Genomic DNA, 51958 nt, shown 5'->3' on the forward strand with positions numbered 1-51958 from the left:
CTTCAGATAGGGGTCTGCGGCGCCCTGGGGGGCGGCTGCCCCTCACCCTCCCTCAGCCATGATCTTGGGAAGGCTCAGTGCCTTTCTGTGACTTCTCACTTTGAGCCTGGGGCTGGTTCAGGCCGTGGTTTTAAGCAGGCGTGTTGCCATGGGGGTTTGAATCATTGTGGGGTCTGTTGGAGAGGAGAAAGATTTCCCTCTTGTGCCTTAGAGAAAATTCCATCAGCCAAGTGCCTGATACCGGGTTGATTGCTTTCAACCAGTGTTACAAGGGTGAAGGAAACCAGAGGCCCTACACCTGCCACTGGTACAGTGCTGAGGGGAAGCCACCTGCATGTGCAGAAGGCGGCCGCCACAGCATGTGTGCCCATGGGTTTTCCCACCTCCCTTTTTTTCTTCTAATGGTGCCACAGGCCTCATGAAAGATGCCAGGTTTCTGCTGCACGAGCACATGTGCCTTTCTTGAGGCACAGCACTGGCAGCAGCTGTGCACTGTTCCCCCCCAGTGTGCCTGCTTTGCTGTTGTCACCCACTGGTGACTGTCCTTCACCTTCCAGCTGGAAGGAGCCTGTCAACTCCTGCTGCAGCAGTACTGCTAGCATAAGTCATACCTAGCAAGGTGTCATTGCCACTGTTTATCTGTGGAAAAAAACTGTTCCTTATAGAAAGCAAAATCCTCCTTCGCAATTTTTAAATAGCTAGGCTTATATTTTAATCCCCGTCCTTTAAGATTATGGTTAATACATTTGACTAAAATGCAAGTGTAGCCAAATTATTTTTTAAAAAACATTTACTTCTGGTGCTGCTGTGTATTCTGTCACTGTCTTAATGTCTTCTTAATTGTTAAGTCATGATTTTAGCAGTGTTCTTTTCTGCTTGCATTGAAATGCAGCCAAAGTCTCAGTGGAAAACTTAGGAAGATAAATCTGTTTATGTTATTTGTTATACTTTCCTTCTTTATTTCCCTTTGCCTAGGGAATTTTGCATTAAATCAGTCTTTGTTTTGAATGGTACATCTGCTTTAGTTGCTTACTTCTTACCTGAAACACTAAGGCTCTGTTGACTGCAGGGTAAGCAGCAAATAAACTTTCTGTCCATACTTTTTTCCTTGTATTTTTGCTTGTTGGGCAGGCTACGGTAAGATGGAAAATAACTGTGTGAAAGTGGTGGTAACAAGGTCATGGTTTCCTGTGTATGCCTACATGGACCAGCAGACAGGAAAGAATTAAAATAGTATACTGCTGTCTTGTAAGCAGAAGTAATTGTGATAAACAGGTTGGGGTTTTTTGATGCCTTCCTATGATGTCAGTGGATCCTTGAGCTTGCATTCCACTTTCCCCTGTGATAACTTGAACTTTGAATTCAGATAGAATAGCAAAATGTAAATGAGTAATTATTTGAAGTTCTGTCATTCTAGATACCTCTTAGCCTAAAGAATAAACTTAATGTACAAAACGAGGAGGAAGAAATTGCTCAGTGACATTCATATGAGGGGCTGGCTGGCAGGGCAGAGCAGCTTCTGACCTTCCCAGGTACCCTGCTTAGGTAAGAGGCCTCTTCATTGGTCCTCAGTTGCCACAGGTACTAATGACAGCAGAGTGCATGTCAGGCCTGGGTACTGTAGAGAGCTACTGAAATAGAGCATTAAGAAAAATAATATATCTGCTCCTTGTGCATATGGAGAGTGGGCACTTGAGGAGGCCTAGAAGCAGCGTCAGACGCAACCAGTCTCCCTTTTATGACTTGTTTCTGGGAATTCACGTGCCTATCTACTGTTGATTTCATCTGTATTAATTCCCTGTGCAGTAACTATGAAAACACGGTGTGATTGTGGAGAACGTGAAGCGTACCATAGGTCATATGGTAGTGAATAAGGAGGAAAACATGAAAGGCAAACAAACAAAAAGGGAACTTTTAATATCTACATTGGGGAAAAAAGCTGTTTACACATGCTGTTCTTCAATCTCCCCTTTTATCTATAAGGGAAAATACAGCATTTCCTTACCAGACATCAGAAATTCAAGGTAGGAAGTCCTGTGATGACAAACAGCTCTGTGTGGCTTTGAGGTAGACTGAAGCACTGCTGTGAAGTACTGCTTTCAGAGATTTCAATGCAGTTTGAAAAAAGTGTCAACTGTTTAGCCATTTCTCGATCTCCGTGGAGGATTGTTTTAGCCAGAGAACAGAAAAATGAGGAATAACACAAGAACCTGATGCCAAGAGTGTGAAAATTTAGAGGCGGTCTCAGCAGCCCTTTTGTGCTGGTGTGTGCACAGTGAAGGCCTTACCTTGTGGCTGCTGGACAGCAGGGAATAGGCCAGGATCATGCTCTGCAGCATCTATTTTGCTTCCAAATGTGGTAATGGCTTTTGGTGAGGTTTTTTTGCCCATTCCCCCTTCCCAGTGTCTATGTACCAGTTATGCTGGGGAGCATGAGACTTGCCTTTTGCCCCATGCACAAACTGCTGCAGGCAGCACTTGAAGAAGTTAATGAGGGATCCGTGTATGGGCTATGCTGGTGGTGAGACTTGGTGTTATCGGCATCAGGGCCTAAATTACTATGCATGAGGCATACTTGACTAGACTTACATTTGCCCTTTTAGAACAGATTAAAGGTTTAGTGAAGTCTTGTGCTTCGGTTTCTGGCATCACAGGAGTTTCTGATGAAGGGGCTTGCTTTAGCACAGCATCAGTTCAGATTAGCCTCTGACTTCTTGGAATTAGCTGTCTGAGATGTTGCTCATTTATCTGCAGCTGAAGAAAGGGGTTTTTCCCTGTCTTGCATCCCTCTTCTTGACTTTTCCATCCTTGTGGATTTTCAAAGATATTTCTTTTGCAAGGAGAAGATAGTTTGGTTTTTTTGACTTCTCAAGGTTCATTCTTCTTTTGGGTGCTTGGCTATGATGCCTGCATTAAGGGGAGCTATTGTAAATAACAATCTGTCCTGCAAAGAAATGGCAGCCCTTCTGTAGTCAGTCTCTATGTGCCCATAGGGACAGAAGAGCTCTGGAGTACTTCCTTAAGGCTTTGGAGGATGCTACATGGACAAATAAGGGCGAGAAGAACGTTAGCTTTTCCGGAGTTGTCCCCTGTGCTTCTTCCTTACCTGGAAATGGACCCAAGTGTTCCCCTCCTGCACCCTGCAGACCGTGCTGTGGAGTCCAGTGTGGGTGCCTTTGTGCTCCATAGGCTGGAGAGAAAAGAGGGGCACTGGAGTTAACCGTTCATTGCCAAGTTAGTCTAAAGATTGTGGGTGATGGTAACTGTAAAAGTTGAGGAGCTTCTTAGCCCGGTCTTGTGTGATACCTTCTTCATGCAGCGTTTTGTTTCTGGATCAGTGTGTTAGCCTTTCGTCTTTGGAGGTGTTTGTTCAAATGCTGACTGGTGTAAAAGCAAAGGGCTTTTGGATTAAAGGGAAGAGTAAAGAGGAAACCTTGTGCTCATTGCCCCTCCCCCACTTGTGATTCACCCCTTCTAAATGTGTAATATAACAGAAGGTGCCTCTTCAAAAGAGACATCATTCAGGAGGTGGTAAAGGTTTTTCCTGTGTAAAATGATAGGCATTATGTCTGGTTGGACTGCTGTTAACTAAAACCTTATTGCTATTCTTGCAAAGCCTTAGTGAGTCTTAAAATTCCTTTCTTTCTTGTAGAATAATATGTTTTTAAAATCTACTGTCTTGCATTTAGGGTACCAAATACTCTTGTAATATTGGAGAAGCAAGAAGATAACTCAATGTTGTCGTCACATGTGAGGTTGTCTTCCTTTTAATTTTGCTGGATTGCATGAATTTATGTATTAGCATCATTTTAATCTATAGCATATCATCCTACAGGTACAAGGGACACTGAATTTAATGTACTAAATCAAAGCTTAGAAGGTATGCAGATTGTCAGATATGTGCTCACACACAGTAATGTACTTCTGTTTAACATATACACGTGAGGTTGATTACAGATAAAGTAAAGCTACCATATAATTGTTTTAAAATTCCCACCAAGTTTGGAAGCCCCTCCTGCCTTTGTGTCCTGGGTCACCTTTCCTGAATTGAGCTGCTCCTCTTCTTTATATGTCCAGGTGGTGCAGTAAATCCCCAGCTATGTCAAATCATCAGAAATTTAATCTCTGGCATGATGAACATCAGCTTAATTGATTGTCAGATTTGGCCAGGCTGTTACAGTGGTATCACCGGGTGAGTGATGATCACTTTTTCAGGATGGGGATCCATGATCTTGTACTGAGGCAGTGGACTCCTCAGATACTCAGTTTTTCTCTGTATATGTTAAAATATTGACTTTCTCTGTAGAAAATGCTGCCAAGGCATCTGGGCCTTTGACTGCTTGTCAATAATATGAGTGTTATTGTTTTCTATAACGTGAATGTTAGTCTCTACGTGTTTGCCGACTCACTTTGTCACCTTTTTGCATACACTTCCTGAGTGGCTGACCTTATTTCATCAAAACGTCAAAAAAACAGAGTATAAATTCTGATTCTTGGGTAAAACTGATAAAAACTAAGATTTGTCTTTCATGCCCTTCCAATGCCAAACTGGAAGTAAATGGTAATATCCAGCAAAGAGGATGCTGTGATCATGCTGTGTTTGAACAGCCAAAAAGCTCTCTGCTAAGATTAAATTTCTTTTAGGAGTTCTGTTACAGCTCTTGAGGAGTGATCCTATGTTCACAGCTTTGGTCAGGTTTCTCCTCACAAAACTCTGTGTTTTGGTGCAGACGCAGAACTAGAGAGTTTTCACACTTCATCTTGCTTTAACGTACTTAGTAGTCTTAGGTTTAATGCTGATAACCCTTTTTGAAATGGGATCTCACACCTAAGCTTCTTTATACCTTTGTAGTGTAGTCACTTTTAAGGGAGTTGCTTTGGTTGGCTCCAAGAGGAAGGCTTACCCTTGCTGCAGCTGTGGGCCTCAGCCAGCTTCTCTGGTCCAAGTTTGCCGTCTTCTTGAGTTCATTGCTGACCTGGCTGACCTTTCAGCCCTGGACCCTGCTGGCACTTGGGCAGAGGTTGCAGCCGCAGCTGGAGAAGCATATGCACGAATTGCACAGATCTCTGTAAGGCTGTTAATTCCTTATTCTAGTTGAAAACACTTAGGACGGGAGCAGAGGCCACCAGTCCTGCGCCGGGGTTGTTGCAGAGAAATCAGAACAGTCGCCGTTCAGGCAGCTCGTACAGATGTTGTGCTCTCAGCCTAGTGTGTTCTGGCAGCCTGACTCAGCTGGAGCGAGGAGAGCTCTGGACAGTTGCTCTTCCCTTCCTTTCTGTGTTGGTTCCTTGCTTTGGCGTAAGCCTGCTCTCTTCTGCAAAGAGTTTGTGCTGCGGTGGCTGCTGGCCTTGCGGGGTTGACTGATATCTTTGTTGAACCAGTCAAAGTTCTGTCCATAAGTTCAACTTGGGACATCCTCTTTCTTCCACACCCCACTGCCACTGCTCTTGCCGTCTCCCAATTTTTTACTGTTTAAATAAGTTGGCCCAGTTGTAAGCTGTGATGCTTGATTCTTACAGCAGGAGGGCAGCCCTCAGTGGCCAGCAGATGCAATGCCACACGTCTGTTTTACTTTAAGGCTGGAGTTGTGACTATAAGCCCTTACGGGAAATGTAAAATAAAAATTGATTTTTAGTTTGCTGTTGATATGGCACAAGTCAGAAGAAATCTCGTTGTGTTCTTTATGGCAGTACAGCAATTTCCCTCTGCCTCCACCTGCTCATGTTGGAGTGTTGTTGAAAAGGCTTTGTTACTATGTGATATTAGTCAATAAAATACAAAAAATCGACAAAATCTTATGTTCATCATTGAAGTTTCTTCTTCTTTGGAAGCTGGTGGGCAGCCATATTTTGATAATCTAATATATACTGAGACAGAAGACTTTAAGAGGTTACCTTTTGCAATTTTTTGTATTTTTCTAGCTGTATTTATTAATTGGTGTGACCCGCAGAGGCCTTCCATATGCACTTGTGGTACTTTAGGTGAGCCATGTGAGATGAGTAAAGGTAAGAGCTGTGATACAGAAGGACAACTGCTGTTCTCGCAGGTACACCCCAGTGAGTGCACTTGGCCTTTTTTTTTTTCCTTAAGTGTGAAGATAGCTAAGTGTTGACATAACATTTTAAGGAAATAAAAATTTTTCTGTTAGCTGGAATCTTTAAGCCAAACTTGGGACATCTTTAAGCCAAACTCAGATGACTTTGAAATATATGTCCTAGTTGAATCAGTGGGAATCCTATGACTGTGGCTGGGATGGTGTGGGATTCTGGGGGTGCTGTGCTACTGGAGAGGTGAGACAAATCACGTATAAATGGTTCTTCTGGTCTCAGAATCTAAACCTTTCCTTGGACACCAGAATGATATGTGTCAGAGTAGACTTCTGTTTCTCTAAGTGCTTCATTGCAGGAGAAAATGAACTTAAATGTTGACATCTAAACTGTCAAGCCTCATTTTTATGCTTAAGACTGTTGAGCTGAATCAAGGGTGCATCCTTGACGGATGTTTTTAGGGTCTTTGCAGGTTGGGACAAAAAGCACAGTATCTTTTGCTTGCATTTGAAAAGTTGTACTGGACCCATTTTAAAGGCGATAAACACTGCAGGATAAGGTTGCAAGCACCAGGAAAACATACTGGCTGGCAATGTGACCTGGTTTTCTGGACAAAATAGCATCAATGTGAAGTAAACAGATAACGTGGATTTGACTAGAATTTGTTAATAAGGTTAGGAAAGCAGATCTCATAACTGTGCATCCATCATTTGATAGTGGAATTGTCGCAATATCCCATGGTATTTCAGCTTTACGTGTTGAAATTGCACTTGCCTTGTGTTTGCTCTGACCACACATAGTCATGGAGGGGAAAAAAAGTCCCTACGTGAGGGCTTGTGCCCTCAGCAGTGCAGTGTGGACTTAGCCTGTCATGCTGTCTTGACTGAATGGGAATTAGCTGGGACAATGTTGTTTAGCTTGGAACATTAACCTTTTCAGAGACAGTTATTTTAACTAGTGCACTTTCGTTATATTATTTCAATCAAAAATGTCTGTTGCTCCTCTAAGTCATATTTCAGGTGCTTAACACAAATTACTTATTCCTTTGGTTTTAAGGAGCAAACATGGCAGTTAAAAGCATGCTTATGCCTTTGAGGAATTTTTTTTTTTAGACATTCCAGTTACTTGTTACCCTGGTGAGGTATTATTCACATATATATATATGAACAATTATTTATTTGTCTTTTAATTATTAATAAGAATAAACTTGTGGCTCTTTAGCTGTAGAGTTATTTTCTCAGAACCCAACTTTATATCTCACCTGAAGTTCCCTACTTCTCCTTTTAGGACATTGCAGCATCTTTTGGTGATGTCAAAAGGAGCAGCTTGTATAGCTGCAGTGACAAATAAGTAGCGTAAGCTCATGGAATTGAATAGATCACACTCGTGTGTGGTTACAGAGGTCTGACTAAGGCCTTGCCTCCTCCCTTTTCCATTGCAGGATTTGGCTTGATGAGCCACAGTTTGTGGCAGGAGTATGCTGCTCTCCTAGTCACTTGTTTTTCATGGTTGGCATTCAGTCCTTTTAATTGGTGTAATGTATTCATTTTGGTATGCTGACTATAATTGGGTTTTCTTGTATTTGATATTTTTGAGACAATAATGTAGTGTTTTGCCAGGTATTGCCAAGGGAAAGCTGAAGGAATTTTTTGGTTTTAGCAAGGAGGGGGGGTGTGTGGTATTTAGAGGATAGGTGAGATATTGGACACTGCAGGACAGGACTCCCTTTTTTGTTTGCAAGAGCTAACAGGGCATTTTTCATCTAAGGAAAAACAGAACTTTATTCCTCACTCAGTAGCTCTGTCTCCAGTTTGGTTGCCACCTGTACCCTGCTTGCCACCTTGCTAATGCTGTCTGTCACGAACGACAAGCACAAGGATTAGTCTGGAATTTATTTCTGAAATGACCATCAGTGACATATCTAATACTGAGATTTTCTTCTTTGTTTTTAAACTTCACTTGGGTGAGTTGAGTGATTTTGCTTTAGGCCATGCTCAGACCTAGGTGGGTGGTAGGCGCTGCATTAACATGTGTTAGGCTTACAAACTGGCAGAGAGGGGAGTTCACAATTATAATGCACAAAGACTTAAGTCCATGGAAGTTACACTTAAGTCTACTCTAAATCCCTTCTATACAACCAGAATGGTAAGTACCTTCAGTGCAAATGACAAGCAGCATTAACATTAAAAAAAACACACCTTAGATCTGGAGCACAGTTATGTAGCAGTTTAAAAATAAATCACAGTTATACAGTGTCTCATAGCTTATGTAATCTCAGCACACTTGGCAACCTGGTCTTTCTTTTCTGCTTTTCTTTACTATAGAAAAGGTGTTTGTGTGCACATGCAGAAAAAAATTACGCATGTGTGCTTAAATGGCTGTGTTTCATCCTTAAAATGTGTTAAATATGTCTTAAAGAACCTGTTTGTTTTTTTTCGTTCTGTCAAATTGTGTGTAAAAAGGGTATGTACCTACATTTTAAAAATGAAGAAATTGTTTTAAACTTGCACAACCTAATGTCCACTCTCTTCTCTGTCTTACCTAATAGCGATAACCTGCTACGAAGAGCTGCATGCCAAGAAGCCCAGGTAATACTGTTTAAAGTGATAAAATTAGATTAAAATCTCCCTCTTATCTTGCTTGTGCAGGGCTCCTGAGATTTTCCCAGCGGGCCTTCTCTACGTGACAAGCCTTATAATGATGCCATCTGTGTTCTTTTGCTAAAGTGCCAAAGAGGGGATGAGGCCCGTAGCCTGCAGCCGGGGTACTGTACTTTCATGCCCTGACTCTGCTGTTGCTGTGGACGGTGCAGTGTTATAGTTGGGGTAATCTTAGTGCTGCAGCTACCCAGACCTTCATTTCTGTGGGTATAATTACTCTGTGCCTGCAAAGTTCTGGTAGGAAGACAATTTGTTGATAAGACAGGAGATAGAAATCTCAGCTCCACCACAAGGGGTGTAGTCTGCGCAGCAGCAGTGCAAAGTGCTTCATGTTAGTGCTCAGCTGGAGAGACCTTGCCCCTGTCTATTCCATCCTGAGTGACTTTACCAAGGATGCTAAGTGTGATGACTGACCTACTGCTTTTGAGATCCAGGTACTGGGAACTTAATGGAGACAACCTGCTTGCTGATCACTGATAAGAAAGCTGGTATTCAGAGAGAGTTATTCTTTGAGTATACTGACTACTGCATTTCCTAGTGGCCAGCATGCGCACCCAGCAACAAACAAGTTCCCATACTGTAGCAGTCCCATAAAGAAATCTTGTCCTTTGTAAGGAGTCTTTCAGGGGTGCAAGTGCTGCTGCCCATAGAGGACATCCCTGCTCAGGTACTGCTTACTGGCTCTGATTACCTTGGTGGCGTGCTGTAGGATTTTAAGACTCCTTCTACTTCCTACAAATAAAGTTTATTCTAAACCTGTTTTTCCATGCCAGATCTTAGAGATTCTGCAGGATGGAACACTGCTACTATCATTGCTACGTACAGGGGCCTGAGACAAATGGTGAAAATTATTTTTCTCATTAAAGAACTTTCCTTGAGATTACCCTGCTTCTGTGGTGCACCTGAATAATCTCAATTTTAGCCTGCTTGCTGTTGAGGGAAAGATATTCACAGCAGCTTGGTTTGGGCAATGGAACTTCATGCCAGAATAGATGTAAGGGAGCTCAAGTCTCATGAAAGAATAAGAAAAATATTTCCCTGAAAATACTGCTTTCATAAATCATACTTATAGCTGCAGAGTCAAATGCATTTCCAGCTCATAGTATCAGTTGTTCTTGATTGTTATGTTTTCAATATTAATTTTTACTGCATAATATCAAAGTGATAGAAGTTTTTTATATCACAAAAAATAAGTTAATACCTCAGTATTTGAAGCAAGCTGACCAAAATAAAAATTTCTTTAAAAAGCACTGATGAAATGATATATAAGGAGAAGTCAAAAAGACTTAAGCATGTATGCTGTCAAAAAAAGGTATAACTGCTAAGGAAAGACTGGTACAAGAAGATAGTTCTGTTGTGGAAATTCTGACTTTCCTGTTTCTTAATTCCTGTCATTAAGTGATGGGATCTGTTTCACTATGGCTTATTCTTGTAAATGAAAGTGCAAAAGCACTGTCAACAGAGCTTCCTACAATTTCAGTGGTGAGAGCCTCGGAAAATATCCTGCAGAAGACTCGTGCATTAGAAAGGAATGAACCAGAAAGCCTAGTAATCAATTCTTGCCGTAATTTCCATTCTCACTGATGTGTCAGTGACAAATACCGCTTGAAAATACACAGCAATACAGCAGTAAGGCACTAAATGTCTGATATGTTCTTCAGAATAACGACAATGTGTAAGTGTTTGAAAAATGCTACTTGCATTTACAGTGCTGTATAATTACTGGGGAAAAAAAAAGAGGCAGACTCACCCAAGAAAACGTTTAGTCTGGGTGAAGTGGGGGGTTTCCCTGTTATTTTTCCATCAGATTTTTAAGCCTATTGCAATACCAAATTGATGAGGCACCCACCTTCCTGCCACAATACCCGCTACAGCAGTATTTAATGCAAAGACTCCACCGTGGCATGTCTGAATTTAAATACCAGTTTATGATGACAGCTTTGGGGTGGCAAATGATCATAGAAAAATTCTATAATAAAGAACCCATTTATCAAATTTAAAACCTACCCCTCCTTCTCTGGAATGAGCCAGTGTTAGCTGCCTGTGAACTTCTTTTGCCAATGTGGTCTCGCTGATTGACCTTGTTGTTCCTGAACCCTGGGCGTGTGTTAAAGAGGTCCTGTTTAGCTGGCAAACAATTCACTCTGTGATGCAGGGATAGTTTTTCTTGAAGGAATGTCGTTTATTCGTATTCATAAAGCATTACCAAGCTTTTATATAAAGGGTTTTTCGTAGTTGCAAAATAGTGATTGTCATCTTCAAAGCCCAGAAATGCAGTACCTGGAAGTGTGCATTTGACAAGGAAGTGACAAAGGCATCAACTTCCCTGAATTATACCTTCATTTATATATTTAATAACCATTTTTAATGTCTGGCCTTAAGGTGTCTTTCCTTAAGTTGTGCTCTGAAAAAAAGTAGTTGTAGCGTGTTGAATTATTATTTTTTTATATCTTGTCTTAAAAATCAGCCTTTGCTTTGGAAATGCCCCTGTATGTAACATAAATGTCTAAGTATATTACGTAAAGAAGTGATTATGTCATTACTCATAAATTCTTTATGAGCCTTCTTAGGTTATTTAGAGCAAGCAAATACGTCACATTGTGCTCCCCCAAGCAAATAATTATTTGTTTCTAACAGCTGTAACATCCTAGAGGTCCTGTGTATGTCCCAGTTCCCCCCTCCAACCACTGGAATAAAATAAGTTGGTCCATTTTCCAACTGATTTTTGAGTAAAGCTTAAGAGGTATTGGTTTGTTTCCCTTTCTTTGAAGATTCCTGTAGTCTCAGCAACTTCTCTCGTCCTTTTCCTTTCTTGAAGAAGTTTGAATGTTCTAAGCAACGTAGCCAGCTGCGCACTTCTTTTAATTGAGGTTTCCTGAGCAAAGTTGGCAAGTGGAATTAATTATAACTTTAAACAGCTAATGATCACTAAAATCTGCTGTGCTTTATCTGCGTTCTTCAATAGAAAAATTCCTGCTAGGGTTAATTAACTTTTGAGGTAAAGGTGGGGAAAAAAAAACACAGACAGTTGACCGTGTCTTGTGTTCAGCGCCATAGTCTTTTGTTCCCACTTTATTTCTGGGGCTTCTGGATGGTAGTGCTGAGTATGTTTTACTCAAAACCAGGTTGTTTCAGTGAGGATGCCTTTAGGTGACCTAAAAGAGGTTTACAGAGTGGGAAGATGTGTGGAAGCTTTGCCTTTTCTTGCCTCTCCTGTCTAAAAAGCTATGGAAGTAGGTACAAATGGCTAAAAGGTACAAGAAGCAATATGGAGTAACTCCCGAAGAATTGGATTAAAAGTTGACAAGGAATTCAGTGATTTTTTTTTTTTTTTTTATAGGGAGGGAAGCATTAGGCAGAAAAAAATTCTGAGAAACAGTGAGCTTGCTTATAGGTCAGGGCAAATTCTCTGGTGGTTATTTTTCGTATCTTCAAAAATGTCAGCATAGAAAATGTAAAAATGAGCAGAAGAGATACAAGAAATGAAGGCAGAAGTGGAAAAGGCTGCATAAATAAGGTGGCAGGCAGGTGTATGAGAATTACGTAAGGAAGGAAAATCAAGTAACCTTGGAGTCACGGATAGCTCCCTGGATCTCTGCCCATGGCAGAAAACCAGATGTTGACAAAACCAAAATGGTGATGGAATTGTAAACATGATCTAAGGAGCATTTGTGACAGTGGTGTGAGCTGTTGCTAAGAGTGCAGGCCTTTGATTAGGAGACCTGTACGGTGGTTGAAGATGGAAAGCCCATTGGCATTTGTAAAGATGCATTATTTTGAACTGTTTTACCAATGTGCTTAAAAGAGACATTGAACTCTGCTTTTTTCTTTTACCTAGGTTTTTGGCAACCAGCTGATCCCTTCCAGTATGCCATTGAAGAAAGCAACAGTATTCCTCAACCCAGCAGCTTGCAAAGGGTAAAATTCTCCTTTCCCCACACTCATATGTGAGGCACTCTTTCTGTATTTCCACTCTGCCATTCACTATAAAAGCCAGCCAGATTTTTGAGCTCATTTTTGCCTCCCTCTGATGCCAAGCTGGTGCTATGTAACTGTGCCAAACTTTATTTCACCAAAAATATTGGGATGGAAAATAGAACTACATGCTTGAGTTGAAAGAATGATTTCTAAATATATGAATTTTTTAAATTTTTCTTTTACCCTGTGTTTTGGCCTTTGTCATTCCTTCCTATGTGGAATTCCTTTGTATTCCTTCCATGCTTTCGTATGTGACATGTTTCCATCCTCAAAAGGTATAGAAATAAGAGATGACCTTGATTGCTTTGAGACTTGAAGTTAGCCAGTAGTGATACTTCTTTGGGAACTTGTCCTTGAAAGGGATGTGCCCGCAAACTGAGAAGCTAAATGTGGGCTCAGAGCAAGACTCCGGGAGGAGGTTGGCTGCTATTTTTGCATACTCATTAACAGAAAAAACAGTTATCTTGGATATGACGTTTGTCTGTTTCTGCTGATTAGCTAAACTTCTTATCAGTTGCTTCTTGGGGAAGGGTGGAGGGTTGTTGGTAACAATACAAAAGCAATTGTATCTGACATGGAAGTGCTTGGACTTACATGCTTTTGTTAAAAAAACACCCATGACTGGAAAATGCAAAGTGTTAATAAATTAAGCCTCTGACTTCTAGTCTCATGTTTCTACTTGTTGTAAGCAATTTATAGTTAATGGCATAATTATTTTATTATGCAGTTACAGGCAGAAAATAACAAAAGGTCAGCTAAAATTTTGCTTCTAAACTTATTTAATAATATGTAACAGTAATTACTTTTTTAAAAAAAAAATATCTGAAAACCTAAATGGGCCTTCTTTGTGGTCTTAAAGCCTGGTGCTCTGTAAGTCATTAATTTTCTAATAAATTTAGTTCTGGATATCTTGTTTTGTTTGGGTTGGTATCTAAAATTACTTTTGGAGAAAGATAGATAACCTCTTCTGCATTTATTAAAACTGCAACAAAAACCTGACATCTGAGATACGGATCAAGAAATGTCATACATTTGCACCAAGTGAAATTTCATCTTTCTTGACTGGTAGGTTGAGTGACTGATTGTGTAAATTGTATGCTCATTTTTAAGTAGATTTCTTCTTGTTATTAATTTGTTCCTTTAATTTTTATTTTTTTTAGCCACCAGACTAATGAAATGTTTTTTACTGTGTTTTTTCTAGCAAAGCCAGGAACCTTTTTGAAAAGAATGCTGCTCCAATTTTGCACTTATCTGGCTTGGATGTAACTGTGGTTAAGGTAAGAACTGATAGATTCTGCTAATACAGATATATTGTCTGCTTTGCTTTTTCCTCTTGAAGAATTGAAATTAAATTGTAGATTAATTTGGAATTCTCTGTTGTCCTGTAGACGTCTCATAGGAAGAAATAAATACTGATATATTAAGCTGGTACTTAATCTTTTTAATGCATAGTTAATTTACAAAATATGTACTGAGTTTTTAATTTTCAGCTAAAGCAGCACATGTGCTTGTCTGTCTAAAGCAGCCCTTCTATAATTCATGTTTGAGAGAAAACTCTCTAAATATTTGAGTGTTGGCTAGTGGTGCGTGCCCATCACTGCTGAAATTGTCAATTCTGCCTGAACTTGCAGAATTCAGAAGTGAGGACCTTTGACGTGCAGAGAAACTGTTCAGATTTAATTAAAAATAACCTTTTATTTTTACACTGGAAATATCTCAGTGTATCCCCAAATAATTCAACATTCCCATCACAAAAGCAGAACACTGAGCTCTAAATGGTGTGAATTAGCACAGAGGTTTTCTTTGGAAAGAGAAGAAAAAGTAAACAGGAAGGGATTCTGATCTTTTTGCAGGTTTTTGAGGCTGTGATATGTGGATTGTTTAATAATCACTGTGTCCTAGCAGTGAAGTACTCTAACATGTATCTTCTGTCTTGGAATCTTTTTCACAAGGTTTAGTGTTGAAATGCTGTTTTTATTAATGCCTCTCCCTGATCATTGAAAACAGTCCCACCCTAAGATAAAAAATTATTTTGCAAGACTTAAAACTGATGCTTTGTAGCTTCAGACCTGAGAAGTTAGCAAGACAGGGCTGGGCCAGTAACTGAGGCTGAGATGTCCCTGTAAAAGACATTAATTTTGCAGAAAATTGTTTTCATGGTTTAGAAAGTGTACTCTTTACTGCTAAACCCATTGTCAACAGCTTGTCGTTGGGCAGTAGCCTTTTATGTAGCTGATTCTTTGTTTCAGGAGATGCACTTGAGCATGTTGGCTGCTAAAGATGTTAAGACTTTTTCTGCAAGAGCATGGTTTGCTTACAGTTTTGTTTCAGTGTAAAACTACCTGAAAATATGATTATGACTTTGATATTCTAGATCTATTGAATAAGATTTACTCTGATAATTCATTTAGCCTTTTTGTGTGTGTGTGTATGTGTGTTTGCACATATTGTATTAGGCAGCAGACTTGTAAGTTGAAGAAATTTTGGTGAATGTAAGTAATATACGGTACTGTGTGCCTATATGAGAATAAGTATTAAGCAAATGGATAGATGATTCTTTTTTTTTTCTGTAGAAGAGAAATCCTAAAAATGGTCACTTGAGTTCTCATGTGTGGATTTCTGTTTCTTCAGACTGATTATGAGGGACAAGCAAAAAAGCTGCTGGAATTGATGGAAAACACAGATCTGATCATTATTGCAGGAGGAGATGGCACAGTACAAGAGGTACTGCAGGAGCTTTGTCCTGGTTTGTTGAGAATCATAGTCAGGTTGAGGGTGAGAAGATGATTGACTCTTGTAATGTAGCAACATTATACCAGCTAGCACTAGAGATTTGTCCATTTTAGTATCTGTGTTTTCAGTCAATGGTATAATCTTCTGGGGATAACAAAATGCTGCTGGTTGTTATCAGTCTACAAGTGATTATGGGAGTGGGGTCAAAAAGAGCATGTGACATAACTGTCTTCCAGAATTTTATTCTAGAATGAGAAAATTATTTTGGGAGACATGTTTCTGACTTTTTATTTCTGTATAATGTAGCTGTGATGGTTTAATTTTCAAAGTTCATTCATATCTGTGCTCTGCAAGAGGAATGCATGTTTTGCTAAGCGGGAATAAAATAATTTAAAAATTACATGCAAGTGATAACAAAGCATGGTATATATTTAATAAATGTCTGTTGTCAAGATGATTAATGACAGGAGCAAACTACCAGCAGAAATGGGGAATACTCTGTTTTTCAAGGAAGGTTATATTTTCTTAGAGCATTTCCTGGAATGCTAACTGCTGACTTCATTGGCTAAATGAAATTCAGTGACCTTAAGAGAAAGTGGTCAGAATACATCTGCAGGTTTCTCCTGGCCTGAGAATTGATTATTGTTAATTGTGCGCTGACCAGTGCAGTTTTTGCATTATGGCAGAGCATTATTCAGCGTTAAAACATTTGCACTGGCATTGTTTGTGGTGCTATCATATACTCATGCCCACTCATAACCCTGCTATTTCTACCATGTTTGCACACTTGAGCATGCCTCCTTTCCCATGTAAGCAGCTGTAGCACCTTCCATAAAAACTGCTGCTCAGAAAATCGTTTTCCAAAGAGTAAATGTGGGTATGAATGTCGTAGCTTTCTACTGTAATGGAGGAACAAAATTCTCAGAGCTGAGCATTTCCCATGTTTTTCAGGTCATAACTGGACTTCTCCGCAGAGCAGATGAGGTGAGGAAGTGTAATTTTAAAAATATTGTTTATTTCTTAGAAGAAGTGTTTTTGGATCCGCTGTGATCTCTTGGCCTCAGCTGTTTCATACAGATGCTTACTAATCTGGAGCCAGTTTGCTGCGTAGTAAGTCAGCCCTGCTAGTGTACTGCAATCTGCCCGTTGTTCCTCGTTCCCGTTCTCAGGGAGTGCAATGGCTCCCAAGCCATGGCTTTGGGAAGTTTCCAGCATCAGAGCAGGGATCGTGGAGAAGCCAAGTGCACAACTTTCAAAGACCCATGGACCAGCTGTGTGTGCTGCTTTGTTTGGCAGAAGCATCAGGCGGAAGTACATGTTTTTCTTGTATTTGTACAGGTTTGAAACCGAATTCAGTTATGGCCATGCTCCTGTTGCTTTATGATTGTTTTGCCATTTTTTCAAGCAGTGAATGCAGATGGCTTCAGAAGGCAATTTTTAACCTCTCAAGGTGGATCGCTCTGAATGGAAATGAGAGAGATTTTTCTTTTTAAAGAGGGAGGACAGTGTTATTGAAGAAAGGAGGGAGTCATTGTTCCCCAAACCTTCTGTCAGAAGCTGGCAAAAACTCAACTAAATGATCCAGATAAGATTATGATTATATCCTTGGCAGCTAGAATTGTATCTGTTTAGGCAGTTGCTTTGTCTGAATGTGACAAGAGAAATTCAGCGACAAAACCAGTATTTTTAAAGGGTGCTGGCTGTATCAATTCTGAGACATCAGTTTTTAAAATTTAGTATTATTATAGTTGGCCCCTGAGACCTTTGTAATCTAAAGATACTGGAAGAAAAGTTCTGGAGGCTTTACTGGCTAGTTTTGCTTTGCCATTTTTTGACATATTATTTTGATGTAGCTTGGCTTGATTTGTAGTAGTGTAGAAAATTCTGCATCCAGCACTATTTGAGTGGAATACTGCATTATAGTATTGCCACTGTGTCAGCTTATGTCTTTGGCCTGGAAATACTTCTTGTCCTTCATATCACTCCGTCCTAGGAGTAGAGATCTGCAGTTCAGCCCCCTCACTCTATGCTCTGCTTCCCTTTTCACTTGAGGATGTCATACCACTGTTGCCTGGATAAGAAAAGCCTGTGCAAGGTATTCCAGAAATGCAGTTCCTAGCAGCCAGGGGACCAGAGCATGACTGCACGACCTGCAAACAGCCTGTCGTCTGCATGCTGTAAAACAATTCTGAAGAAAATGAGAGAAGGGTGTTTGAGATGTGTTAAGACTTGCAGGTGACACAGATAGCAAGGGAGAGTGAACGAGCATGAAGTGAAAGGGATGTTATTTAGTCAGTGCGGATTTGCACTATCATGGCGCTGCTAGTGCCCAGGAGGGAGATAGTACATTGTGATATATAGTAGTTTACATTGATTTGCTGACACACTTCAAGAAGCACAGTTTATTATGAGGTATAGTTTAATAACTTGCTCCTTCAACAAGCCCTTTTGCTGAACTGTGGGACAGAAAAATAACATGGTCAGTGACTTCCAAAAATTAGACCACCTGCTGCTTCATGATTTGGATGCTAGAGGAATCAATTAATTTCCTTTCCTTAACTGAGGAAATCTCTTTGCCATGCAAGGCTCCTCTGTCAGCGGGGGATTTCTGCAATGGTAAATGAGATTCAAAGCTTGTGATGCTACTGTCAGTATTGAGAAAGATGGCAGATTGCTGACAGAATCCATGCATTAGTTAGGACGTGGCTGCCAACCTCCATGTAACAATGCTCTTAATGATTACAAAGAGCTCCTTTGTACCCAGTTGGCAGTGGTGGATTCACAGATTTAGATGCCAGGTTCTGAGTCATTATGTATTACTGCCTCATTTAAGGAACTGCCTGGCTGCTTAGTGCCAAAGGGGGTGATATCAGACACAGCTGTGATCTCCACACAGGGAGCTTCGTTCAGCTGATGCAAATGTTAATTTACTCTCCTCATGTGTCCAGGCTGTCTTCAGTAAGATTCCTATAGGGTTCATACCTCTTGGGAAGACCTGCACTCTGAGCCACACACTCTACCCTGAGAGCACGAACCAAGTCCAGTAAGTATTAACGTGCTTCTGAAAGGGGCCTTTTGGGTTTTTTTTTTTTTGTTTTCAAGGAGTAGTGCTTCTCAGTAGCTTGATACTTTTCTTTTTCTTCTATGTTATATAGAAGTTGGCAGTCTCTGGGCTGAGCCTGATGATTCCTGAGTTAATGACTTCCAAAAACTGACTAAAATTAAAATAAGGAAATAAATGTATTATTAGAACATGTAATAATTTCCTGTGGCTAATTTCTCTGTGATTGTGTGATGCTCAGTTTTTCTTATAAAGAAAAAGATTTTTTTAAAAAGGGATTAAAAAGATCAAGCCTCTTAGGAATAGTCAGAAAGGATATGACAAGGATATAGCAAGGATATGACAAAATAAACAACAACAAAAAAAGTCCTCTTTCTATCCTTTCTCCAGTTGAAAAATTCTAGAAACCAGTCCACATATAACCTGGTTAGCACCTGCAAAGTCAGGCATACAAGAATATCTTTAGGGCAAAGGTTGGATCCCATTACTGACTTCTGCAGGGTTTCTTGGCCATCCCTGTGATGGGACTAATGCTGGCAACTCTCCAACAACCTGGATCTTATCAGCATCCTGGATGTGATCCAGTCTGGCAGTATCAATTACCTGCATTTCTGTTTGTTGTAAGTTTGTTTTGCCCACTTCTAAAGTAAGAAGACTAGTCAACTAAGCTTTCTTTTTCCAATACTTAATTTCTTTTCAGGTTTTTCCTTCCTCTCTTCCCATACAAATGAATAGATTTCTCCTTGCTCCTGAAATCTGTTCACTCTGGTTCTCCCAGTAACTCATTAACATTATTCTTTGTGGAGTCATTGCTGGTATCCATCATACATAAAACCCACGAGCCAACTGGCATAACATCCTTCATTACAATTACCAGAGTGCTTTGAAGCTCAGCAAGATGGACAAGGCTGTAATCAGCATCTAAGATTAAAATAATAATTTATGTTTGGGTTCTAAAGAAGCTGTTTGAAATGAACGATCTTCTTCTCCCAAGGTAAATGAACTGTGCAGGTGAGACTGCAGCATATTGGTGAAGTTGAAAGGAATTTGGTCAATAGGCTGCTTAACGACCCACACCAGTAACAGAACCTGACTTAAGAAGTGCAGAAGTGATATTTTAAAAAGAAATATTTGGGCTTTGGTTCCTTCAGCACTATTAGATCTTACTTTTGAAGGGTAGGAACTGTCGAGGTCTTACAGAAAGATAAGGGTTAGGAGAAAAGAAGGGTGAGAGAAGAACAGTTTCCTTCTCTGTATCAGTATTCTAAGCCTGATGAAGCCAAGGTTAATTTCTCCTGATTCAGATGAATATTGGGCTGGATCTGAAAACTACATTTGGTTTTGGTCTTTTTTTTTTTCCCTGTTCAGCTCAGACACTGGAAATGTGCACAATGTGGAATTTAAATTTTACCCAACTTTGAAAACAAGGGAGGGGGTTTTAATGAAATATATGCTTCAAGGTCTGAACGTAGAGACTTCTTTATGAACTTGAACACTTTGGTTGCAAAATCTTTAGTGCCATGTCTTGTCACCTGAAATGAGAAAGCACCTTAGCTGCTGTCCACATCTTAATGGAGAACAAAACCACATGAGCACTGCTGATAGGTAAATTTATGTTGATTAAAAACTTTGAAACAAATTAACGTGCTAAGGCAATTCAGTCCCAGACACATGAATTGAGACCAGTCTCATGACTATCGCCTTCTCCCAGGTTGCAAGTAACAGAGTTGGTGTGTGATATGCCAGATTAGTTGAAAAAGGAATCTCTGAAAAGTTCAGGCTGAGAACTTCCTTTTGTTTTTCAGGTCTTTTGCTGCTTGTTAGCACACAGGCTTTGTAATGTGTTGCAGCCATCCAGTTTGCTTTCTGATTTCAAGGAAGTGCAGCATTTTGTCAGAGTTTTTTCCCTGGGGTTTATTTGTTTGCTGCCAAAAAGCTGCACCTGGACTTGTAGTGGGGTTTGCTGGAAAAAAGTGTAATTTTAAAGCTTACTCTTTTCCCTCCTTCCTGTTTGTTTGTCTTCCTTTGCTTCTTTCCTGTTTTGCAGACATATTACTAACGCTACATTGGCCATTTTGAAGGGAGAGACAGTTCCCCTTGATGTCTTGCAGATCAAGGTAAAAGCATCTGCTTATTTGGTACCCAACGTTCCTATAGCTTTCCTATTCTCATGTTGTTCTGTTTACATGGATTGCTTTTCTTCTGTGTAATGCTGTAATGAATTTTGGTTTATGATATCAGCAGTTCTGGTGGCAGTCATTTCTCCATTGTATGCTATGACATCAGTCTAAACTGCAGAAAACACTGGAATGCCTGAACATCTATTTTTGAGGCTGAGAGAGCATTGATGAATACAAAGCTTACTAACACGGATATTTCTATAGAAATGGTGAGAGATAACAATAGCTGTCTGAGCTGATTTAATGCATTCATATGTATTGTGGAGTTAATAGATTTCTTTTATGAACTGACAAATGTGAAATGGAAAAACCTTTGACTATGCCCTGTATAGTTTTTGAATATTATTTTTCTGTTATGTTGTAAATGGACATTTCTGCAGTGAGAACTTGGTGTCATTGTGCAGAGTTCCTTGCTTTCGGCTGACAGTATCCACAAAATGAAATGGCTGTTGCTGGGAGTGCAGTCAAACTCAATCAACCTTTTCAAAACTTCACCTCTTATATTCCTCTCTGGGAGCAGATGGAATATATAACACTTAATTCTGCTTAGCTTTATTGCTGTTAGCTATTTATCATACCTCTTCTGTGAAATTTCACTTTTGGGATTAATCAGAAATGAGTTTTTATATAGAAATGACATATTTCTATCTGCAAAAAACAAAGTTGGAAACAAGAGAAAGCAATTTCACAATGTTTATTTTTCTTTACAGGGAGAAAAGGAACAGCCTGTGTTTGCAGTGACTGGTTTAAGATGGGGATCTTACAGAGATGCAGGAGTTAAAGTTAGCAAGTAAGAAAATACTGGTTTTTGAAACTGTACCTTTTTTAGCATCTGTTCCCTAAAAAGATGTACCCCCCTCCTGTAAAGAAGTCCTTGAGTGCAGGCATTTGACAGGCAGAGGCACCCACTCTTGTTAGGTCTTGCATTACACACATGGGAATGTAAGACAGTTCAGCATTTTTGTCATTTGAAATAAACACTTACATGGTGCTGACCTGTTCTTTTAACTATTTACTTTTTTGCTTGCCTTGTGGTGCCCACTTCTGGAACTTTATTCAGATTGTATCGGTAGGCAAAGCTCTCCCTTGAGTAAAGTCTAAGTAAAGTAATTGGCCATTGTTTTTCATCAGTTGCCAATGAAAAGATGCATGCAGACTCTGTAATTCAATTCCAACAAGGGACATCAGCTGCAGTAGAAATGCCCTTTAGTTCCTGCCAGAAATGGCATGGACCTTGCTGTCTGATGACTGTTCTCTGAATGCTAAACTAATAATTGTTGGGCTTTCTCCAAATGGACATTTAATATGCCACTGTCTGTGTATCAAATGACTAGCATTATTTTGTGACGGAGCAGCAGGGTCAAAGCAGTTCACTTCTCAGACTGTTACGGAGGAATTGCAGCACATGCCTCTGCTACACAGCTGTAAGGAAATACCGCGTGTTTTGGGAATGAGCTGTCTTTGTCAGGAAACGAGAGGCAGCAGACCTCTGGAGTCTGACTGGCAGATATTTGGCTAGGATTGAGAGGAGATATGGAATGGGGAAGATGCAGTAAATGGCCAGAATGTTTGTCCCTGAGAAGCAAGGGATGTGCTTGGTAGCTTGTGTAGGTGCTGACCTGGCTATGCTGCAAGCTCTCCTGCTAATTGCAGCCCCAAGATTAAGCAAGCGGACTTCTCTGCACTCTCACTGAGCACACGCCCTGTCTTTTGCCTAGTGTCAGTTTTCACGTCCTGTCCTGCAGCAGTTCCCTTTTGTACCAGTCTTTTGGACTCAGTGATGGAGGCATGACAGCACTTTTTGTACGTGGGGCAGCATGAATGTTTTCAAACCTCATTCTCTTACATTAATGTTTTTGAATGCACAGAAAATGTGCCCAGCTTGGAAAGCACTCGGCCACAAATGAATGGGTGCTCAGAATGTGCTTGGGTCCTGTTTTTATACTTACCCCTAAGCATTCACTTTCAGTCCCTATCAGAGGTGGGTTATTGGGCTAAATGAACATTTGGTGTATTCCAGCACAACTGATCTTCTACTTAGAAGAAGCCATCTACTATGAAGGGAGTTAAGCTATGCGCCACAGTTCCAGAAATTTGTCTGGCTCTCCCTCTGCTTAGCACTGTCCTGGTGGAGACATGGTGCTGTTTTATGTTTTTGAGGTTTTAGTATTTTACAGACAATTTCACGACTTGGTGGGAGTAGTGTGACAGTTGCATGCCTTAGTAGTTAATGATGCACTTAAATCTGCAATGCTCTTGAGCTGATGGTGTTTAATGTGCTTTGTTGACCTTCTTTGGTGGAAGATCGGGATCAAAATGGGTGCCAAGCCTGCCTAGATATAGTCGCATCTTTAGATTCTATACAGTACTTTATGGCTGGCAGGATTTTTATTTTGTAAAACATTTATTTTGATCTGAGAATCCTTTGGGGCAAAGTAGTGTTTGCTGGCTCTGTTCTTTTGTCACTGAAGCTATTGATTTTTGCTTGTTTGTTTGTTTCTTCCAACCTCATTCTTTATTCCGTATTGTGGAGATGCATCCCACCAGCTGTTAAAGACCACAGAGCCTTAAATCATTCCCAGTTGTGTCACATAACCAGGTAAAATTCTGTTACTGAGATGTCACGCTGCCTGTAGTGAAGATCATATACTGCACTTTGGTGATGTGTAACTCAGGAACGGGGTGTCACTGCTGAGTTGCTGGTGATGCGTAGAAACAGTATCACAAAGCTAAAGGTTGTAGGGGAGCACTAACTTCAGTGGGAAACAAGTCTGTGTGCTCTGACTTCATGCAAGATTTCTCCCTTTCCCAGTATTGACCCCTGGATAACTTAGAAGTTCTATCTGTGTTCTTTTTCCAGGTACTGGTACCTTGGGCCTCTGAAAACCAAAGCAGCTCATTTTTTCAGTACGTTTAAGGTAATGAGTAATTGCAAAGAAAGTGTTTTTGTAGTTGGAAGGCTGACTATGCTTTGTATAGTTCATCTGCAAGTTTATTGAAGGGTTCTGGTAACAATATGAAATGGGAGTGAAACTCCACTTGATAGACTTCTGAAGAGATGAAGGGGAGGAAGAATGCTTGAAAAAAATTCTTTACTGAAGATCTGTTGCTGCAAGATCACTAGGGAGAGCCAGTAACCACCTTTGGAACTGGAGAGCAGTAGTGGTGCTGAAGATAACTATTAAAGTGCGCTGTCACCTTTTCTCAACAGTCTTTCATATGGCAACATTTCATTCTGATTTATTCATATGGCCGAAGTGTCTATAATTAGACTGCTCATGCACGTGGATAATCAGGCTTCCATGTGTAGTAAAGTGAACTGAAGATTAATAGCTCATTTCTCACCTTAACCCCCTCTGTTGCTTAAAATTGATCCTGGAAGATTAAAATTTAACCTGTGTGAAAGGTGAGGCGTTTTCATTCACATGCTTTTCCTGTTCTCCGAACATATAAGGAGCCTCATGAAAGCCTGTGGAAATACCCAGGAGCTGGTATGGTAGATCAGATTGTGCAGTCCAGCCATAATGTCTGTGATAGTGCCAATGCTTCCTTTATAGGAAGCTCCTGTAAAGGGGAGTTAAATTTAATGCATCCATGAAAGATTTTTTTTTTTTTTTCCCCCTTGTCCCCAGGAAGTTTGAGATGATGATTCTGTGTGCTGGCATTTTAGGTAAAAACCTGTTCTTCACTTCTCTCCAGCCCCTTTCTTAATTTTGTTGAGTCCTTAGCCTCAGTAAGTAGCAGTGATAGTGGATTTCTCTGGTGAGCGATTAATTGTACATTAAAAAGATCTGTTTAACCTGATGAAGGTTAAAGAGAAGCGCCCACTTTTTCTGCTATTAAGATAAAAAAGTTTCTACATGATCTCTCCTAATTTTGGTATTCATTGCTTTATCTGCCTCTTACATTATAATTCTGTTAATTTCTATATGAAATGTCTCCTGACAGTTGAGCTTCTTCTCTTCCTAGCTTGTCTTTGCTGCTGTGCACTTCCTGTTTTTCGGTTTTGCTGTAGCTGTCTTTTGAAACAGGACGACCTGTAGCTGAAAACAATGTAAGGGGAAAGAGCTCACCTCTGATATTGGGAGGGGCATTGTTGTCAGTATTACTATCTCTTCTGAAATACACAGGCTTAAATTATCACAGCATTGCTGCTTTTCCCTTTAATCATTAACAGTTATTATTCGTGTCTTGCATTACTGATACAACCTCTGTTTGTCCTGTTTATTATGTAAGTATGATAGTGGAGTCTTTCCTTGCTCTCAGAGGTGTGAGGTGAATTAGCTTGACAACCTCTGCTGTATCATCCAAAGCTACCTCTAAAGTTTTGTGCATAGAAAAATAATTATATTGAGTACTTGTGGGCTCTTGGTTGGCTTGTTTTAGTATATACATTTAAAAACCAGTCGTATTATTCCCTCTATAAATCATGTTTTGAGCATTTCAGAAATTAGTTTTAAAATGAGAGGAAATAGACTTTGTCTGTAAGTATTTAAGGAGCTTTGTTAGCCTATCAGTTGCTGGCACTGGAATCTGAAATATCACCAAGATTTTTTTCCCCCTCAGATGCTTTATAAAGCTCACCTGACTTGCCTTAAGACCTGTTTTATTGCTGTCCTTAAGCACCTGACTATAAGGTCAGATCTTGTTGCTTGAGTTGTTGGAGAACAAAGGCCTGACAGGTTTTAATGCCCCTTGGCTGCATGCAGCACTGTAGTCTTTGCCTGTTTGCACTAGACCCTGCTGTGCAGTTGTTCTTTGAGGTTTCCTTTGTGCCATGCAGAAACCAATTGTACTTTCCAACACTAACATTAACCTTGCCGGTTTTGGTTGTTCCCTCCAGCCAGAAGCAGCTGCGTCTCCCTGCCACGCATCGGCAGCAAAGAAAACATCCCTTTACCCTCTTCTTATAGAGGGGAAAATGGCTCACTTCTGTGTGAGGAAGGAGTAGATTAGTAGACTTGGGAACTGTGGGTAATCTTTTTCAAGCTGCAAAACGGTCATCTCACGTACGAATCTAGAGGCTGGAGAGCCATAAAGTAGGCTGGTGGCGGTGGTGGGATCTGGGTAGCTCTGCAGGAGTACTTGGGAGCACAGAATAAACAGGCTGAAAGGCTAAACAGAATAAACAGCTAGCTGCTAAACAAAAGGCATGTTATCTTCTGTCTTTCCTTTCCATGTAAATCCAAGGAATGGCCTCAGAAGCGTCAAGCTGCTCTTATGTATCTGGGTCCAACCGAGAGACCTCCAGAAGAGCCAGAGGAGAAACCATCCAGACCTCCTTTTTATGTGAGGCTTTACAGACGACTTCGGTTATACTGGTCATCTCCTCCAAAAGGTGAGATGTGTGTATTTTAACATAAACTCACAGGCAGGCTTTGCTCCTCTAATAGGTCAGAGGTGGGGTTTTTTTCTGCTTTACTTTTCTGCTCTCTCATTTTTATATTGTTATTATTTAAAACGGTGAACTTTGTCCAGATAGTTACAGTGATATCTGCTAGAAATGGAACAGACTAGACCTGTCAGTGCTTCTGGTCTCATAAACAAAAGTGCATTTGTAAAGAACCCAGGGCATTCCTTGGGCTCACAGCTGCTTGACATTGCTATGGAAGCCTCCATAGGTGATACTTAGCACTTACAGGCAAGCTTCTTGAAATCTTCCTCCTGTAGAATGGCTTCTTAGTGAGCTGGTGAGGAGGAGCAGCTCTTGTTTTCCTGGGTGGTGGGGGTTGCTGACATAGAGCAACAAATATTACTTAAAATAGAACAATAAAACTTGGGCCATGCAGAAGCCTTAAGTTTATCTTAGTACATTAAATTTCTTTGTGTACCATAAATTTTTTTCTGTGAGCCTCTCTTGGGTTGGGTTGTTAGCTAGGCAGTGCATGTGGCAGCCTGCAGAAGGAGGGGGAGCATTTATTTTGCACAATCTGGTGGGATGCAAAGTCCTCATTCCCTCTTGGCTAGCAGAGGTGGTTTAGACAAAGGCATGAACTAAGTGACCTGTATATGAGAACTGAACCGTGCTGTTTCCTCACATAGAAAATACATGTTACCTCAGCATCCTGAACATTAGTCTCCTGGTTTTTTGGTAGCAGCACTTGATGTGTTTTCTAAATGTTCCTGTAATACTAGCCCAGAAGATCTCTTAATCCCTGGGCATAAGGACTCACAGGGCTTCTGTGTAATGTGCTTGATAGTCTTTTCTGCTACTGTGTGAATGCTGGTGGTATTTTTTTTTCTTTCCTTCAGTACTCCCAAGCTCCCTTTTCCTTTAAGATTTTGATGTTTGAAAGAAACAAAGCGAGTGGTCACAATGGGTCAAAGTGATTTTTGCAGCTGGCATTGACGTTTCATGCTTCATAGCAGTGAAATTATGATCTGTGCAATTAAATTCCACTTAACAATATCTTCTCTTCTGGATTCACAGAAATCCCCCAGGAGGTAACCCCAGAGGACTGGGAAGAACTGAAGCTATCCACCATTGAGTTTTCCATTGCAACTCAGAACAGGCAGCTTGATCTGACAGTAAGACCGTAGTATAACTGTATTCCAAATGCTGCCTGCCCAGACAGTTTTTGTTTCTTGCTAAACTCCCAGTTTTGTGTCTATATAAGTAAAACTTACTACCCCATGCAAGGAGGGGCCCGTGACTGAATCCAGGAATAGGCAAGTTTTGGAGCCATTGTAAAAGCACTGGAGGCACACGTAAAACTGGGATGCAGTGGGATCAGGAAGAATTTATATAATGAGAAGGGTTCACTAGCCAAATAGAAGCTTTAGGATTGCCCAGGAGAAAACAAGGCATCAAAATAGGCACTCTTTTCCTTCTTGACCTGTGGGAGAGTGATTCTGTTTTATCAAATGGTGCTGGAAGGAAACTGAGCAGAATGTCTGTCTGGAATTGTGCCTTCTTCTTTCTCTTTTGGCTTGCAGAGCAAATAGTTTAAAAAACCTGGGACTAGAGAAAGGACAGCACTGGGCTGAAGGACAGGAAATGCAGGTGGTCGTGGACCAGTAGAACCAAGGGGGCACCGGAACTGTTACTATCATAACCTTCTCAACATACTCATGCAGTTCATTCACTGTTTTAAAACCTGTCTTTGGCTTATGTCTGTGTTTTCGTGCAATTTTATTGCTGTGAAAGCTATTTAGATAGATGTCAGTCTTTAATTTTACTGGAAGATGCTAACACAGCGATTCTGTACTAGTGAGCTGCTCTTCATGTCTTCCTCACAGCTGCAGGAAGCCACTGCCACTACACCCAGATTAACAGGAGGTGTTGAATTTACTGCAATGTGTGTCTTCCTCAGAATTCAGGGTCTTTAAGAACCTGAAAGTTTGTGTTATATGTCATCTTTGTAGAATCAGACAAAAAAACAAACAGGCAAATCCAGTCTTAGAATTTCCTCCCGTTTTCTCATTAGACTGTATCATATAAATTTTAGATTTTTCTTCATCTCTGGCTTATGATTTGGACTGCCAGTGTCCTAGTAATGGTAGAAGTTACATGGAGACTACCAGGTTATTTGGTTTTTTAGTGGTTTCTAGATGGCCCTTGAACAGAACAATTTTGCTCACTGAACTGGATTAGAGTCAGTGATGTAAAGAAAAATAGACCTACAGAGAACTGAAAAACTATCTCATTCCCACAGACTGGCCCTTACATTTTTCTTTTTTTGTTTGTTTTTTTGCCTCCTTTATACCTTCAAGATGCACAAATACCAGTATTGAACCTGTGGGGTTCTCAGGTCTCTTGCGTAGCCTGGAGAAATGGACAAGTTTACATTAGGGCAGTTGTACTTCTCTTTTTCTAGAGCTGGAAGTAGCTTGATACTACATCTTTTTTTCTACAGATATAGGCCCCTTATAACTGCTTTTAAATCCTGCATCTTGAAGGATGCCTACATTGTCCCTGTAGCCATCAAAGCTGAACAACAGCTCTCTCCAGTCGATACCAGGGCATATCTGCAGAGTATTGTCAGCCACTCCTGTCTTTCTGCCTTACCTCAGATTCATGCCTATGCTGCCCTCTTGAAGAGAAGCTGATAAAGCCATACAGCTGCAGCTCAGACAGTGCCAAGCCTACCTCTGCAGATACAGCAAAGAAATAAAACTTCTAGTAATAGATGCATTTATTTTTTCTTTTCTTATTTTGATTGCATCTGCACTAGGACTTTTGCCAGGAAAGAAATGTTAAAAAAAAATAAAATAAGTAAATAAAAATTAATTGCATCTTAATCAAAGTGGCTTTCCCAGCAGAAGCTTTACTGTATACTTGGTTTAAGTGCAGGCTGTAAATAGAAAAGAAGCTAAGTAAGGAGTTTAAAGGAATTGTATCAAGAACACTTTGATTTCCAATTTGTATTGTTTAAAATTCTCCTTCTGTAGTGTTTGGTGGCCAAATGTTGCATCATTGTGCTATTGCTTAAAGGCATGAAAGACCTATTGATTAGAAATCTTTGTGAACAGAAGTAAACCCAAGCGATCTGCTATTACTGTCTTTAGTAAGTGTGTGAAATGTAACAAGAAGCCAAATGTGTGAATCATTATTTCACTTCTTATAGTATTGTTGAATAGTCATCAATGAGAAATTACTATCTATAATTTATAATCTGAATCTTTAGAGTGGAAAAAAGCAGGAAATGCAGAAATGTATCTTCTGCCTCTTTTTGTGGGACAAAGGACAGGCATTTTGTGAACAATGTTGCAGTACCATGGGTGTGGCATTTTGAAATGTTAACTGCTTGATTTCGGAATCTTTTGCACAGCGCACTGAAGACTTCATGGATATTTGCATTGAGGCAGATACTGTCGGCAAAGGACAGTTTGTAACCAGAGGGTGAGTATGGGAAGGCTGCAAAAAGATAACAGAACCTCTCTATGAATCGGAACACTAATTCTGAGAAGTGTGCTGTTTTTCTCTGATCTTGTGCTGCAAAATTCAGAAGCAGAGGACTGCAAAGGACACCAGTCAGTACTGCTTCATGGGGATTACTGATTTTGTTCTTTAAAATTCTTACTAATTTTCTCTCTCTGGAAACAAGGCAGAGTAGTCTACCTGGAGTTCTCCCTAGCTTCTGAGTTTGCTATACCTTTAATCTTTTTTCCCCATTGCTATTGATCAGTCCTACTTGGATAATACTGTCGTAACTGAGTTTTATAGACAGCCATACAGACGTATCCCCAGAATCTTTTAACCCTAGCTGTTCAGTGGGTTGCGAGGCAGGTCACAGAGCTGATATGCTTGTACTAGTGGTACCTGCAATTTTTGAAATCTGATTAGGGAGACCCTGCTTCTAAGTGTAGAGCTCCCTTGACTCAATAACTTTTGTGAGAAATTAGGTCTGAGCTGGAAGAACTTCTGGAAGATGTGAATTTAACCAGGGACTTTATGTGGAATAAGAAGGCTGCAGGTATGAAGAAGCAAAAAAAAGTGAACGTGCATTGCTTCCTTTGTGCCTGTAATGTTGTCTTGTAGAGCACTTGTTTCTCCTGCTCTCACCAGACACAAATCTGAGCTGTTTTTTTCCAGCTCCTCCATACAGTCCCACTAGCAAATGCTAGTGCATATTCAGTGCAGATTTTATTAGCAACAGATTTTGCTGCTAAATCCAAGAATGCTCTTCTGCATGTTACGTTTTTATTTGCTATTTCCTAGTCTTAGAGCTCCCTCTAGTGAAATCAATGAAAAGATTACAACACATTTTTACCTGCTTATCATCACCCTGATAACAATTCCTTTATGTATGTCTTGTTTATGATACTAATATCAGCAGCAGACCCCTTAAATTTGAGCATCCCACAAGCCTCAGTGGGTATAGGATATTCTGACCTATGCAGGTCAGGTTATGTCAGGTTGCCACCTGCAAATGAGCCACATGGACCATAGGTTGCTTGGGACTGAAATCTTTGCTTTGGAGGCCACAGAAGGAGAGGAGGAGATTTCCCCAGTAGCAGTAAGAGGAATCTGGCCTCTTAAAGGAGGGAGACAGAGGAGATGCTATGCTGTGTTCTTGGACACTTTGCTATCAGAAAAAATGTGGATGAATTTGTATGATTTAAGGGAGGGGTATTAGAGTGTACACCCACTGTAAAGAATGTCTCCCATGTGGACTGGACATGCTTCATGCAGTAGTGTCACATTTTCTGACTGCGATTACACTGTAGTGCAGAAAAGGCCTCTGGTGACTGTTAACGTGCCCTGCTGGCTAGAGCTAATTAGAGGCAGTACCAAAAGCTTTGAGCTGCTGTTCAAGCAAAGTTCAAAGAAACAAGCTCTTTTGATTAAATAATGCCCAAAAGTCTGTAGGTAACAAAGAATGAGAAAGAGGGGTGTATGGAGTGGAGGAGCAGCGGGAGGGACTGGTTAGTCCTACAGACAGGAGTCAGAACAGAAAAAATGTGCCCTGGTTTTGCAAGGCAAAATCAGGGTGTTCAGAGAAGCTCTCCACTGTGCAATGGCCTTTGGCAGCTAGGTTTGATTCAAGCCCATCATTAGAGGCTCCCCATTGCCTAGCACCAGCAGGGTTTGTCTTTGGAAATGTGTGAAGAAGCTCTTTCTTTTTTCTTCTTTTTTTAATGCATAGTTTTAAACTCCACCAGAATTTGGGGGGTTGAAAAGGTTTTTAGGGAAAATACTTTTATCAGTGCAGGTATCAAGGGTTTTTTTTTATATTGAAGAGGGCACTGACACGAGCTGATCAGCACTGATGGATCACACAGAGGAAACCACACATCCAGTGGGAAACTACCATGCAGGCTCAGGCAGTGTGTGGTGGTGGTGGGGGGAATGCATCAGACTGCTGGAGGGCAACTGCTGTTGGGTTTCAAAGAAAGGAGTAGGTCATCCCAGGTGTATAAAAGTGCCTTCTGGCTGTGGATCAGATTTGTGTGAACAAGAGCATCTGCAGCAGGGGTAGGGCTGATGTTTAAGATAAGGTGGGGGAAGAATACGTGGTTACACTGTAGTGCCTACTAACAAGTGCTGGAGGAAAGAAGAACATGTCTGGAAAGTGTAGCATCAGTAATCCACATCCTGATAGCCAGTTTAGATTCTGTCTTTGAAAGTGTGGAGAGCTGTCACTCCAGGGCATGAGTTCAGTTACCAGTTACGGTGCAGAAGACTGATTATTTTGGTTAGAGAGTCTTATTCTGAATCATTTCACATTGGCCGCTTCTGGAGATGAGAGCTAGGTTAAAAATTGTGTGTGCTGTCTGCAGTTGGTGTTGTGATTTTCTCTCTGCCTGTATTTTTGTAATTCAGTATATAGAGTGGGATAAAACAATCAATGGAACTGCTGCTGTTAGGCTTTGGTCTTAGTCCTGTTTTACTTTGCGGTCTTGTCTTGAGTAAGGAGCGAAATCAAATGGAAATTATTTCTGATCCCTTTATATTGGGTCACTGGAGAGGCAATCACTGCCAGTAGAGTTGTGTCTTTTTGCTTCTTACCAGCATTCTCCTTTGACTGATCTTTAGTTCCATACCTTGTTTCTTTTGAGCTTTGCTTGACCCCATAATTGCATCTATGTAAAGCCTCATTTACCTTTGTGGACCAAAAAATCTACTTGCTCACCTGAGTGCATTCTCTAGGAACTTGAATATCAAACTTTGAGTAGGTTAAATTTTAAGCAGGGAATCTTGCTGCTTGTTTGTACAGCACTGTACAAACTGACAGTATTGCATGCCATCAATGATTTATAATTTATATTGCCAGGAGGATGTTTAATTCCCTCACATTCACTCATTAATCTTTTAGTATACACATATTTGATTAAAAACAAACTTTCCACAGTTAATCTTGCGTCCGTCCTTCCCTGCCCTTTCATTTGGTGTCTTAGTTTTTCTTCCTTTGTCTTTGATTATTATCTCCTGTTTCAGTCCCCTCTTCTCATGTTCCTTCTCTGGGATTTTCTGTGATTTTAAGACACACTTGCATTCCTCAGGGCATGGACAGCTTGGTGTATAGGGAGTTTCTGACTTTTTTTTTAACTTATTTTCCTGGACAATATTTAAATACACTCTTCTTTCGTATCAGTCTACAGAATAGACAGAAAAGTTGGGGAGAGCTGGCATTGCCTGTTGGAGGAATATCTGTGATAATTCTGCTATGCTTGAGAGCTGTTATACAGTAACACTGTAACTCCCCACTGTCCCCTTTGCTATTTGTCTGTTGCTGTCTGTCTGGGAGAGTGGCCCAAACTGAGGGGTTACTGCCTGGGGATGCCATGTACCCTTTGTCAAAGGTCAGCCAAAAGGTTATGTGTGTTTTCAGTCAGGAAGACAGAGGTAGGTCAGCGTACCCAAGAGCTTGTGCGTACTCTGCAGTAGCACATATTAGGAAGAGAAACCGCAATGCACTGTTTTTTTAACAGTTGATCCAGTGACAGGACATCAACCTAAGTCTTGAAAAAGACCACATGGCACTTCGACTACCAGCTTTCTAAGACAGGCAGCTGCCTTCTATGTACTCCCATTTGATATCCACAGAAGTGGCAAAGTAGCACTTCCCTAGGTACAGTATATAAGAATCTCACAGGCACCAGAAGAGAGAAACTGACAAAAATGGGTGTATTATTATGATGTTCTGGGGGTTTCTTCACAAGAATTATATAAAAGCAGCTAGTAAGAAACTTCATGCTGACTGATGTTGATGTGAGAAGAGGGGGTTTTTGTTTGTTTTTTAGATGGTAGTTTAGTGGTTCAGTATAACTGTAATTCTATCAGGTTCTTTGGCTTAGGGTTGCTTAGGTTGCTGGTAAGTTATGTGGGTGCACGGGACATGAGGAGATGGTAGTCAGTGATTGCAGGAATTGTACAGTTCAGCTGGTGAGGAGTGCAAAGCTGCTGTATGTTCAAATATACAAAACTATATGTTCAAATATATGAAGTGAGCCTCAGAGCTCAAGCTGGTTAGAGGTTGTCAGTGCATACTGTTATATGTATTGACTGCAGCAGAAGAGGAAATGTCTGTTTTACTTTCTCACAGTTTAACTCATGTATATTTGTATATACACCCCTAAGTTTACCAAGTGCATAGTAAATTACCAACCCACAATGATATGTCATCTCTAAAGATGTCTGTTTCCTAGAGAATAATCTCCTTACCTTACCTCTCTTTTGATCTGAACAGAAGTCAAAAGATGCGTGATCCACATATGTGCCCTGAAGGCAGTCAGTGCATCCAAGCCAGCAGATGCATCTTGCAACTTCCAGAGGTGAGAAGCTGAGGGAGTTGGAAAACTCTTGTCACTTTATTTCCTCGTGCCAGTTGATGCTGCACATTAAGAAATCCCTACTCCAAATCTGGGAGGTTGATTACATTACCAGTGAGACATTCAGTTTCTTCATGTGGCAACTCAGTCCCTCAGTAGGAGGCACATACTGGAAAATGGTCTGTAAACCCCAGGGGGAACTTCATTCTTCTAGTAGTGACAGAGCTTTTATGTAGACAGTGGTGGTCGCTGTAAAAGGTCTCTTACTCAGGTGCATTGCATATGCACACCACCTTCTCCTTAGTATTGAAGACTGAATTCCTTGTCTACATTTTACCCTAGAAGGGATTGTGCTGTAGAGAAGATAAATACTGACACAAGGCAGTGGGGCTCAGATCACTATAGGGAAGTGTTTTAAAACTTTGAATACAAGAGGCTCAAAAAAGAAGCCGTAACTGTGTCTGCCTGTGTAGTTTAGTGTTTTGTTGCCTCTTCGAAAGAAGAGGCTGTTATTACAGCCTTGGATAGGATTGTTTCTTGTTTTTGCAAGGACATGAAGTCAATCTCATGGATAATTTCTATCTTCAAATGATCTATCATTCAGCAGAAGACTTTCATATTAAGAACAAACCAAACATGCCAAAAGGTGAAAAAAATTTTGTCTACAAAGTGAAAATCATGATTTATGATGTCATGATTAGCCAGCATCCTAATACTTGCATCAAGCTCATATAATGGCACTTTTGAGATTCTGAAAGAATACTCTGGAGTGCTGGGCTAAATACAGCTGAGCCATAAGTAAGAGGTGTGGTATAAAATGAGCTCTTCATACTGCAACTGTTGTGAAGACATTCAGAGCATGTGCGCATGGCACAAAGCAGTGCTGTTCAGTTCCTTGACCTAGCTCTCATGGAGGAACTGGAGGCAGCTTGCATGAGTCTCACCAGCTTTGCAGAGTAGCAGGATATATTGATCCAGGTGGACTGCTATACCTCTGACTTCCAGGACCTGTGCTCTTTCTCTAATCTGTGCTGTTCTGGTGTACCAGTTCACTTGGAGCTAGTTTGAGTATCCAGGAAACATAGCACTACCTTGAGTCAAGCACATGCAAAGCAGTCACCAGATTTGTTTAGGTAAGGTCAACCTGCCATTTTGATAAATGGTGTTAATCGTTGGTGGCTTTATCAACATTAAAGAAAACGCTCAAGCAAATTCTACTGCTAAGTAATTCCTGACCCGTGAATTACTTTGCATCTCACATTTCAGATCAATACAGTAATACAATACCAAAAAGTGTTTGTAACGTGGATTTAATAGTGGTTATTAAACAGGCACTTCTGCAGATTAGCTTATGTAACCACTGGCGGACCAAAAACTAAGCACATATAATTGTAGTTCAATAGTGAAGAATCCTTCAGTATAAACAATGTGGGTCATTAAAGCTCCCTAGCATTTAATTATCACCAATTAGCAACTAAGTGAGGTAACATCTTATGCAACAGGCTCTTAATACATTATGTGAAGAATAGCTCTCACTGTGTTGTTGAGACCCAGTGCACTGGAAGGCATAGGGAGGGAGTCATCTCAGTTAAGACACAGCTATTCAACTGTACTCTGTTAATAAAATCAGGTATCAGTACTACAGCATTGCTGAAATAATCTGTTTGATGTTTAACCCTGATCAGCACTGTTATCTGTACACAGGGCACTGAGGGATCCTTTGGCATTGATAATGAGGAGTATGAAGCTATGCCTGTGGAGGTGAAGCTATTACCCCGGAAACTCCGGTTCTTCTGTGATCCCAGAGTGAGAGAGCAGATGCTCCATGCAGCAGTATAATGAGAATTCATATCAAAGGGGCCAGTGTTTACCAGTCTTAGCAGGGGCTCTTCAAGGTCCATGAGACCTCACTGACTTGATTAGCCCCACCAGACTAATAAGCCATTTGGCTATTTTTATGCACAAGGTACTTCCATTGGAAGTAGCTGATTTGGCTAGTCTCAAAGCAGTTAAAAATGCAAATTAAATTTCTAAGAAATGCATGTTAACTTGATGGCATCTTTTTTTTCCCTCAAAGAAGTCATCAGTGTTCCATGTACAGCACTCCAGGCTGAGTGCTGTGTGCCAGATGCTACTGCTTTAATGCAATTGTATATTAAAGTAAAATGAAAACACACTTGTCCTTGTGTTTTAAGAGTTTAGGTCTACTTTATGTATAAATCTCACAAAACCTGGGATCTCGGAGAAATTCGTTTGGGGGAGTAAGGCGAAGGAGGTCAATGAAATGTTGGAACTGCCACATTAAAACAGGTGGTTGGTTATCTCTCTGTCACAAAATAACTTGGAGACTGGTGATACAAAGCTATAGAGAAAGTTTACAAGTTCCCCATATATATCTGGGTAAGATATTTATGTTCTTTTTTTTCATCTTGCCAGATTCAACAGCACAGACTTTCAGTTAAAAATACAGGAGAAATATATTCCTTTGGTCAAGTTTAGGTATGTTACACAGAAGCAAATTGGAAAATGTCATAATTGACCCAAAGCTGTATGAAGTGTATGTGGAAAGACTCTTTAACAAGCCAAATGAGTATTTTTTTGTAAGTATTCCTTTTATTCCTGTAGTAGTATAACACAAATAAGGACATCCAAATAACTTTTTTCATTCATTGTGTCTGGTTGCTCTTCTCTTTAATGTAAACAGTGCTCATCACTCCTTATGCAGGCAACATTCCCTGAAGCCCCAGTACTGTAATTCGTTTCATTGCTTTTCTGAGTTTTTGTTTATAGCTTCACTTTAATTGCTGAAAGGAAATATTACTGACTTAGGCGAGCTTATCTGTTGCCCTTCTTACTATAACTTACAAGTTCACATGATTCTACCTTGCTTACTGGAAGAAAAAAATTTGATCCTTATTTTTCTGATGTGATTGTTGTTTGTACATAGTCCCCATATTATGCTGTGATCTAGTCTAAGTTAATCTGTTGATTCTTTGTTGTGATCAAAATAAGGGTATCAGTGAATTGACTTCCTGCAGCTTTGTTAAAAACTGCATCCTGGCTGCATGCTGCTGCAACAGCATCCTCTGCTGGAGAGTTGCTAAAGGAAAAATGCTTTGAAAGGGGGAGTAGGATTGGTTTTCTGCATGATGCTAGAACCAAACTGAATGCTGTCCTTCCCTTGACTGTAGTGTGGAGAAACTAATTACCTAAGCTATTGGGGCAAGCACTCATGCCTTCCTTAACTAAGATCGAGGGGAGTAGAAGCCTGCTAGTTCTTTTTAGTAGCTATGCTGGTGATAGGGCCCGTGTTGTGCTATCTTTCTTCTGATCTGCAGCAATTATTAGTGCCTAGGGCCCCCCCTGGCTACTCTCAAGGAGCATGTTGGCTGTGCTCTGCTCTTTTTGCTTGCCACAGAGACATCCGGAATGTTTCTCTGCAGCCACTGGCTCATTCTGAGTCAGGGGCAGTTCTCGGCCATTGAGTTTTTCATCAAGCTGATGCTTCTGTAATAAAATTAGCAATGCTTTTGGGCAAGTGGCAGGAAAGACAAGGCAGCAGCCGTTTCAAAAAGGTAAGCTTTAATTGTATTTTTAAAATACCTATGTTTTAGTAAGCACTTTCTCCACAGAGCCACAGGCCTATAGGAACAACCACACATCTGCAAGATGCAAACAACATCAGAGCTGCTAGAACTACAACCAGCCTGCTGCAAGGGGAGAGGTGACAAGAACTAGCTTCTGGATCATGTGTATCATTTTACAGGGAAAGTGACTAATTCTCTTCCATAGTATCAGACGCACAGCTCCCATTGCAATGGGATTCCTTGGCTTGAGGGTAGCCTAGAGCTCCCTTCAGAATTGGTATTGTTGATGCTGCTCTGATGTTAAAGTACTAAGGATCATCTTGAGACATGGGTTGATATTTAAATACTCATATCAGTGTAAGTTGAGTAGCTTGTATAAATACCATTCAAGTAATTTTTCCCCTTCTTCTACAACTCTGAGGTCTTCCAGTATGGAGTGGCTCTAGACCTCTGAATTGCAACATTCAGAGGGGAGGTGTGAGGAAAACATTACATAAAATAAGCAAGGGCTGAACCTGCTCTCTAGTGTTGAGAAAAGGACTCAGTTCTCATGTTTCTGCCTGACAGCAAGACAAACAACTGTCTTTGTATGAACTCCCAAGACAGGAAGCAGGAGTAGAATCCTAGGTCCCACCCATGAAAACACTTATCCTGGCTTCAACTTACAGTCCAGTGTAGCAGGGCTTAAAATACTATAACATAAATAAAAAGGAAGGATAACAACCTAATGCTGGACCAGCCCAAGGCACCCATTTATTTTAACTGTGATTAAACATTCCCATTCAAATGGTATGTTGCATGAACTAGGACCTGAAATCCTGGTTCATAGGCATTCAGTACTCCATTTTAGGCAGACATATAATTCTGTTAAGTCAGTATATTCCAGTCCCTTGCAAAAGACATATGTGTTATCTTCTCCCATAATCACTAAATTGCTAGCTTGGGGAGAGGGGCAGAAAGGAGACAGCAACTAACTTAGAAGTGATAGCTACAATGAGAGAATTGGGTTAGTATGCATGTTTTGTACCTAGACTTTTGGATTAGGACAGAGTGCTCTTGCCCTTCCCCCTCCCAGAGCAAACCATGCCAGTCCTTTGCATAATCTGTCACCACAAGGGCCACAGCTACTCCTTGTTTTTTGCCTGTTAAATTTGGCAGTTCTTAAAATGGAAAGCATTACAGTAGCACTGCTCTACAGAATAAGCTGCACAGGAAGCTACTTTCCCTTGAAATTGTGATGCTAGAAAAGAAGGTTAAGACAAATCTGAACTCTAATTCAGCAAAACGCTTTTCTCCTAGTATCCGTTATAGGTCTTACTTGTACTTGGCTCTACGCAGCTTGGACTATTCTGGCAGTGAGAAGAGTTCTGTATGCTTTAAGTGTCTGGCATGGTATCCCTTGTTCAGATTAAAAACTTAGCCTTTATTTCTCTCCCAAGCTTTACCGTCCAAGCAAGATAGTACAAGTCATAATAATTCATTACTTGATTATACATTTCTAGTGCAACTTGAGTTAAGATGCAACTATAAAGCTCCTACTCTCCTGTTTAAAATCAAGCAAGTACCAACTGAGAACCTGCAATGGCTGTGCTATGACCTGGGTGTTAGAGAGGAACATACCAGACTCTGTCTACCAGGGCACAGGATACATGGTTACTGTAACCACCATTCAACCTGGGCTCTGACCACAAGCAACTGACTGGAGAAATCACACCAAAGAAATTGAAGGCACCACTGTAAAGGCAAAGTACTTCAAATGGAGAAGAGGATTTTTATAGTAATCAGCAATATCCTACCTTATGGTACACTTTCCTCCCTCTTTTAATTCAAAGTACACCAAGTAACTGTCTCCTTTCCAGCTGCTAGTATTCAGAAAAGTAGATATTAAGGGTTAAGGAGGGGATTTTAAATGTATGCACTTCAGTGTTTTACCTTGAATTGTTATCTCACAGAAAGACAAAATTCAGTGGAGTTGGTTCCAAACAAAACCAGCCTACTCATGGCCAAAACTGTAGCTATTTGTTTATATTATATACCCATTTATCAAGGATTTTTCCACCTGTGACAATAAAAGCAATGTCTATTAGAAAAGGGGAGTGCAGGTGGAAAGTTATTTTTCAGTAAATCTGAGAAAGAAATGGTAGGATAGAGAAGTCCCTTTGTTCTGTTTTCTGTCTTGTAGCAGTCACCTGCCAAGAGAGGCAGAGCGAAGCAAAATTACAAGAGCAAAATAGGCTGTAGCCATCCATCTGGGATGAAGCATGGATGCTACTTTTACAGTAATTTGCTTGCTTTGATGCTTCTGCACCTACACTAACTACTGCTAGGAACTGAAGACCTAGTTTCTGGAAAGCAGAGGTTTTATAAATGTCAACTCGTTATTTCAGGAGATTCTGCTCAGTGGGCTCTAGCAGTGCTGTGTAGCAGACCTGATGTTCTGACAGCTTGTGAACACAGCGCTCCAATGCAGGGTGTTACACAGAAGCTGTAAAACTGCTATGACAAATTCAAGATTTGTTTTCTGTTTAGTTCAGCAAAAGAACTACTGACATCAAAGAGAATATAAAGTCATTAACAGCTGACCACAGTTGAACTATGTAGCAAGCCTTCAAGAAAGTGAGAGGAAGAATTGCTAGAGACTAGTTTCAGTTCCTTTTTTTTCTGTCTGAAGGAAGTGGAGTGATAGCAATACAGTACAAGCTATGCTTCCTCAGGGATCTTCACTGCAGACAGCATGTTAAAACTGAAGTGGAAGTTAGAAAAAAAAGCATGGAGATTGTGGGTCACTTTTATAGTAGAGGCATCAATTTTAAAAAAGCATTTTCTTAAGGAAAGGAGACTGGTTCTTGCATTAAATGATATTCAGCTCTGTTTTTTTCCTCCTCTTATTTTTTTCCCCAACCTTCTAAGGATGATCACATTACAGTTGTGAGCAACCAGCAATACAAGCAGCAGCATGTTTTCTGCTGTACAAAAATATCCAAAGCCCTGAAAAAGCAGGCAGGAGAGTGACTGCTCAGAGACAGGCACATCATAGGAACATAATACACCGAAGCTCATACCAATGAACTGTGTGATAAGCCTCATGAGGCCCCTGATCCCACACCTCACTAAAACCTCTCTATCAAAACTATCCCTTTGCTGCAGATAGCCTTCAAGGAAAAACAGAACATGCCAGCCTACTTCCCTCCTCCAGAGGGAGACAATTCATGGGGAGTTTACTTTTATTTGCTTCACCTATTTAAAAAAGAATTAGTGGGTGAGACTTTGGTGGTTCAGGCCCTGTCTCATCCTATAAAATGCTAGGATAAATAGATACATCAGCTACAGTTTGCATTTCTACAAACTGCAGAAAGGCTCCAAGGGTGCTGAAGTCTCTTACGGTAGAAGCAGCAGCTAATAATATATAGCCACAGTTCAGGAAGAACAGTTAGCTTAAAGCTGGTGCTACTACTGACTGAAGGATTTTGAGCAAAGCAGTATGTCACACCTAGAACCCATAGTACCATTCTTGGATTTCTCATAGTGAAGGGATTACTCTTTACTGGGATAGCCTTCCTGGAGGTAACCACTGGTCCCACATGAACTGAATCCTATTCTTTCCACAGCAGAAGAAACACACTTCATCTAGTTCTACAGCTTCTCTGCCCAGGTCAAAAAAAAGGCCTGCTGTTAGACATTGTTCTAGTAGCCATGCCAGTTAAGAACACCAAAATCCAGGGGAACCTCCTGTAAACTGCAAAGCTGTTCCAGCTGAAAGGTCACATACTGCTCTCTGTCTCACGCTGAAAGCCAAAGGCCAGTGGCAGGCAGTGCTGAAAGCTGCTCAACAAAAGGAGGATCAGCAGACAATGTTAAAGCAAAGGAGTGACAAGTACCATCTGCTACAAAGGAAGGGGCAGTGACAATAGTTAAAGCATACTTATTCAGCCCAGTCCAGCCTAGCACCATCTGAGCTGAGGCTGGAGAACATAGTGACTACAAAGTGGCTCAGTGATGCTGGTCCCTGTTAAATGGGAGACCGTCTTGCTGGTTTGAAGATTTTAAACCAAAGCAGCAGGTGTGATGTAACTGAAAACCAGAGGAAGTGGTAGGAGGGATTACGTAGAGATGGCACTCTTCTCCAGCTATGAGCTAGGTAGGTGTAGTCTTTGTCCATTTATACCACCTCAAATGCTGGAAGTGAAACTGTGCTGCTCTGGTAAGCAAAGTCCTAAGATCCTGTAGCACCCCTTTATCCCAAACTTGCTTCTGCTATTGACAAAGAAGGGTGGCTCTATTCCAACTCAGCTGCTAAAAGTTGGATGAAGGGTGCTTAAAGGAGTCCTGGGTTTTTTTTTATCATTGGTTTAACTGTCCCCACCAATAAACATGGTAAGACAGGAGATGTTTTATGAAACTGGGACACTAATAGCCTGTGCTGAAGCTCTCTTCAGTTCCCAAGAGGGGATGATAAGAGGGTTTTCCAGTCAAGTCTTGAGAGCTCAGCTACAGCATTTCACATTGGTCCCCATCAGACAAAGTGCTTTCCTGAAGTCTTCAGCCCTCAGGTATCCAGGCTAGGCCAAAACCTAGCTATCACTGGCAACAGTGAGGATAGGTGCAAAGATGCCACTGGTCCTATCTAAACCAAAAAAAAAACCACAAATGAAAGGGAGACAAAAACAAACAAACAAAAAACCTGGAGCAGGTACTCCAGAAGTTGGGAAGTTGAAGGGGAGAAAATAAAATCACATTTTGTTTTAAAATTATAAATACTCTCCATATAAAGTTATTAAATAAAATGAGATCCATCCAGTGGCTGTGGGAAGTTCCAGTGATTCTCCTAAGCAATGTCTGGCAGTCTCTAAAAAGTGATCTTTGCTCCCCATCTCTCTTGCCCTTGGTTTAAGTGCAGCAGGGGTTGTCAATAACTAGCATAACATCAATGCCGTACACTTCCAGCAGGTCCATAAGGAAGCTTCGATCCCCTTGGGGATCCAGGCCCATGCCTCGTGCGTGGTCAGCTGTCAGTGTCTTGTCCTGGCTGGCTGACACCTCCATCAGTGTCTGAAATATGCGGTTGTTCTGCTCCATGAAAAACCTATAGGATAAAGTCAGCTGAGATGACAGCATTGAACCCCACTAAAAGATAGCATATTTGCCAAACAGGCAGCAGAGCCCCAGAACTTCATTTAACCCCCTTTAATCATCGATCCCACCTTCTTAGGTGACGCTGTAGCAGTTTTCCATCCACCCTATGGATGACCCAGAATAACCAAAGCTAAAGCAGTAACTTTTAATTTACAGTGGTGCTTCTGACTGGCTGGACAATTTATAGTAGGCATTTCACTCTTCAAAAGCAAGCCGCGTTATCAGCCAATCATAGAATCATTAAGGTTGGAGAAGACCTCAAGGATCATCAAGTCCAACCGTCAACCCACACCACCTAACTCACTAAACCATGTCCCTAAGCACCACATCTACACGTTTCTTGAACACCTCCGGGGATGGTGACTCCACCACTTCCCTGGGCAGCCTGTTCCAATGTCTGACCACTCTTTCAGTAAAGAAATTTTTTCTAATATCCAGCCTAAACCTCCCCTGGTGCAACTTGAGGCCATTTCCTCTTGTCCTATCACTTGTTACTTTAGAGAATGTGTACTTTGCGGTAACCAAGTGGGTACATCAGACCTACAGCTCCCATAATGCAAAGGAGGAAAAAGTATTGTCATCCATTTAGTAAGCCACTAGGTAAATAAAGTCTCCATTACTGGAGCAGAACCCAAAAGTGAGAGCTCCTTCCTACCTAGCACTTTCCTAGGAACATGCAAGGCTGTTCAAAAAGAGCTCTGACTACATCTGTGCAACAATCAGAGCTCTGCCCCAACAGCCCATCACACGGTTTCATCCCATTACTTCTCACCTGCTGCAGACTGAACAATAGCAACAGGCAGCGAAGGGCTTCAGAGGTGGTAGAGGTGTGGTTTTCATCTAATTCCGTACCTCACACTCTACCCCCAGTTCTGGCTCCTCTGTTTGCCAAGTACAAAGCGATCCACATCAATGGGCTGATCCTTCACAGGCAGGTCTTATCTCCACACTGTACTTCCCTCAGCACAGTACAGTGCCTGCTTCCCACGGACATTGTCCTCTCCTGAGCCAAATGTTCTGGCATGAAAAGTCCTATAGTGCTTATGTTTTATAAAATGGGAGGAGATTCTTGCATTCCTAATTGTGGTTTTAAAACACCCTTCTCCCTCCCAGCACTTAAGAGACCCCAGTGGAGACTACTATGGCTGCATCTGGCTTCTCAAATTGAAAGGAAGATGATTAGAAGAGGAAGAGCCAGTTTAGTTCTTGGATCCCTAGAGGAAGAGAGCTGACTATGGAATTACATTAACCATGATGTTTCATAATATGCCAAACCAGTGCAACATGAAATCAGCGAAAGAAGCTCCCTAAACTTAACAGTGACCAACTAAGTATTAGAGGTGGACACTCACAAGATGAAAAGATCCTCTTCACAGGAGCTACAATCCTCACCCACTTCTTGAGAATACATTAACATCTGCCTGAGAGAAGGGAGACAGATTAAATGCACATACCTACAGTGAACCTCAAAGCATTATAAGAACACAAGGATTACAACTAAAAGCTTCACATACATTTCTTGGAGACCAATCGGACTAACGCTGTTGCCCTAATAACTGGGGCAACAAGGTAGTCTTTATAAGGCACTGGACTAGAAAGCAGGCTGTTTTCAGTTCTGCTACTGATCAGTGGTGAACCAATGGTGAGTTACAACCTCTGCTTCTCTTCCTGCCTTCTATCTGCTCCATCAGCTCACTGGCACAGTGACTGCATGCGTGCAGAGTGCCAGAGCCAAGGGGCTCTCATACCAATCAGTATAGTGGAGCTAGAATCTCAAAGAGATGAGCTGAAGCAGTGGGAAACTTGGAAAATACCAAGACAAGTACAAAGGAGCAGTGTCCTCTTATATCACATCACACTGCTCTCTTATCAGGACCAGGACCACCCAGATGTCTATTTTTACCTCTGGTCATTGAGCCGTCGGTACTTCTCCTTGTCAGCATTGTTAATTTTCAGGAGTGGTTGCAGATGTTCATGATGTGTCTTCACATTCTGGTTGTCCACATAGACATCATAGAGATCCCGTTTTTCCTCAAAGATCTTTTCTGTTGTACCTGTCAAAGAGGATTTTCAGAGCAGCATGTTGCTTTCCCAGACCAGCTGTTCTCTCGTGCTTTTGTAGTTAAGTCATTCCATGCACATCCTATTTCTCATCAGTTTTATTCTACAGTCTGGTGTCTTAAGACATTTTGCAGCCTGAAGTTAAAAATGTCACACCTAATCCATCATACTTACAGGCCACATATGATACTTCTGTCTCCAGCATTTCTATGTCTGCCACATTCACATAGAAGAATGGTTTGGACTCTGGGACAGTTCCTCCAAGACCAGGCAGAGAAACATTGGCAAGGCAACAGCAGCAATACACTGTGGACAAAAGAAGTACATCCTCAGATGCTTTCAGTATTCCCTCAAGGGTATTCTGAATCCCACTTACCCAGTTCTCCTGCACGCTTCTATGAAAACAATGGTTAGAGCTTTGAAATGCCCCTGAACACCAGAACTTCTCAAGTGGGGACATCCTGTTTTGGACAGGAAATAATCAGTTCTCCCATAGGAATCCCATGTTCTAGATTCCAATTCATTCAGCACTCTTACTGTCCTGTGCTGACAGGAACTGTGTTTCACAGTGCCAGGTACACCCTTACCCAAAAGGCCTGAAGAAAAGCATTTTGTAGGAAATGGATAAATGAAGGCTGAACCATATCCTCACAAGGAATGGTTCTGATGGGTTTTGAAGACCTGCAGGATGTTTACCCCCTCAGTACCCTCAGGCATTTCTGCAATGCTTCAGTCTACTAGATCAGAGCTCTGTGGTGTCCCTGGAAACATACCTCTATAGCACACAACTCCAACTGGGGGCGGTGAAAATATCAATATGCGCTTGCGCAGCAGGGCAAACTTCCAGAGGACAAGGATCTGCTCACCAAAGAATTTGATGAACTGAGACATACAGCCAGCAGGGTGTGTGATCTGCAGGTGGAGGGAAAGGGAAAAAAACAGCTCAGAGGTGACACAGGGACACATGCACAGATGCTAAGTCTAAATGCGGGAGCAAGACCAGCACATAGCAATGACAGAGAACTGCAGCTTGTAACAGTCAAAGTAACAAAATCTTATCTACAGCAGCCTACAAAGCACTGAAGTGACTGCTTATATAAAGAAGTATGAGACACCAGCAAGGAGCAGCAGCATACTGCCCATTCCTTCAAGCCTCAGAGCACCTGCCTCACCTTCATCTCTGGGTACATGTATCTGTGGATGGACGGCAGCCAGTGGACAGGTTGCTGAGAGGTGGGGGTGCCCTTGCTATCAGGGAGAACTCCTTTCTTGTCATCATAGAACGCCTCTAGATGGGAGTAGTGCCCTGGCATCTCCAGCTGGTGTCTGGAAAAGAAAGGGAAAAAGAGGAGATGTGTAGTGTCTCCAGACTCTACTTATTTAGTGCTTTGCCCCCAGCCAGCATCTGCTTTCCCAGCTAGCAAAGGAGCCCTGGGTGCCTCAGGTGCACAGACTTATCCAGGAGGGCAGCCGAAGCATCAGGAGTAACACCAACCTTCAAGTGCAGACAGAGAACACGGGCAGGACTGAAGCAGACAGCAAGCTGATGTATGCATAGTACTGATCCTGTTTTAAATATGCTCAGGTAGGAACAGCTTTCCCTTCTACCATCACCATTTTCCCTACCAGGTCTACTCAACACAGCTGAAGCACACACACACCCAGGGTCACCATCGTAGCTTTAGAAGCCTTTTGTGAGCCCGTAGCAAAATGGTTTTCAGAGGGAGAAAATGGGAACTTCTTGTCCTTTCAACTCTCCCCCTGACACTTAGGTCCGCACAAAATAAGTAGGGTTTGGATAGCATTTGACTACCCTGTTAGCAATGAACAGACTGCTGCTGATCAGTTCCTTGTCTCCTTCCCATTCTGAACCTGTAATTCTTTCTGGAGTAGTAGTTATTCAAGGAAATCATAGCTCAGAGTTGTAGCCAAATTCTCATTCACACCTAAAACTGCTCTCCACTGAGGCAGTGTTACCTCTCCCGGGTGGGAGGTGGCTAGTCCCATTCCCAAGGGAACTTACCTGACCTGGTTCTCCAAGAAGTGCATGTACCTATACAGCAGGGTATAGGAAGGGGAGAGAATCCCCACAGACTTCATGCGGGCACCACGCTCTAACTCGCTCTCCACAGGCATGTTGGCAAAGCAGGCCAGGCCGAAACAGAGCCCTTTCCGGAAATAACTGGAGACAAATGTTTGACAGAAGGGTTAATGTTAAAAAGAAGGAAAGGGAAGAAAGAAGGTAACTGGCTGCTAAAAATACTGATTTGGGAACACAGTTCCTTCTTTAAGGAACCCCCTGAAATCCCACCCTGCTATCTGAAGGGCTGAGGACAGGCCTTGGGTACCCTAGTCTTCTCCGGAACAAAACATGACATTTAAGGCAAGAGTTCCCAGGAGTTTCCAGTAAAGCTCCTACCAGCCACATCACAGGCTGGTAAGGAATGCAAATAAGGAAAGAACTTGGAGGGAAGACCAACAGAGGATGCAGGACTCAGTAAACACAGTGCCCTTCTTCCAAGAAAAGCCTGCAGTGCATGAAGTTCTGAGTATAGTCTAGCTACTTAAGTAATCATATTTTGGGTGCCATGCTGAAGCATACTCTAGCCAAGTGCAAGGGTTCAGTTCACGTGCCTTTGAGAAGGAAACTGTTATGCCTGACCAAAAGGAATTGTGACACTGCAGTTTATTGCAAAACATTGCTGCATTGCAACACTGGGTTAGAAAAAGGATGGGAACACAGAAAATTCGCAGCTTATGTCTTTCCACTGAAGGAAGGAGCTAGCAAAGAACAAAGTGAGCAAGGACTGTTTATCACATCATTTAAAGGATACAAAAGCACTGGCAGAATTAAGAACATTTTTCTAACTCTAGTTCCCACAAAATCCCTCCCATCTCAGTTCTGCCATTCTTTCCCCTCCACCCTAGGCCTCTGCTGACAATCACAATAGTGGCAGTGCCATACGATTTGCCCAATAACACACTGAAATTTGCACACCACTGAGAAGCTGGCCTGCCCCATTGACCAGCTGGCCTCCACAGCCAGAGCTGTCAATACAGCAGATCCCCACAGCTAGCTGCTACTTGATACGATGTTGATAGTATCTTTGGCTCAGCTAGATAGAGTTTATGCAGGAACTTAACTTTATAGATGGTATTCTTCATGCACATTCTGAATTAAGGGATGGTGGTGTAGATGTACAGCTCAGAGAAAGAAGTAATATAACTCAAGACATACTCACATGAAATCTGACTGGATTTTGTGGGACCCACTTGCCATGGATTTGAATTCCACACCTTCCAAATCAATATCTTGGGGTAAACACCACTCCACCATGTTACCTGCAGAGAAGCAAATTTATTTGGGTAAGCTCGAACGCAGTACTCATTTCTGAAGGGCAAACACCAGCAACAGCAAGTTCTTGCTTTTACACTGGGATGGCAGTAACAGTGCACTAACGCAATTCCTGAACTCATAAATTGTTACAGACTGTAGCTGACATCCTATACTCCACACATCCACACAAATCTTGCAAATGTTACTTGCTGCAGCACAACACCCAGATAATGCAGGACTTCTGGAGCCATTTCTGAAGCCAGGGCTATTTTGTGGGTTTATCCTTTATGAGCTTAATCACAGAGCAGCTACAATTTTACCTGCCAGTGGATAAGCTATGGTATTAACACTGTTCCACCCAGGCTGTCTACACAAGTATCTGATATAGAAAGAACCCAAAGTATAGACTGCTGCTCTTTAGGGTGAGTTTCTATGATAGCTCAGACCACCATCAATATTGTCCTTTGGCTAAGCTCGGCAGAGCTGCTCACATGGGAATCCCTAAGCCAGCATCCCAATCATCACTTCTTCCCTGGAATCTCTCATATTTTGTTTAGGAGAGCAGGAGTTAGCTGAAGGTTTATATGGAGGCTGAGGTGATCCAAGTACTCAACATGTTTGTGCATGCTAGAATAACCAAACAAAAAAGCACATAAATTGCAAGCTACATTGAGATTAGCAAACATCTGTCACCTGCCAGCCCAGCCAGAAGGCATGCAGTTGTTCAGAGGAAAAGGCCACCTGAGGAGCCTGATCCTGGAACAGATGATAATCAGAGAAGTCACAAGAAATCCCTAAAGCCAATTTAGTCTTGCTCTACCGCTGGCAGGTTTACCATGGACAAAAAAGGGGGACTTCTCATGCTTTCCCATGCCAGCAATTCAGAGTCTAACCCATTCATCTGGACACTCCCACTGCACTGAGATGTGCTCCAGGGTTACCCACTGAGGTTCTGTTCTCTGTCAGCCTGCCCATAGCAACAGCATTTGAAGTAATGTGGCTTAGTCTTAAAGCAAACAAATGTTCTTCAGTATAATGCAATGGCAGATGCAGTGCAAAGATGCTTTCTACTGGTACGGTCCTTCCCTGCCCTTTGGGGTAAGCATCCCAGCTGTGCTTGCATGGACAGCGTACATTTGGAAGGGCCTTACACTCAGCTGAGACTTTCCGAGACATTTAAAAATGAGGCCTCATTTCTAAAGCTCATCTTTTGTCATACTCATACTGCGCAAGTGCATGCACGCACTCACTCTCGCACAGGACTCGGGCTTAGCTGCTGACATTTAAATAGGCTATTTTTCTTCTCACATAGATACCGTATTCAGCAGACCTCCCCCAGCCCTGCCTGGCAAGGACTTCAAAAAAACAACAGCATCGAGCGTGGCAACAGGAAAGGTTTTGCATCCAACTAACCACTTCTAGTCCACGAGCAGACTTCTCCCACAGAGCCAGGCTGGCTGGGGAGCAGCGGCAGCCTCGTGACCCCGAGCACAGCTCTGTGCAATCACACGCGGAACCACAGAGCTCCGCTGTAAAGCATCTGCGCCTCTGAGCGTGTGAAAGGCTGGCAGAGAAAGCCAGTGACATCATGTCAGCCTGCATGGTTCCCTGTAGGTTTTGCATATTATATATAGATGTTGGCTTTTGTTGTTTGGGGTTTTTTCTCTGTGTGTTTGGTTTGCTTTTTAAAGGCACAAGACCCTCCCCTGAAAGAGGGAGGAAGTCAACTTTTAATACTGTTGCCTCTTAAAACCACAATTTTGTGGTTAAGGACAGATCAGCTTTTAAGTCTTGCATTGCAGAGAATCACTTATTGGTCATTACCCATAGCTTAGCAGATCAATATGCAAGAGCACCATCAAGCAAAGGAAGCTGTTTGACTTTGTTCAGTTTAGTCACAAACGCTACTGTCACATATAATATCCACTATAAGGGTGCTGAAGTGGAAATGGCCCAAACAATGTCTGTTCTGCAGCAGTAAGTAAGGACGAGATGCCTTGAAACAGATCATTACCCTTCGTGTAACCACAAAACCAACTTGCATATTCCACAGGTTTGTTTTTTTTTTTCTGGGATCTGTCACAAGCAACCCACACCTGCACTCCTGACAGCTCCTGACGCCACTTTGCCCTGTGAACATACAGGCGACGTGGCAGTTGGAGAACAAACGCAGAGATTAAAAAAAAAATTAAGAAAGTTGGTCTAGTGAAACAGTAGAGCAAACAAAGGAGAGACTTCACCCAGAGGCGATAAGGACTGCCAGCCTGCCCGAGAAACCAGAGGAGGGAGGAAGGAGCAATGTTGTAGAAAAACAGGAAGCATTGCCCTTCCCCGCACAGAAAGCAGCTCTCGTGCGCACGGGATGCTTTCCAAGTGAGAGTCACCCAGCATTAGAGAGCGTGCAAGTGGTTTTGCTGAGAGTTAAATCTGCAGATCTGGAGATCTCTTGGGAGCCATCTCCCAGCTCCAGGCCAGGTAAGAAGCAGCACTCTCTGTTTCTGGTGTGCAAAGTTAAGGATGTTCTTCCTCTTTCTCTTGTGTTTTCTCTCCCCTGGATTTTCATATTCTTACAGAAATGACAATGGCACTAGCATTTGGTGGTCACCACCTGGTCCTCCTCACCATTAGATGTTTCCCAAGATCTTTAGGGTCCCCAGCTGTGCAACGCTACCATTGTGCCAGGGCACGAGAAGCACAAAGTGTGACCTAGCCATCACACTGGCTCTGTTTCCTACATGGAAGACATGTGGGGCAGAAAAACGTAATATTTGCATGTTCGCTGGTGCAAAACAGATTACTTCCCTCTCTTCCCTCCTCGTCTCCCTCCATTACTCACATCCCCCTTCAAGCCAACAGACTGTGTGGGACCTCCACCATGTTGACTATCATCATCTCCATCATAGAAAAAGGGCTAAGAAGGTTCAGCTTCAACTATTCTGATCTGACAGAGTTGATGTAGCCATGGACTTTGCTTCAACTTTCTTTTTCTCCCTCCCAAAGGAAGTTTTTTTTTCCACTTGCTTTACCCAAGACAAGTATGAGTCTCAGAAAGCACATGTGCTTGAGCCTAATGCCAAGTAAGTCACACGTACCAGATATATCCCTATTGCTGCCCAACATAGTGTTGGGTCTTCTGTTAATACCTGCTTGAGGGAACACCCACACTAGGAAATTCAGCAGCTTTGTTAAAGCCCCTTGTGACCACACTCTTTAAGGGGCAGTGTTTGCGCAGACCTGGTGCTTGCTTTCACTTTCTGAAGTGTCACAGCATTCCTAACTCATCACTCCCTGAAGGAGGGAACTGCCAAAGGGCAGGGAGCAATAAGAAGATGGCACAGCTGGCTCCCAGGCTGCCACCATTCTGTACTTAATTTACAGTTCACTTCTGCATTAGTGCAAGAGACGTCTTTGTAATAGCGGTGAAACGAGCTCCTCAAGTGCCACAAGGTTCACCACGCTGGAGCAAGGACAGCACCACTGATTTAGAAGCTGCCTCTGGCTCTGATGTTCAGTCACTCGCACGAGCATCAACAGAGTCCCAGGGACACTGAAGCCGTAACAGTGGCCTGGCAACCCCATAACCTACCTTTGCAAACTCATCACATGCAACTGCCAGATACACTGAGCTTGTCTGCTTCCAGCCCTTCTAAATTCAGGGGGAAAGCTGTTACATTCTTTATTAGTGTAGTAACCACTTCATCATTGCACACTAAAACATCTCTCACCAGGTTGCTTGCCTGTATTTGGGTAGACATTACCTGGCATAACTACCCTCCCAGCCACCGCCAGAAATTCTGCCCTTCACATGCCTGAGCAAGCTACCAAAGGAGATATGCTGTGCTTTTCCTGGGCAGCATCAAGCAGGCTTCCAGCTCAGACACCGACTGGATGATGTCCTTTAAGTCACACGCAAGGACCAGATACCCTGATGAACACTACAGAAGTCCTTCATGCCATCTCATGTG

General features: G+C 41.6%; 2 protein-coding genes across 2 annotated transcripts; one reads left to right on the forward strand and one right to left on the reverse strand.

The window, feature by feature from the left end:
* Positions 1–8596: 8596 nt before the first annotated feature.
* On the forward strand, positions 8597–36135 carry AGK (acylglycerol kinase; the record flags this gene model as incomplete). Its single annotated transcript, XM_010074794.1, has 14 exons — positions 8597–8636; positions 12547–12626; positions 13888–13963; positions 15318–15410; positions 16371–16403; positions 18368–18462; positions 20528–20597; positions 21371–21450; positions 23521–23578; positions 25851–25998; positions 27091–27188; positions 29432–29502; positions 33794–33878; positions 35580–36135. Coding segments are annotated over 14 exons (1162 nt in total), but the record flags the coding sequence as incomplete, so codon positions are not given.
* Positions 36136–42349: 6214 nt separating this feature from the next.
* On the reverse strand, positions 42350–47993 carry KIAA1147 (KIAA1147 ortholog). Its single transcript, XM_010074793.1, has 8 exons — positions 47899–47993; positions 46680–46838; positions 45829–45982; positions 45430–45568; positions 44831–44962; positions 44499–44649; positions 43948–44016; positions 42350–42545 (listed from the first exon to the last, which is right to left on the reverse strand). The coding sequence occupies exons 1-8, from the start codon at positions 47991–47993 to the stop codon at positions 42350–42352; spliced, it is 1095 nt and encodes a 364-aa protein (XP_010073095.1).
* Between the last annotated feature and the right edge of the window lie 3965 nt (positions 47994–51958).

The sequence above is a fragment of the Pterocles gutturalis genome, unplaced genomic scaffold (assembly GCF_000699245.1).
Source record: "Pterocles gutturalis isolate BGI_N339 unplaced genomic scaffold, ASM69924v1 scaffold43497, whole genome shotgun sequence".
Taxonomy (NCBI): Eukaryota; Metazoa; Chordata; class Aves; order Pterocliformes; family Pteroclidae; genus Pterocles; species Pterocles gutturalis.

Coding starts and splice junctions, on each gene's coding strand:
- KIAA1147 (XM_010074793.1), bottom strand. CDS start 47,993: ATGGTGGAGTGGTGTTTACCCCAAGATATTGATTTGGAAGGTGTGGAA. Junction 45,569..45,828: donor ACATGTACCCAGAGATGAAG/GTGAGGCAGGTG, acceptor CTCCACCTGCAG/ATCACACACCCTGCTGGCTG. Junction 44,963..45,429: donor TGGAGTTGTGTGCTATAGAG/GTATGTTTCCAG, acceptor TTTTGTCCACAG/TGTATTGCTGCTGTTGCCTT.